Raw genomic sequence first — 72089 nt, forward strand, 5'->3', positions numbered from 1 at the left:
AGCCGTGAAGCCCACCGTGGTGGTTTCGTGTGGGGGAGGGATATAGTCACGAGAGCAGGGTGGGGGACTGTGAGGAGGGGTAGGAGGGGAGAGGGTAGGAGGGAAAATCATAGAAATCAACAAAGCATCCTGCTTCTGATATTCTACTGGATGATGCAGCTGCAGATGATCAATAATTAAAGCATTGCCAGATCGAACTCCCAGCCCAATATCCCACAGTTTAATCAACCACAACATTTTCCATTATGCAAGGTATGAGTGCAAAACTTTACCTCCAAATTGTAATTGATTTCAATTTTATGGGGAATCCTTGAATTGGCCCTCAGTCAATCAAGCCCACTAACTTCTGGAATTCCCATCTTTGTCATTTGGACCAAGGCCATATTGAGGTATAATGAGCTGTGGAGCTAAGTGATCACATTGAAAACAACACCTTATTTTGCTGATGAACGTAGGTATTCTGATTGGATAGTAATTAGGTGCAGTTAGATTTATCCTCTTCGCCATACTGCACATAGATAAACATTTTTCTGTTTTATTAGGCAGATGTCATTGTTGAATGATACTGCAACAGATTTCTTGTGCTGCAGCTACTTTTGAAGTACATGTCTTCTGTATGTCAGCTGATGTCAAGTTCAAGTTTATTGCAATCTGACTGTACACATATACAACCAAACAAAACAAAATTCCTCTGGACTGCACTGCACCCACAATACATTGATCACATGCAGCACGTAAAATAAAATATCACCACAAGTAAGTTAATGAAATATAACTGAAAATGCAGGTGAAGTCCACAGCACAAGGAAACAGTAAACAGTGAACAACTTGCTGTTCTAGTGATGAGACCTCGGTGGTGGCAGGGTATTCATTTCTGTCACAGCCTGGGGGACGAAGCTGTTACCCAGGCTGGCAGTTCTAGTCCTGTTACTCTTGTACCTCTTTCCTGATGACAGTGGGCTGAAGAGCCTGTTGCATGGGCGGTAGGGATCCTCAACAATGCTTCGGGCCTTCGTATACAATGCTCTCGGTAAAAATCACAAATGAAGTGGGGGGGGAGGGGAAGAGAGAAGGGAGACCCCAGTGATATTCTTGACGGTGTTTACTACACTTTGTAGGATATTGCAGTCTGATGACTTACAGCTTCCATACTGCACAATGATGCAGCCAGATGGAACACTCTCGAAGGTGCTCTAGAAGGTGGCTAGAATGAGGCAGGGAGCATTAAATACCTCAATCTCCTCAGAAAGTGTGCCTTCTTAACTAGTGAGGAAATATTGTGGGACCAGGTTAGATTGTACATCATGTGCACACCAAGGAACTTTGTGCTCTTCACTCTCTCCACGGCAGAGCCATTGATGTGTAATGCAGAGTGGTTGGCCTGCGTCTTCCTAAAGTCCACAATCATCTCTTTGTCTTGACTATGTTCTCACACCACTTGGCAAACCTCTCTACCAGCTCTCTGTATACTGACTCATCATTGTTGTTGATGAGGACAATCACTGTTGTATCATCAGCAAACTTGATGATGTGGTTTGAGCTCCATCTGGCAGTACAGTTGTGAGTCAGCAGCGTGAACAGCAGTGGACTGAGCACACAGCCCTGGGTAGACAGCAGTGCTCAGCATGATGGAGTTTGAGATGTCACTGCCAACTTGGATTGACTGCAGTCTTTCCATCAAGAAGTCCAAGATCCAGTTACAGAGAGGGGTATTGAGTCGCAATAAAAACAGTTTACCCACCAGCCTCTGAGGAATGACCATGCTAAACGCTGAGCTGAATTCGATGAACAACATCCTGGCGTGTGAGGTATCATTTTCTAGCTGGGACAGGACAGTGCAGAGAGCTGAGGCTATGGCATTAATGGACCGGTTTTAGCTTTAGGTGAACTGGAAAGGGTCCAATGAAGCTGGAAGGTGGGATTTTATAACCAGCTCCTCAAAGCACTTCATGATTATGGTCAGTGGCACTGGGCAGTAATTATTTAGGTCAGCTACCATTGGTTTCTTGGGGACTGGAATGGTGGTAGCTGTAAGTGTATAAAGTGTTATAGTACAGAGAAAGTGCAGTGCCAATAGAGAGGTCATAGCAATGTAGATGTGACTGGAGAAAATATAGGGGGGATATCAGAGGTAAGGTTTTTACACTTACAAAAATCGTGATTTCATCTTATAGAAACATATAAAATTGTGAAAGAGATAGATAAGATAGAGGCAGGCAAGTTGTTTCCACTGGTAGGTGAGACTAGAACTAGGGAACATAGCCTCAAGATTCTGGGGAATAGATCTGGGATAGAGATGACGAGGAACGGCTTTTCCAGAGAATGGTGAATCTGAGGAATTCTCTGCCCAATGAAGCAATGGAGGCAACCTCAGCAAATATATTTAAGACATATATATATATTCCAGACCTAATCAGTTCCCCTCTACCACCACTCTGCTCCGTCTAGCGGAATTAGTCCTTACTCTTAATAATTTCTCCTTTGGCTCCTCCCACTTCCTCCAAACTAAAGGTGTAGCTATGGGCACCCGTATGGGTCCTAGCTATGCCTGCCTTCTTGTTGGGTTTGTGGAACAATCTATGTTCCGTGCCTATTCTGGTATCTGTCCCCCACTTTTCCTTCGCTACATCGATGACTGCATTGGCGCTGCTTCCTTCACGCATGCAGAACTCGTTGACTTTATTAACTTTGCCTCCAACTTTCACCCTGCCCTCAAGTTTACCTGGTCCATTTCCGACACCTCCCTCCCCTTTCTAGATCTTTCTGTCTCTGTCTCTGGAGACAGCTTATCCACTGATTTCTACTATAAGCCTACTGACTCTCACAGCTATCTGGACTATTCCTCTTCTCACCCTGTCTCTTGCAAAAACGCCATCCCCTTCTCGCAATTCCTCCGTCTCTGCCGCATCTGCTCTCAGGATGAGGCTTTTCATTCTAGGACGAGGGAGATGTCTTCCTTTTTTAAAGAAAGGGGCTTCCCTCCCTCCATTATCAACTCTGCTCTTAAACGCATCTCCCCCATTTCACGTACATCTGCTCTCACTCCATCCTCTCGCCACCCCACTAGGAATAGGGTTCCCCTGGTCCTCACCTACCACCCCACCAGCCTCCGGGTCCAACATATTATTCTCCGTAACTTCCGCCACCTCCAACGGGATCCCACCACTAAGCACATCTTTCCCTCCCCCCCTCTCTCTGCATTCCGCAGGGATCGCTCCCTACACAACTCCCTTGTCCATTCGTCCCCCCCCATCCCTCCCCACTGATCTCCCTCCTGGCACTTATCCATGTAAGCGGAACAAGTGCTACACATACCCTTACACTTCCTCCCTTACCACCATTCAGGGCCCCAAACAGTCCTTCCAGGTGAGGCAACACTTCACCTGTGAGTCGACTGGGGTGATATACTGCGTCCGGTGCTCCCGATGTGGCCTTTTATATATTGGCAAGACCCGATGCAGACTGGGAGACCGCTTTGCTGAACACCTACGCTCTGTCCGCCAGAGAAAGCAGGATCTCCCAGTGGCCACACATTTTAATTCCACATCCCATTCCCATTCTGACATGTCCATCCACGGCCTCCTCTACTGTAAAGATGAAGCCACACTCAGGTTGGAGGAACAACACCTTATATTCCGTCTGGGTAGCCTCCAACCTGATGGCATGAACATCGACTTCTCTAACTTCCGCTAAGGCCCCACCTCCCCCTCGTATCCCATCTGTTACTCATTTTTATGCACACATTCTTTCTCTCACTCTCCTTTTTCTTCCTCTGTCCCTCTGAATATACCTCTTGCCCATCCTCTGGGTCCCCCCCCCCTTGTCTTTCTTCCCGGACCTCCTGTCCCATGATCCTCTCGTATCCCCTTTTGCCAATCACCTATCCAGCTCTTGGCTCCATCCCTCCCCCTCTTGTCTTCTCCTATCATTTTGGATCTCCCCCTCCCCCTCCAACTTTCAAATCCCTTACTCACTCTTCCTTCAGTTAGTCCTGACGAAGGGTCTCGGCCTGAAACGTCGACTGCACCTCTTCCTACAGATGCTGCCTGGCCTGCTGCGTTCACCAGCAACTTTGATGTGTGTTGTTTATTTAAGACAAGGTTGGATAGATTTTTGCATAGTAGGGGAATTAAGGGTTATGGGGAAAAGAGAGGTCGGTAGAGATGGGCTCATGGCCAGATCAGTCATGATCTTATTGAATAGCGGAGCAGGCTCGACAGGCCAGATGTTCAAACTGTGTTGAAACAAATTGAAGTTTGTTGATATGAAGCATAATACTTTTACTACTCATGACAGCAAAGATTTTCAGCAGGTAACAATACTTGGAGCTGCCATATTTGTAAGGGATTCTATGCTTCAATCTTCAAAATGACCTGCAATGTAAAATAAAACCTTTTTAATGGATAAGGTATGAATGGAACCGATGTGACTAGGATTTTGCTGTCAATGGTGAAGTGCTCTCCACAAGATTCTTTGTGACATCTCATTATCAGTTGCTGTTAAACATCAGTTCTCACAGATCTCTGGCAGTCTGTTTGAACAAGGTCCATAAACCTGTGACCTCTGTCACTAAGAAAGTCAAGGCCAGCAAGTGTGTAGGGATACCACAACCTGCAGGTTCACTTCCAAGCTGCACACCACTCTGATCTGAAAATTTGTCACTCTTCTTTCATCAGCATTGAGTCTTAATCCTGAAGCTCTCTATCCACAGCAATAGTGGAGACACCTTCACCTTCACCTGAAGGAACTCTGCTGTTCTCAGTGGTAATTGGAATAATCATTATAAGCTGCCCTTGCCACTCAAGCCCATGTCCTGTAAAATAAATAAAATATGTCTGGCAGTAGTGATGTCTTCAAAGGTTGAGCAACCATCCATTTTGAAGGATTCTCACAAATAGCAAGTCAGGAGGAAATGATATAATTGTTAACTACATTTTATATATATAGGCATCCGTTAGTCTCGTGAGACCATGGATTTGTGCCTTGGAAGGTTTCCAGGGCGCAGGCCTGGGCAAGGTTGTATGGAAGACTGGCAGTTGTCCATGCTGCAAATCTCCCCTGCCCATGCCACCGATGTTGTCCAAGGGGAGGGCACTAGGACCGATACAGCTTGGCACCGGTGTCGTCGCAGAACTATGTGTGGTTAAGTGCCTTGCTCAAGGACACAACACGCTGCCTCAACCAAGGCTCGAACTAGCGACCTTCAAATCACTAGACGAACGCTTTAACCACTTGGCCATGCGCCAACACTTAGCTACATTTTAATTCATGTGTATTATGTAGTACATAGTACAACCATGTAAATATCATGGCTAAGAAAGTGCATCAGCACCTCTACTTCCCCAGAAGCATGTTCCCATTGATCTTCACCAATTTTAATAGTAGCACGATAGAAAGCATTCTATCTGAATGCAATATGGCCTGTTATGGCAATTGCATTGGCCAAAACCACAAGGAACTACAGAGAGCTGTGGACGTAGCTCAGCACATCATGGAAAGTAGCTTTCCCTCCATGGGCTCTGTCTACACTTTTCACTGCCTCAGTAAAGCAGCCAACATGATCCCCACCCACTCATCCTGATCATTCTCTTTTTTCCTCCTTGCCATCGAGCAAAAGATACAAACACCTGAAAGTATGTACCATTAGGCTCAGGACAACCTCTACCTCAATGTTATAAAACTATTGAATAGTTCTCTAGTACAATAAGATGATCTCTTGACTTCATAATCTACCTCGTTATCATCTTGCTCCTTATTATTTACCTGAACTGCACTTTCTTTGTAACTGCAACACTTTATTTCGTATTCTGTTATAGGTTTACCTTTTACCACCTCAATGTACTGATGTATTGAAATAATCTGTGTGGATGCCAAGCAAAACAAAGATTTTCTCTGTCCCTCAGTACATGTGATAATGATAAACCAACTTACCTACCAAACTACTGATGGTAACACGCAGTGAAGATTAAGGCAGCACTAATGTAGCATAAAAGCAAATGTTTTGTTCTAATAAAAATAATTATAAGCATATGATATTTCTAAGAATCATATTGAATTTATAATTAATTATCTGAGAAATCAACAATCCACACACATAAAATTAGTTCTAGTTATGGTTCAGATTTTATAATCAATAATTAAATCATAACTTATATTCAAAACTCTGGCTTCTTGTGCAATATAGCACAACATTTTCAGAGATTTTGACATTAAGAGTGGTTTATAAATACCAAAACTTCATGTACGTTATCTGACTTCTGCTGATTATAGTCGCTGACAAACACACAGGGAGTCACTGACAACAGTGTTTGGATTTTCATGTCTAATTGGACGTTTTCTTACTTCAGATGGACTGCCAAAATTTCACCATTATTGAATTGCATTCTGATCACCATGACCAGGCCAAAGCTACCAAAGGCAAGCTTTCTGGTTTGGTACCAGGTTTGTGCTGAGATAAATCATTTGTGCTGAAGTAGCAGAGAGTACCTGGATGAAAGATGAGTTGTTGAAGTCGTGTGGAGCTGCACTTAGGCATGAATTATTATATTTTAGAAAAGAGAAGGATTAAGAAGGAAACACCTGTGAATCAGAAAAATAAAGTAGAAAACAATATTGTGAGCTACCAAGAAAACTGCTTAGACACTTATCAACAGGCCTGTAATTATGTTAGAATAATTTCAATTAACTGCTGATGACATGCTGTGTATTAGGTGTTGCTACATCTTTCTCTATTCCCGTTACCCTGTCCCAATACCTCAGACCTCCAGAAGACCACTATATAGCCAAACATTCCATTATTGCCAAAAGCTAATTGGTTTTTTTGTAATCTTCCCATATTTAAGACATGGGATAGAACAGCAATAAACAATAAGTAGGTGATAAATGATAACCTCCTGGCTATTGCCCACAATTTTCTTCCCAGTGAGTGATATTGTTAGCAATATCAAGATGATGTTACAGGGAAATTTGAAGAGAGTAAGCTCTGTTGCAAATGTAACAATCTGATCCAGGCAGATGCTGTTTTTGACAGTCTTGTCTCTTTAATGGAAGCTAGACCTTTCCTTGTTGAATTGTGATTCTACCCTTTTGAATCCCGATAATGCAGGCAAACGCATGTCTAATGGATAGGATGGTCCTGGCAGGGAGCTTATTAGTGCTCATGCTTGAATGCTATATTGTTTTACTTCACAGGCTATAGGAATACCCTCTTGTGCACAGGGCAAAAAGGTCTGTGGATTTGTTTAAGTGAAATGTATTCCTTCAGGGAGTGTATACTCTATATCAGACAGGCGGAAACCCTTATTCATGGGAATTTCATAACAGATTGAGTTAGAGAATCTTATACACAATAGGTTTCTTATATGTCATATATCAAACCAACCAAAACAAAACATCTGTGTTACATACATAAACAACCATGAGATATTTTTTTCCTGCTTACCTGTTGGTTTAAATGCCAATGCTTACCATGCTTGGTATAAGTTTGAAATGTTTTGAGTAGATTAATTCTGAAAGATTATTTCTACTGATAGTTAAATCTGTAACCATGGAGAATACAGACATTGGTTTGCCTGCATTATCTGGATCCAAATGGGTAGAATCACAATCCAACAAGGAAAAATCAGTCCTAAAGGAAAAGGTTTAAAGAGATATTTTGTTCGTACATTCAGCAACATTACTTAAAAAAAGATATCAGATAATTACCGAAAAATGAAGAACATAAATTGAGATGATGAAAGGTCAGAAAAATGTGAGTAAAGCAGTCAGGTCCTGTGCAACAGCACAAAGGCAAACAGAACCAATGACTCCCTTTGGCATACTGTGGCTACCATTCCAGAGAGAAGCGCATTAATGTGACTGCTCTAATCAAACTGCTTCTGTACCAGCTGATTATAACACTTCTTGATGACAAAAAATACATGTAATGCTATTCTCCAGCACTTAATCTTTGCTCCATTTAATTAGGATTGAAAGGCTGATAAGCAGTTGTGTGTGCACCATGGATACCTCGCAATCACACATTGATAAAATTGTGCACCATAATCAGATAATAGAAGTGAATGCATTGGCAAGCAGTTTGTGACTACTATATGCAGTAATAGTTTGTTTCTAAGAGATTTCATATTCATCAAAACAGAAAACCTAAGAATTTTGAGACACATCATGATAGTATTTTCTTCCTGTTGATCATTGCAACTTAAATTGGAGATACTGTAAGTTTATTTCATAAATGCAGAGCAGAGAGCATTCTACCAGTGCTGCCCAGCATTGTCTTGGCTACCTATAATGCTTAGCAATCTACTTTCTGATGAGAAAGTATCACAAAAATGACATCCATTAAAATAATTTCCATAGGGCAAGTTCAGACATGATAGGAATCCCAGGCAAATCTGAAGCAGAAAATCTGAATTCCTTTAAATAATGCAATTGCAAACCATTAATGTAGAAAGAGGCTTACAATCTGACTATTTCTCAGGAATATAATAACTGCCAAAAGCAATAAAGGAGTTTTGACCATTTGGAGTACTTACAATTTCTTACCATTGTGTGAACAGCAGCAGGATAATATTTTGATATTAAGATCTTCTAGAGCAGTATTTACAAAACTTGAGAATGATCCCAGTGACGTTAGCACAGGACTTTCTTAAACAAATTGAAATGCCATTCTTTCACCAGTTGAAGTGGAAAGTATCTCCAATATGATGCCATATAAAGTGCAAAAACCATTTATAAATACTGCCACAGCATCTGCTAAAGACTATCAAAGACAAAACACATCATCCACCTTTGGAACAACAATTACTAATTGTTGTTACAGCCCCAATATTAAATACAAGTTACGCTTTCTCTAGCAAGCTGGTGCTCAATGAGAAATTTAAACCAGGGTTATATTTTTGTGAAGTTTTTTATGACCCTATGTATCTTGTCGAAGCAATGCCTCATCCCTGGATACTAAAAATCCATCTGTAATAACTGTGTGAAGTTTTGAAAAACATTTTAAATAAAAGCCACTTCAAATCCAGACAACTTACACTTAGAAATTGGTACAATCTATATAAAAAGGAACAGAAGGAATTATTCAAGTTCAGTCCAAGTGCATATTCTTTTCTTTCTGTGGCTGTTCTTTCTTTCTTAAAGATTCTTTGAGTGGAGGATCTGGTAGAACTAAAAAAAAACTGGTAGATGACATGTTTTTGTAATTATCAAGGATGAATGACCAACCTTATTTGACATATATCTTTACTGTACATGTGTTAGGAATTTGCTCTGGTGAGTTGGCATGACATGCAGAAAAAAAACATTTGATAATTATAAGGAACAAGAATTCGATAAAAATAGAGTGAGAGATTAAAGCATGGCTATAGAAAAAAATATGCATAAATACATAAATACCAGCATATGTATATTTACATTGTAAGCAGTATTACGTATAAAAAATGGTTTAAGATTTTTTTCCACACAATCAAGAGAGCTCAACAACACCTCTACTTTATGAGGATGCTGGACTATGCACATCTATACTCACCTCATTCTACAGATGCACAGTAGAGAGCATCCTAACATGATGCATCACTGCTTGATACAGAAACTATACTGCGCTGGACAGGTAGGCTCCATAACGGGTAGTCATAATTGCCCAATGCATCACTGGCATCGGCCTACCCACCATCAAGGACATACAGTATATACAGAAAAGTGCTGAAAAAGGGCCAGTAACATCATCACGGGTCCCACCCACCCTGCCCATGGACTGTTCATCCCACTTCCCTTAGGAAGCTACATAGCATCCACACCAGAACCACCAGACTCAAAAACAGTTATTTTCCCCAAGTCGTAAGGCTGATCAACACCTCCAGCCACTAGCCCAACCCTTCACACATTCCACCACCACTAATTTCCTGTCAGTCACCTATGTAACAATACTCTTGTGCCTAACCTTATTTTATGGACATACAGTCAATCTCTGCATATAAACTATCGTATGTATTTATATTTTTTTATTATTGTGTTCTTCATCTTACTGTGTATTTTTGTGTGTGCTGCATTGGATCTGGAGTAAAAGCTATTTTGTTCTTCTTCACACTTGTGTACTGGAAACAACATTAAACAATTTTGAATCCTGAATCTTACAGGGTAGTGCAACGGCTGAGGTAATAGAGGGAGGTGGTAGGTGCTAACTACAATTGTTTATCAGTTTAACTGCCTGGGGAAGAAACTCTTGAGATAGTGTGTTTTTACTTAATTACCCTATAGCGCTTTCCAGAAGGGAGCTTTTGTAAAAGGCAGTGTACTGGGGCCAGGAGGGTGGGGTTAGTGTCCACAATGATCCTTTTTGCATGCTTCCTTGTCCTGGACACATACAAGTCTTGTATTGATTGCAGACTGCAGCCAATGACCTTTTCCGCTGACCTGGCAATTCACTCGTGTTCATATATCGTGAGAGGATGTGGTTGCACAAAACCAGATAGTAAAGGCTGATGTTAGGATGATCCCTATGATGGCAGTGTGGAATTGCACCAGGATGCTCTGGGGAAGATGACATTTTACCATCTGCCGCAAGATGTCCATCCTCTGCCGAGCCTTTTTGTTAATGAAGGAGATATGGTTCTCCCACATGAAGTCCTGTGAAATTATGTGCCAAACCATATCTTCCAGCTGGGAAAGCATATACATCTGATAGAGGACTTAACCAGATCACAAGTGCACTTAGGAACTTGCAATATGACAAAAAGATTGAGGATCGAAATTATGTTCTATTAATGCACTATCTTGCTTGCCAATATCAAAAGGCAGTACACTTTAAGGTATGAGATGCACAGTTACTTGCTGATTTTTCAGTTCATCTTCAGTTTGGAAAGTGGATATACTTTTTAGCCATTGTTTTAATTTATTACATTTTTATCTTGCTTGTTTTGTTTAATTTGTTGATTACTAATTTTTGAGGTTTTATAGAAAGTAAATTTTATAGAAAAGATTATTGTGCAGAAAATACCTTACACTATTTCACTGAGTTTTTCTTTAATTTCTAACTGTTCCCTCCCAAAGCGAACATCAGGAGCCTGAGCATCAAGACATTTTACAAATACCTCTCCTTGCTTTATGTTTAGATCACCATAGTAATAGAATCACTGAAAAAGGGCTGGGAACTCCAATGCTTCTCTAGAAGAATCTGATTGATCAACCAAGCAACTACACAGTGGCCTCCGTTTACAGGCACAGCTTTCTAGAACTACCATAATAACTTACGTTTTCAAAAATTCCCTCCTGGGGTTTTTATTAAGCCAATGAAAGTAAAGATCATTTGCGGCTCCCTAAGACCAATGTCTGGAGTCCAGTTGCTTGGATAATAGACCATGAAAAATGAGTGACTATATTTATTGTGTGCATTAATATGATTGTACTACACTTAGTGTGAAGCAAATTGCTGTGTATGTATAATATACAGGTAAATGGCTGTTGAAAAATCACAATGTTTGGTGTAGTTTGTTACATAGTTTTGCAACAGATGTGCTTCTTTCATACTTCAGATTTTTCCTAATGCCACTTTACATGTTGAAATGCCATAGAAATATTGTGTTTTAAGTGTCATAATAATGCTCCTTCAAGGATGAATTGAATAAAATATCACATATTCTTTCAAAGAAGAAATGCTGATGTTACATATAACGATTGCCTACACTAATTTCATTCATACAAGTTGTAATAATAAACAATAATTTGCTTCATCTCATCTACTGCATCCTATTTTTTGTTATTGTTAAAATGAAGTGCAGAAATCATTGTGGTTTAGAAACTATCTGCAAAGGATGCAAGTAACAATTTTCTTCCAGGGAACAACAGAATAGAGAGCGTCAATTATCCAAACTAATTGGGACCAGAGGGTGTTCAGATAGACAATTTGTTTGAATAGTCAAGACCAGTTGGGAAAACACACACCAAGTTTTCCCTATGGCTATGTAATGCATTGTGCGTGTACCTTTACTGCTCTTGAAATTTCAGGGGTTGCAGGAAAAGAAGCACCTTAGAGTATGCAGGTGATCAGATGGGTGGGCAAACAATGTTCAGATAACTGATGTTCAAAGTCAATACATATGTCATGAAAATAATTAAGATCCCGTGAAAGACTATAACTGGCTTTAGGGCTGGCATGTTCAATCTTGTTGCCTAAGGGTTAAGTACCATACAGCATGTTCTTTACCATTGCTTTCGAAAGCTGCTTGTAGTCTGTATTATTGTTCCATTGTGTATATTCTTCACTGAAGCTGTGCCAATCAATAATGGACAGGCTGCTGTTCTCTTCCTTGGATGTGCTTATTATTTTTCACATTCATCTCAGCAGAAAATACTTAGCAGTTAGGAAGCTACTTGAACCTACTAGCATTTATACTGAAGAAGAGTATTTCCTAATGTCAAGTTAGGAGAAAACATCATTAAAAGGAAATGTATGACAATGCATGCTTAATGGTACCAAACACCTGTCCACACAGTATCTCGAATTATTACAGTGGAATATACTCAATGCAGATAGATCAATCCAAAAGTAATAACTTAGTCAATCGATTCTTGAACTATAATGTGTAAAGGCTTATCACCTGCTTTTGAAGGAATGAGATCATTTGGAGCTTATAACCAGAGCTAGAGATGAGTAATTCTTGAAAATGTTGATATTAGACCATAAGACTGTAAGAAGTAGGAGCAGAACTGGGCCATTCAGCCCAGGGATCTGCTCCACCAATCCATCATGGCGAACTCCTAACTAGTAGCTTCTTTGAGCCATGACTCACAGATGTGCATAACTTCATACCTGCTGACCTCTAAATGCTCTACAAGATCATCTAATTTATTCTGTATACTGCATGCATTCAGATATAATGTCTTCTGTTCTGCATTCACCAGCCTTTTTGGTTTTGGCCCTGTTACACTTTAACTCATCCCACTGACGACAATTTTGCTGTATTATCTGCCTATCCTTCCTCACAGTCTTACTACACATTGCATCAATGTATGGCCCCTCCTCAGTCCTATCACTCCTGCTTCCATCCACTTGCCAAATTAGTTTAAACTCACTTCAACAGCTCTAGCAAATCTGCCTGCAAGGATGTCGGTCCTCCTCAAGTTCAGGTGTAACCCGTCCTTTTTGTACAGGTCATACCTTCCCCAGAAAAGATCCCAGTGATCCAGAAACCCAAAACCCTGCCCCCCACCCCCATCCCGCACCAATTCTTCAGCATGGATTAATCTGCCAAATCATCTATTCTTAACCTCACTGGCTTGCAGCATAGGCTGCCATCCAGAGATCATTGCCCTGGAGATCCTGCTTTTCAGCCTTCTGCCCATCTCACTATATTTACCCTTCAGGATCTCTGTTTTCCTATTTATGGTCGTTGGTACCAATATGTACCACAATTTCCAGCTGTTCACCCTCCCCCTTTAGAATTCTGTGACCCCGATCCAGGACATCCCTGACCCTGGAACCTGGAGGCAACATGCCATCTTCACATCCACAGAACCTACTTTCTGCTTCTCAAGAAATGGAATCCCCTATCAATACTGCAGACCTCCTCTCCCACCTTCCCTTCTCAAGTAATGGAATCTTCTTCTCCCACCTTCTCTTTTCAAGTAATGGAATCTTCTTCTCCCACCTTCCCTTCTCAAGTAATGGAATCCCCTATCAGTACTGCAGTCCTCCTCTCCCACCTTCCCTCCTGAGCCACAGTCAGACTCAGTGCCAGACCCAGTGGCTGTAGCTTCCCCCTGGCAGATTGACCCCCCCTCGCCCACAACAGATTCCAAAGTTGTGTCCTTATTATTGAGGGGAATGGCCGCAGGGGTACTCTGCTCTGGCTGCCAATTCCCTTTCTCTCGCCTGACAGTCATCCGGGTACATGCCTCCTGCAATTTATAGGTGACTACCACCCTGTAGCTCCTATCTGTCACCTCGTCATTTTACTGTACGTGTCATCGAGTAGCAGCTCCAGTTCCTTTGCATGGTCAAAGGACTTCGTACAAATGTAGCTATTGGGAAGTTCTTTTCTTTCCAAGCTCAAGGTATTTTCCTCTTCTTTAATGATATTAACTTGTTAAGAATATTGTAATATGTTTATTTGATAAACAAGAAAAATACTCAGCTGCTTTCATACCAAAAAGTTTGGTTGCTCAAGATAAATGGAATTGAAAATCAGATGGTATCACTAAACAGAATTGTTTGTTCCGGTGTTGACTCAAGCAAGGATTTATAGTAAAGGTGACATGTATAATGACTGCATGAGTTAATGGCTTAAAAATTTCCTTATGTTCTTTACTAGGAATTATTACTTTACTGCAAACAGCTGTGTAATTGACTGGATGAAAGGCCTGCTAAAAATGAGAACAGCTTTGTAAGAAATGGAATTCAAAGGCAACCTCTTTGTATTGTTTTACCTGCATAAACTCCCTCTTGTCTCTCTGCTAGCTGGCCCAAGTGTATGTCGGGTGTATTGGAGGACCAGATGGGTTAGCTCTGTGTTTATAAATGGGAAAGAGTAAAAGGCACAATCCACTCTAGCCCGAGAAGGCAAAAATTAAAACATTAAAACTGTAAATCTGAAATAACACAGAATTTGCTGCAAATCCTCTGCAGCTCTGACAGCATTTGTGGCGAGGGAAAAACAGAACTAATATTTCAGGTCAAGAGCCCCTCGTCAATTCCAGGAAAATTTTGGCCAGCCTGGCCTTTGGAAAATTTCCAGCATTTTTGTTTCAGGCTTCCAGCATCTGCAGTTTATCTCCTTTTCAATTCCTATCCTGTCCTGATGAAACTGTGTTTTCTGAGTTTTTATATTTCCAGCGATGCTGCTTGCCCAGTTGGGGTTTCCCAGCTTTTGTCTTTGTTTAATTTTTCCATCAGCTCTGTATTCTGAATCTTGAGGTTCCAGCAGCTAGTTGCAATAGGGTTTGTTTTTTTCTTAGTTCCTAAGCATCTCTCCACCCTTCTCCTTTTACGCAGGTTTAATCATGCCTGTCTCCTAATTTTTCCAGCTTCTGATGTGTGGTCATTGACCTGAAATGTTAACTCTGATTTTCTCTCTCTGCATACAATCTGACCAACTGGATACCTCCAGTATTTTCTTTTTTTAATTTCAGCAAAGAACATGATATCTGACATCTGACAAGAATATAAACATAAGTGAGTTCAGACAAACTGGAGAGCAGCAGTGACACTAAGCTGTCATTCACCCAGATAAGATGCTTTCTATGGTGCATCAATAAAAACTGGTAAGAGTTGACAGGAACATGTCAAATTTCTTTAGCCTCTTGAAGATGTAGAGGTGTTGGTGAGCTTTTTTGGCCATGGTGTCTGCTTAGTTGGTTCAGGACAGGCTATGGATGATGCTCACTCCTAGGAATTTGAAGCTGTCAACTCTTGTAACCTCAGCATTGTTGATGCAGACAGGAGGTGTGCACTGCTCCTCTTCCTGAAGGCAATGACCAGCTCTTTACAAAGGCATCATAATAATGTTTTCAGCATATACAGTATGAAGCAAATGAGGGGACTCTTTGTGGAATTACAGCAATTCAGGCAGCTTTGCCAGTGATTGGGTTTGACAGCTTTCTCCTTGTCCCCCAGGTTTCACCAAAGATAAAGGACATGTTCCTTCATCCTCCTCCTCCTTTCACACTCCCTTCAGCACCTCAGCATGAAGCTGTCTACTATTCAGGAGATCCACAATGAATGCTGAAGCACGCCCCCAGATCTATCGAGACAGCTGAAACACATTTCGATATTCTGATTACTTACTTTGACATTACGGGGGGTGTTGAGGTCATGCCTGTAGAGTTTCACTGCTGCATTTCTGATGTGTGGCTTGAGGAAGATTGAAACTGGTATCCTCGATACTCCAATAATCAAGCCCCTTGTGCTGCTTCCCAGAACAGTATCTTGTGCAATGTTGAAGTGCCACTGTGTGCAAGTCCTCAGTGAATCTATCACATTTCTTATTGAACCTCATCTTGTGGATGGCCATCTTTTGAAGGTTATGAGAACTCCTGGTTACCATCATGATGCATGTAAGCAGCGCATGGCCTCTTTTAGCCCTGAGAACTATCAGGTGAAGTTAGATCATACCCACTTCAAAGGCTACTGAGATCAGATGGCCTATCTACATAATTGTTAGTCCTGGTATATATAATGTACGTGCGGTTAACTGGAATATTCTGTGTATACGAAGAAATACGAAACCAGTAAACAATTTCACAGTCACTTTGCAAAAAGGTCTATAACGTTACCTGAGGATGTTATTTGCAACAATAAATATTTAACGGTATTCAATAATTAAATTCTTGACTTTTACAATGATTTAATCTTACAAATGTTTCTGCCTCCTATTGACCCATGTGAAACAGGACTGCAGTCTCAAAAACTTTGACTCTCCGTCCTCAATCCATTTGTCCTTGATGTAAATATTTCCTCTTATACTGTATGTCTGAAAGTGGAGAAAAATAGCTTACCTATAAAGAATCAAGCAATTGAAATACAATTTCTTCAGCCAAGAAATTAATTTTATTTCACTGACAATTTATTATGTGTAAGGGAAAGCTAAGCCTAATTATAAGCCATTCACTGATGAATTGAGCACATGCAACATGCAATGGCTTAATTTGTTCAAAGTTGTAAACCTTAATTTCAGTTGCACTAAGGTATATAGATGCCACTGTATCACAGCAGATTGCACTTAATGTTCGAGTCTATATTAAGCCCATAAAAGTTACACTAAAGTTTACTTAGACCATGAATTATCCCAAATTAGTGAATGGGAATGCAGTGTTGCATATACAGCCTCAATTCAGGTATATATTCGGGTGTGAAAGGTGGGTTTAGGATGGGGTAGGTATGTATTCGTTTACTGGTGGAATAATTTGCTATATTTTACTTTATTCATTTAGATGTACAGTGTGGATCGATCAGGCTCTCCCAGCCCAACAATTTGCACTGCCCAGCAACCCACCCATCTAATCACAGGACAATTTATAATAACCAATTAACCTACCACCCCACCAACCAGTACGTCTTTGGATATGAATCTCCTTTTCTTGTGAACTGGATTATCTTGCTCGTTTGTCCCTGTAAGGAAGGCTGAACTACCTGTGCCTCTCTACCTTTGGGAATATAAGGGGCTGATTATAGTTTCTGAGAATATTTCTTTCCTCAATATTTCTGCATTCTCTGAAGTCAAAGCCAGACTCATGATTTAGGGCATTGCAGAGAGTGCTGGTATTTGACTTAAACTTTGTAATTTATACTTGTGATGTAGTTCTCCTTTGAGCAACAGCAAAACTCCCTTTGCAAACAAGGGAGCACTGGCTCCAGCACTCGCCAGTGCCCTGGGCCCCGACAGGAAAGAAGGGTGAGCTGAGTGGTTAAGCCTGCAGCATTGGCCACATCCTGAGAACATAAATACACATAAATGTGTTTTTAATCTGGGATTGAGTAAACTCTCCAGGGAGGCTGCACATTTTGGTTGTATGGCTAAGCTTATATATGAGAAAAACTGTCCAAGATATTAAAAGCTATCGAAGTCAAACTAGCAACATTTGCAACTAGTGACAAAGCAATGTTTCTACAATGAAGGTACACAAAATCATGACATGTATAGATAGCGTAAATGACAACAGGCTTTATCCATTGAGGTAAGGAAAGACTGCACTAGAGATCATAGGTTAAGGGTGAAAATTGAATTATTTACGGGGAACCTGCGGGGGGAGCTTTTTCACTGAGGATGGTGAGAATGTGGAACAAGCCACTAGCAGAAGTAGAGGATGTGGGTTCAATTTCAACATTTAAGAAAAATTTGGATCACTACATGGTTGGGAGGGATATGGATGTCTATGGTCCAGGTCTGTGTCGATGGGACTAGGCAGAATAACAGTTTGGCATGGACTAGATGGGCCAAATGGCTTGTTTCTGCACTGTAGTGCTATAATGGCACAAGCTAAATGAAGTTTGTGGGGCAATGAGTAAGTTAAAACAACATGAATTACTTCATGCCCTTTTTTTAGCTGCTGCAGGTCTGCATTTGTGGGCAATTTCATTTGCAAATTATCATCAAACTAAGACCCCTGCTGCTAATTGCCACATTTGCAATGCACAATTGCTGGAAGTAGGTGCTGACATCAATCCTTGTGACTGGGTAAATCTGGGCTGTGTACCTCTACCTCCTGCAGTGAGACACGCACAGGAAACAGTCTGAACAGCAGGAAGAAACCATTTGAAGGGATCCTTCATGATTTAAAGTTTGCTTGGAATTGAGCAGAGTAATTTATATCCACTATGTCCTCTAGATTTCAAACTGAAGGTGGGTCATCTGGGACAAAGGAAGAAGACTAGAATGAGATGCAGTAAGATGATAAACATAATGGCTTCTTTGTAACGTTTCCCTGCTAAGGCTAAGGTAATGGCTTCTCTGTAATATTCACTGCTGAGGTAATGGTTTCTTTGTAGCAGCAATGTTTGGGTTATGGCTGGAGATAACAGGACAATAGTATGCATGTTAGCCAATCGGAGATTGTTGTTTTGTCTTGTGTACCTGGAAGGATGTTGTTTTTACGGTCTTTTGTCGAGGAGAGGGGAAGAGGGAGGACACGTGTGGAGGGTACTGGTAGACCACCGGACGGCATGGACTGGGATCTGAGGGTTTGAAGGTCAGTGACACCCAGAGGAGACCGATGGTGGAAGAATGACGACTGAATAAGCTCCAACGTGAAATTTGACTTGAATTGGGCCCTTTTTTTATTTTTCATTACAAACCCTATATTCAGATTAAGATTCATAAAGTTCAGTCATGTAATTGCATATGGTGTACTGTCTGATATTTTGTGTTGTTGGTTTGTAACTGGGGGTACATTACACAGTATCCACACAAATGCGATTACCCAGTTTGGCGGGACCAAAGGCTGTTTCCCCTGGATGAACACGAGCTGGGCGAGCCTGAGGGTTACAATTGTGGGGGCTACTTCCTGGATTGATTCCGTTGGATGCTGTGTGATTGCCCTGTTTAAATCTGTGCTGGTATGGATGCTGCTGGGGTAGAGCAGTGGTGTGCCTCTGTGGGATTGCTGGTAATTAATGTGTGCGTCAGGAGAAAGGGGAGAAGAATTCCGCGTGCCTTTTTTGGCTAGAGAGGCAGCTAAATTGTTTGCAGCGCTGGGGGAGGGGTCATTCAGGCGGCTGAAGTGGATAAATTAAGGATGGACCAGATAACCAAGGGTGCCCAGCCCCAGGACATGATTGCTTGGGGTCTCCGACAGTCCCGTAAAACACGTTCCCCTCCCTCATTTGTTCAGCTAATCAGAGAAGTGCGGGAGGAGGAGAATGAATTGGGGTGTGAGAGGACTCTGTCAGTAGGGTACAATCCTCAGTAGTAGCCCCTTGTGGTGAAGTGACAGGGGCCAGCCCAACCTGGGAAATGGTAAAGGAGATGGTTACAGAGCTGAGAACTGAGATGTCCCGGGTGTTAACAGCATGTGTGGACCCTCCGTATGATAGGACTGGTAGAGAGCGGCTCCCCCAAGGGGACGGACTACACAGAGGGCTGCGGGTGACCGGGGTTCTGCGAGAAGAGGGGCGGCCGTTAGCGTGTGCTGTAACTGCGGCGAAGAGGGACACTGCCGGCGGGAATGTGAGTGGCAGGAAGCCCCTCGGAGAGTGAGCTCCCGGGTATCTAAGCAGGGAGAGTGTCACAATGGGGTGCTGGGAACGGACCCAAATGCAAGACACAGGCACTGAAGTACAAGGAACAGGACTTGATCAGAGTAGGGACGTGACAGGATTCAGGCAAGGAGCAGGGACAAGAATGCAGACTTGGGCTAGGGAAAGCGGGACCAAGACTAGGAACCATGGACTAGGAGACAAGGCTTGGGCTCTGAGCCCGAGACTGGACAAGGACCCAGAACCTGGGTCTTGCCTCGGGCTCGGACCCCGGAACCAGGCAAGGACATGATATGGCTTCAGGACAGGACGTGGCTGGGGTCTAGAGGCCTGAGCTTGGAGACAGGCTGGGGTCGTGGGTCTTGATCTCGGCTGCGGAATCCTCGAGTCTTGGGGTCTTGGGTCTTGGAGCTCGGCTGCGGGATCCCCGAGGCTTGGGGTCTTGGAGCTCGGCTGCGGGATCCTCGAGGCTGCGGGATCCTCGAGGCTTGGGTTCTTGGAGCTGGGCTGCGGGATCCTCGAGGCTTGGGGGTCTTGGAGCTCAGCTGCTGGATCCTTGAGGCTTGGGGTTCTTGGAGCTCAGCTGCGGGATCCTCGAGGCTTGGGGGTCTTGGAGCTCAGCTGCTGGATCCTCGAGGCTTGGGGGTCTTGGAGCTCAGCTGCTGGATCCTTGAGGCTTGGGGTTCTTGGAGCTCAGCTGCGGGATCCTCGAGGCTTGGGTTCTTGGAGCTGGGCTACGGGATCCTCGAGGCTTGGGGGTCTTGGAGCTCAGCTGCTGGATCCTTGAGGCGTGGGGTTCTTGGAGCTCAGCTGCGGGATCCTCGAGGCTGGGGGTCTTGGAGCTCAGCTGCGGGATCCTCGAGGCTGGGGGTCTTGGAGCTGGCTGCGGGATCCTCGAGGCTTGGGGTCTTGGAGCTCGGCTGCGGGATCCTCGAGGCTTAGGTTCTTGGAGCTCGGCTGCGGGATCCTCGAGGCTTGGGGTTCTTGGAGCTCGGCTGCGGGATCCTCGAGGCTTGGGGTTCTTGGAGCTCGGCTGCGGGATCCTCGAGGCTTGGGGTTCTTGGAGCTCGGCCGCGGGATCCTCGAGGCTTGGGGTTCTTGGAGCTCGGCCGCGGGATCCTCGAGGCTTGGGGTTCTTGGAGCTCGGCCGCGGGATCCTCGAGGCTGGGGGTCTTGGAGCTCGGCCGCGGGATCCTCGAGGCTTGGGGTTCTTGGAGCTCGGCCGCGGGATCCTCGAGGCTTGGGGTTCTTGGAGCTCGGCCGCGGGATCCTCGAGGCTGGGGGTCTTGGAGCTCGGCCGCGGGATCCTCAAGGCTGGGGGTCTTGGAGCTCGGCCGCGGGATCCTCGAGGCTGGGGGTCTTGGAGCTCGGCCACGGGATCCTCGAGGCTGGGGGTCTTGGAGCTCGGCTGCGGGATCCTCGAGGCTTGGGGTCTTGGAGCTTGGAGACAGACTGGGAACCGAACATCAACACAGAGCCAGGACTTATCCTTCAACAAGCCGGGACTCATCTTTAACATGACACTAACATGAGACAGGACAGAACATAGACATAGAGCCAGGACTTACCCATAGACAAGCTGGGACTCAACTTCCTCTCCACACCAAGGTGGGACAGGTCTCTACATCAGGTAACGGCAGAACAACCAGACTTACCCAAGAGAGAAAAGGACTAGACCAGACAGATCCACCCGCAGGGCAACAGCAAAACAGCCTGACTTACCCCACAGAGTTGAAGACAAGAAGAGACAAACACCAAAGAACAGACAGTTCCATCTCTGCTCCGGGGTAGCTCCAAGTCTCAGTTCGGCCAGCAACCTCAGCTGGCTACAGAAACAGCCGGATCCCTACCTAGCTCGGAGTGGCTGACAGCCACTCAGCTGGCCCGGGAAACAGCCGAATGCATACCACAAAGACCACTCCAACGATTGGCAACAAGGCTCCGTGAAGCAGTGGTCCTCCAACCAGGCCTGGAGATCACAAATGGTGTCACTAGCCTTCCATCAGCAGGTTACTCCAAGGGGGACTGACAAAACAAACCAGCAGCCCACACGCCATCCCAAGGCTACTTATATTGCAAGCCCAAAGATGGGAATCAGGTGCCTATGATTAACTCAAACAAGGGACAGCTGGAAGACCCAGAGTCCTGAGTCCACAGACCGGACCGTGAACCAGAATGCGGACTTCACGGACCGGACCATGACAGAGGGTCGTTGGGAAAACTTAGAGGAGACTCAGTGAGGGAACGGCCTGGTAACTCTTGGGGAACAAGTTCCCAGCAATGTACCAAGGAACTACCGAGAGCAAAAGACCGTACTCCTGAAGGCTTAGTGGGACCATGCTCCAGTGTGTTACTACGAACAGAGGGTATGTACGCTAAAGCCATACTCGACACCGGGTCGCAGGTCACGTTACTGTACCGTTCGTTTTACAACCGGTATCTGAAGCATTTACCCTTGACACCATTCAATGCACTGGTGATTTGGGGTCTCAGTGCTGGTGATTATCTACATGACGGTTAATTGTCAGTGAAGCTGGAGTCCTCGGAGACCAATGTGGGAGCATCTGAGGTTGTTGATACAGTGGTGCTAGTTTGTCCGGACCCTGTTGAAACGGGCAGCGTTTCAATTCTGGTGGGCACCAACACCCCTCTTGTGAGGAGGCTCATGGGGGCCTGCAAGGAGAAGGTGGGCGAGAGCTTTTTGGGGACATTGTCCGTGCATCCAGTGTTTCAAGCTGCTTTTGAGGAAGTGAGTGGCAGCAGTGGGCTGGATACCGAATTTAAACGAGGGACTGTGTGGTTCACCCAGTCGAAGCCAATGGTGGTATGGCCTCGGGAAGTAGCGAGAGTGATGGTGACCCCTAAAAACTCCCGGAATGCCTGAGGGCAAAGCCCTCTTAGTGGATGCTCCTAATCTATTGAATGGAAGCTCAGACTGAGGCACCATGGACACAGACACGACACCACACACAGAATGACGTAGGAACTCGGAGTGTCAGGCAGCATCAATGGAGAGGGATAAACAGTTGATGTTTTGGCCAGAGGCCCTTTAGTTCCTCCACCATTTTGTGTGTGTTACTCAGGATTTCCAATACCTGCAGAATCTCTTGTGTCTAGATATGGCAAGAGTTCAACAAAATTTGTGCGATATGGTGAATATCTTCAACAAAAGCAGTTCCACTTTTTGCCTTCATGGTCACTGGCGTAATATTATCATCATCCACATCCTCAATCAATAATATTTCTATGAATAGAGAATGAAGATAAAGCATAGAACATTACGCACAGTACAGGCCACTTGGCCCATGATGTTGTGCTAGCCTTTTAACCTGGTCTAAGATCAATCTAACCCATCCCTCCTATGTAGGCCGCCATTTTTCTATCACTCATTTAAACTGGCTTAGCAGTAGATCATAAAACATAGGAGAAGAGTTAGGCTACGCAGCCCTTTGAGTCTGTTCCACCAATCCATCGCGGCTGATGTACTATCCCTCTCAATCCCATTCTCCTGTCTTCTCCCCATAATCTTTGACACCTTTATTAATCAAGATCTTATCAACCTCCGCTTTAAATTTACCCAATGCCTTGGCCTCCACAGTTCATGTCCCTCACTTAGTTAATCCCTCAACATTCCTATGCCTGCCCTCACTCCATGATTATTCCATAAATTTAGACAAGAATGCCACACTGTCACATTAATTAAATGAAAATCATTGCAGATGAATGTTACAAGGAGCTGTAGGCTGGCCTCCATACATTGGGTGGAATCAACCTCAATCCACTTCTCCTGAGGAGAGAGTGCTGGATCTGATGGGGGTTTGGGGGTAGATAAGCTCAGGCAAGGGATGAGGTGAAACTTGTCTGGGATCTGTCAGGTATGATTTCATTGCACTTTAGCACAACGTTCATGGTAAAGTTGCCTTTAACTTAATCTACATTCAACACTTCTAATTAACAAATCTTTCATAAAGCAACAGGGCATTAAATCAATGCATTAACCATATCAGTAAGTCAACCCCAAGCAGAGTAAAAGGTTTACACTTCCCAGCATTGCCACTGGTATACACATCAGTACTTCCTTTAGGACATAGCACACTATAACACCTGAATTCCCAACTCCTTTACTTACAAACAGTACAACCAATCCAACGTAAACATATTTTACACAGAATTACCTCTGCGTACATATTCAGATAGCATTGCTGTATAAATGTCGTAAGGGATCTACACCAAGTCAAGCCTGTGGTAATACTCATGGAGTGTAAAGTTCCTGCTTTGTGACAACTCTTATCATGGTACATCAAGGATAAATGATAGTCATTGGTGATTTCAGCCTTCAGTGAAAATTCTTGGCACTTGCGAATTTGTTCAGTGCTGACAGCCAGTCCTGGAACATAACCTCTAGCATGAGCTCACCTGTGGAAAAAGGTTCCAAACCAACACAGAAAACCATTTTTGTCATCAAGGTGCAGATTAAATCCATTCTTCTTGCAGCTATTGTATGAAGCGTGCCTGGTGATAAAATATAAATAACATTTGCGGTCAAGCTTCAGTGCATGAACAAACAAGCATCCTTTTATTTTTGAGTTCAAGTTCAACTGTCATTCAAACATACGTACTTAATACAGCCAAATGAAACATCATTCCTTTGGGGCCGAGGTGCCTAAAGCATTACCAATAGCGCACAGCACACTGCACATATCACATAGCACAAGTAGCATCTATCATTACAATTTGAGAAAAAAACACGCAGTCACAAAGAAAAAATTAATATAGCCCAAGTCCCTGACTGGCATAACTGTAGATTGTCCCAGACCATCTTGTTCTACCACCAAATGAACACTGGAAGGCAGCACAGGTGGGAGGGGTAGTCCCCAACCCAGCATACCCAAGAGAGGCAAACACGAGGAATTCTGCAGATGCTGGAAATTCAAGCAACACACATTAAAGTTGCTGGTGAACGCAGCAGGCCAGGCAGCATCTCTAGGAAGAGGTACAGTCGATGTTTCAGGCCGAGACCCTTTGTCAGGACTAACTGAAGGAAGAGTTAGTAAGAGATTTGAAAGTGGGAGGGGGAGGGGGAGATCCAAAATGATAGGAAAAGACAGGAGGGGGAGGGATGGAGTCAAGAGCTGGACAGATAATTGGCAAAGGGGATACAAGAGGATCATGGGACAGGAGGTCCGGGAAGAAAGACAAGGTGGGGGGGGGGACCCAAAAGAGGCCCTACTCTCTCCCTTACCTTAATAGCTCTCCTTCTCTGGGCAGCTGCAACAGGTGATACTGCGACCTCTGCCTGGTCCTGGCCACAACTGAGGCAATGGATATCCCGCGCTGTCGGTCGCGCCAATGAACCAGTGGACCAGACTTGCAGTATTCTACATTATCAATGTCCAACCAGTCCACTCCTGACTGCTGTGGCCCCAGTGCTCCTATCCTGCATCACATTAGCTGAGAAGTCAGTATTACAAGGAGACAGATGAGAAAGAAGGATGTATTTCTCTCTGCTAGTCCTGAATCAGCAGCAGGCTGTCTCAGAGGTGGATGGCCGACTGCTCTGCTCGAAGTTCCATTTGATGCCCTTGGCAGGGATTGGGAAGAAGATGATGGTTGTACAATCTGAACAAGCTGCAGAGATGTATGCTGCTGTCTGCCTGCTGTCATGATAGTCCAGGTGGCAGTGAATCTCAGGATGTTGGGGTGTCTCCTGCAGCCTCTGGCTCTCAGACATTATGTTTGTTAGTGCCCCAAGACTGCAGGCTCCTAGCTGATGCTTTGCAGTCTGGAGTCAGTGCATGAAAGCACATAATCACTGGAAGCATCCTGAGAGGGTATCTACATCTCCAAGTCAAAAACAGCGCCAGATCTCCAGCAGTTGCAGAGTGCCTCAGGAAGACTATTGAACTATAGTGGTTTAAGCCTGCATTGGTAGTACTGACTATTTTTAGGTTGAGAATACCCAGTTTGCAGACACTACAATCAAATCCTCATAATGTTATTAAATTCTGAAGTTCAAAGTACCTACAGGTAGGCAGACACTGGGCAGACCATTTTACCCAAGATGTTGTGACATTCTTGATGCTAATTCATGCTAAGTGTGAATTGTATCCTGCATATCGCCCATAGCCCTCCATTTCCTTTATATTCCTGTGTCTATCTAAAAGTCTCTGAAATTCCACCAAATGACCCCCTTCCACTACTTCCAGGTACCAATCATTCAAATCAACCAAAATAAAATGCCCCCCTCCCACCCAACATCTTTTAACTTCATCCTTATAACCTTGAAAGCATGTCCTGTGGTGTCTAGTACTTCTACTTTGGGGAAAGATTCTGATTATCTACCCAATCTATGCTTCTCATAATTTGAAAAATCTCCACCTGGTCTCCCCTTGATCTCAGATGCTCTAGGGAGACAAAATTTGTCCAAACTTTCCCTACAGCTTATGCCAGTTATACCCCTTTGGCACTCTTTTCACAGTCTCCACATCCTATCCACAATGGAGAGACCAGAACTGCACACAATACTCCAAGTGCAGCTGGACTAAAGCTGCAACATGGCTTCCTTACTCTTGTACTCAAGCATTCAATTTGTCGTCTTTACCCCCACCTTTCCCACTTCATCCACGTTATCCTTAACCACATCATTAAGACTAAGGAATTGATTGTGGACTTCTGGAAGTGGTAGCTGAGGGAACACGCACTCATTGATGGATCAAAAGTGGAATCAGTTTCAGGCTCCTGGGTGTCAACATCTCTGAGGATCCGCTCTGAGCCCAACATATTCATGCAAATACAAAGAAATCATGACATTCTCATTTCATGTGGATTTTGAGGAGAATTGGTATATCACCAAAGAGATTTGTGAATTTCTATAGCCGTACCATGGAGAGCATTCTAACTGATTCATTGTTTAAGCCATTTTCTGTGCTGCCAAAGGATTTGTTGCCCAATATGAGCTTTGTCCCTTTTTAGACAGAGGGTGGAAATGCAAGTTGTTGTCTGCACACTTGTGCACCAATTTCAGTTGTGAAGGTGAGGGTAAAAGTTCAGATCTTCAGAGTTTTAAGTGTTAAATATCATTGAAAGCAAAATTCAAATATTAAGTAGTATGGTCTAGCAGATGAATGTATTAGTAAATAAAAAGCCTTTGGTTTAGAAGTGATTTAATTTATTTGGAGTAATCTAAATGACCTCAGTTTGGTACTGATTTGATTGAACATGGCAAGAACAAAACTACTTGATTTAGCTGCAGTTCCAGCATTGTGCAAACCACATGGTGAAAAGCAGCTTGTACAGATTGTGAGAATGAAAGCTTCTCTCTCATTTCTGACCTATTTTCTCTTTTCCACATTCACTACAATACATCCATCTGACTTTCTCCTCCGCAAAACAGCTTCTTTGCAATTTGCATTAAAGTAGCTCTCAGGTTTAGAAGATTAATAAAACTGATAAATTAGGAAGATGGGAAATGCCAAGAGTTCTGAAAGGCCAATGGAAAAAAATTGAAGCAACTTATTTCCTAAAGTGGTTTGGGGTCAGCCCCACTGACATAACTAAAATAAAGTTCAAGTACTGGGAACATCTAAGCTTTTATAGGAACCCTAAACTAAGTGCCAAAATCAGTTAAACTTCCATAACATCTATCTTAATCCTACACTATGGAACAGAGAAACATTCCCTCTTCTTCCACTTCACACTACCACTCACAGAGTAAAAAATTGTTGTTCCCCTATCCTTACTTTCCTTTTATAAACTGGATCAAGGTCAGTTTCCATGAGCTTCTATTTACTTAGACAGGTCCCTGATCCTGCTGTATAGGTCAGACTTCAAAATCAATACTTTATACATTCTCTGACTGATGCCTTCAGAGGGTCTTTGACAATTTATGACTAGACCATTCTTGTCAGAACTCCAAACTGCTAGGGGATGTTATAAAGCGAAAAGGTGATTTGAGATTAATAAAGCTGCCTGATATTTTGCTACATCTTTGGCTAATCAGCCAAATATAGGATATTTTTCCTTGTTCAACTTGCTCAGTTATCCTTTGCATTCATGAGGATACACTCCACCTGAATTCACCAGCACAATTGAGAAGGGGTTACGTTGTCCGAAGGAGTTAAAAATGGCAGAAAGAAATCAAATTTCATTAAATTAAGAGTGAAAAGAGCCTTTAGCCTTTAATGAAGTTCTTCAATTAACATCTAACTTAGTAATATTCAGACTGACAAAGTGGGAGCTGTTACGTTATTTTCTAAACAATATTCTTGAAAAGGTCATGAACTTCATTTATCCAGCTCATTAAATTCCTGCTCAGAGGTATATTGCATTTGAGTGAAAAGTGCATTCAGCCAATCTTCTTGAAGATACACTTATTTATAAAACAGTGACTTTCTCATTAGAGAATGATTTCAGCTTCAATCTGTATTTGACACAGCCAGTGTTTTAGTTCAGTTAGGGATACTAATTTGGGTATATTGCCAAGTAAGGAACAAGTGATATATCTCTTATTGATCACTCAAGTTTCATTCGAGAGTCAATGCCCTGTATATCTGTTTCATGAAACACTTCAAGTCAGCTACACGTGTAAGTAATTTTTATTCAGGCACTGAAATAACATTTTGCCAGCAGGTAGGGTGCTGGAAGAAATTACCATTCAAATTACATTTAATGAAGGAGGGCTAAAACCGATTCTGTTTGTATCTTTACTTAAAATATTGACTACACATTGAGGGACTGGTAAAGCTGGCTTCCAATATATCATTGGGTAAAAACCCAATGGGGTTGACCCAATGGGGACCCAAGGTCAAATCCGTCTAAAACATAAATAAGATGCAGCCATCATTTTGTAAGTCTAAAACATAAAAACTAATTGAAAGGAAACGCAGAGCCCGGATAACTTGTGTATGTTCTTAGTTTCATTTTTACTTTAAGCGAGGCATGCATGTCTGATGTGGCAATGTAATGTCGTATGCCATTCATAATCATAATTAATTTTTTAACCAAGGACTGCTTAATGAAACAATATATTTAGAACATTTTTTCAAATATTATGGAAATATTAAATATAGAACAGTCCACCCTGCTTAGCTATAAACTCTCTCTATATACTTATAACCAGGTGACTGTTAAATCTCTTTTTATTGTTGAAGTGCACTTATGTATTCACTTTGATAATGCTAAAATAGCTTCCTGTGCCTTTAAGAGAAAACAGTGATATAATTTTGCATGGGTGGAGTAGAATGATGAGTTACCATGTTCTAGAAAGGACAATGTTCGAATGCTTTTCCCAGGTTTGGTGAGGAAAGGTGAATAATATTTGATAATATCCATGTAAATTTGTTTATATTTGTTTGTAAATCCAGAATATCAGTAACTTGACATGTTTTACATGTGGATGCTTTAGATTTTCGCAAGTAAAACTGATCAATGCGGGAATAGTGCGATTGTGAAGTTCCTTAATCCGCCTACTAGGTTAGTCTTTTTGATAATTCAACTACAAGGCAATATATTGTAAATATATTGGAATTTCCATATATTTCCATTCCTTGTGAACCTCCTCTGCATCCTCCCCAATGCCAGCACATCTTTTCTAAGATGAGGCGCCTAAACTGTTCACAGTATTCAAGGTGAGATCTCACCAGTGCCTTATAAAGCCTCAGCATCACATCCTTGTTCTTGTATTCCAGACCTCTTGAAATAAATGTTAACATGGCATTTGCCTTCCTCACCACCGATTCAACCTGAAAGCTAACCTTCAGGATGTTCTGAGCAAGGACTCCCAAGTCTCTCTGCATCTCAGATTCCTGGATTTTCTCCATGTTTAGAAAATAGTCTGCACATTTATTTCTATTACCAAAGTGCAAGACCATGCATTTTCCAACATTGTATTTCATTTGCCACTTTCTTGCCTATTCTCCAAATCTGTCTAAGTTCTTCTGCATCCTACCTACTTCCTCAACACTACCTAGCCCTCCACCAATCTTCGTATCATCTGCAAATGTGGCAACAAAGCCATCTATTCCATGATCTAAATCATGTATATACAGCATAAAAAGAAGTGGTCCCAACTCTGACCCCTGTGGAACACCACTAGTCACTGGCAGCCAACCAGAAAAGGATCCTTTTATTCCCACTCGCTGTCTCCTACCAATCAGCCAATGCTCTAACTATGTTAGCAACCTTCCAGTAATACTATGGGCTCTTAACTTGATAAGTAGTCTCATGTGTGGCACCTTGTCAAAGGCCTTCTGAAAGTCCAAATATATGACATCCACTACATCTCCTTTATCTATCCTACTTGTAATCTCCTCAAAGAATTCCAACAGGTTCATCAGGCAGGATTTTCCCTGAAGGAAACCATGCTGACTTTGTACTATCTTGTCCTGTGTCACCAAGTACCCTATCATCTCATCCTTAACAATTGACTCTAACATTTTCCCAACCACTGAGGTCAAGCTAACTGGTCTATAATTTCCTTTCTGCTGCCTTCCTCCTTTCGTAAAGAGTAGAGTAATTATTGCAGTTCTCCAGTCCTCTGGCACTATGCCAAAGTCCAATGATTTTGGAAAGATCATTTCTGATGCCACCACAATCTCTAATGCTACCTCTTTCAGAACCCTTGGGTGCAGTTCCTCTGGTCTGGGTGACTTATGTACCTTTAGGTCTTTCAGCTTTTTGAGCATCTTGTCTCTTGTAACAGTAACTGCACCCACTTCTCTTCCTTCACACACTACAACATCAGGCATACTGCTAGTGTCTTCCACAGTGAAGACTGATGCAAAATACTCATTTAGTTCATCAGCAATCTCCTTGTTCCCCATTATTATTTCGCCTGCCTCATTTTCTACCGGTCCTATATCCACTCTCATTTCTCTTATTTTTAACATACTTGAAAATACTTTTACTATCTACTTTGATACTATTTGCTAGCTTGCTTTCATATTTCATCTTTTCCCTTCTTAGTTGCTCTCTGTAGGTTTTTAAAAACTTCCCAATCCTTTATCTTCACACTAAGTTTTGCTTTGTTTTAGGACCTTTCTTTTGCTTTTACAATAGGTTTGACTTCCCTTGTCAGCCATGTTTGTACTATTTTACTATTTGAGTATTTCTTCATTTTTGGAATACACATATCCTGTACCTTCCTCATTTTTCCCAGAAACGCACGCCATTGCTCTGCAGTCATCCCTGCCAATTTACTTTAACCAACTCCTCTCTCAAACCACTGTAATTTTCCTTACTCCACTGAAATGCTGCAACATCAGACTTTTAAAAAAAAAGCTTTAACATTTTGTTTATTATTATTGATATACTGTTCAGCTTGGTTGATAGTTTAACTCTTATTCTACATATGGATATGTTGTCTTGATTATTCTGATGTATTTTTCTCTGTTGTTGATTTTCAATAATAATTAATAAAAAGATTTAAAAATTAAAAAAAAGACTTTACTTTCTCCCTATCAAATTTCAAGCTGAACTCAATCATAATGTGATCACTGGTTCTTAAGGGTTCTTTTACCTTAAGCTCCCTAATTGCCTCTGATTCATTACGTAACACCCAATCCAGTATAGTTGATCCCTTCGTAGGCTCAACGACAAACTGCTCTAAAAGGCCACCTTGTAGGTATTCAACAAACTCACTCTCTTGAGATCCATTACCAACCTAATTTTCCCAATTGACCTGCATGTTAAAATCTCCCATGACTACCATAACTTTGCCCTTCTGACTCGTCTTTTCTATTTCCTGTTGTAACCTGTGGTCCACCTCTCAGTCACTGTTGGGAGACCTCTATATAACTGCCATCGGAGTCCTTTTACTCTTGCAGTTTCTTAACTCGACCTACTGGGATTCAACATCTTCTGATCCTGTGTATCATCCTTCTACTGATCTGATGTCATTCTTTATCAGCAGAGCCACGCCACCCCCTCTGCCTACCTTCCTATCCCTCCAATACAATATGTAACATTTGACATTCAGCTCCCGACTATAACTATCCTTCAGCCACAATTGAGTGATGGCCATAACATCATATCTGGCAATCTGTAATATTGCAACAATTTTGTAATATTGAAATGCTGTTCAAACTCATTTTGTAAAATGACTGAAACAGCCGAGCCAGTATCCAATTCCATTTTAATTAATTTACTGTTCGCTTCTGGTGTGAACCATATTGCTTGTCTATTGTTAATTTTCACATTTTTGAAACTGCTGCTTGACTTTTTAATCTGTTTCTCTTCCCTGTGTAGTCCATTTATTGTTGTGTGATCAATACATTCTTTTTGTGTGTCCTACTTTTTCACATTTTCTGCAAGTTTCACCTTTAAACCTGCATTGGTCTGGGGTATGTGAGCAATGGTAACACACTTAGAAACTAAGCCGATTTCTGTTTAAACATTGCAATTTTCTTCATGCACACTTTCATTCCTGACTGGAACTCAATTGTGTCTTTGTCTGCAGATTCCATTGATACAGTTATTTCAGCTGCTCTTTTAAAGGCAAGCTGTAGTTCAATTAGGAGCCGTTTTTTGAATCCTTTCATGTAAAATTGCACAAACTAAACAATCTCTCAGAGCATCATGAAGAACATCACTGACCTGACAATGTTCAGGCAACTTCTTGAATTCAGCAACGTACGCTGAAATGGACTCCCTTTTGATTCCACTTATGAAATAAGACCAGACCATAAGACCTTAAGCTATGGAAACAGAAGTAGGCCATTCGGCCCATCGAGCCGGCTCTGCCATTCAATCATGGCTGATCCAATCCTTCCCATACCCTCTGATGCCCTGGCTAATCAAGAACCTTTCTGTCTCTGCCTTAAGTGCACCCAATGACTTGGCCTCCACAGCTGCTCGTGGCAACAAATTCCACAGGTTTACCACCCTCTGACTTAAGTAATTTCTCCCCATCTCTGTTCTAAATGGATGTCCTTTGATCCCGAAGTCATGCCCTCTTGTCCTAGACTCCCCTACCATGGGAAATAACTTTGCCATATCTCATCTGTTCAGGCCTTTTAACATTCAGAATGTTTCTATGAGAACCCCCCCCCCCCCCCCGCCATTCTCCTGAACTCCAGGGAATACAGCCCACGAGCTCCCAAATGTTTCTCATATGGTAACCCTTTCATTCCTGGAATCATTCTCGTGAATCTTCTCTGAATCTCCTCCAATGTCAGTATATCCTTTCTAAAATAAGCAGCCCAAAACTGCACACAATACTTCAAGTGTGGTTTCACGTGTGCCTTACAGAGCCCCAATATCCCTGCTCTTATATTCTATACCTCTAGAAATGAATGCAAACATTGCATTCGCCTTCTTCACAACTGACTCAACCTGGAGGTTAACCTTTAGGGTATCCTGCACAAGGACTGCCAACTCCCTTTGCATCTCTGCATTTTGAATTCTCTCCACGCCTAAATAATAGTCTGCCCATTTATTTCTTCCACTAAGGTACATGATCATACATTTTCCAACACTGTATTTAATTTGCCACTTCTTTGCCCATTCCCCTAAACTATCTAAGTCTCTCTGCAGGCTCTCTGTTTCCTCAACACTTCACTCTTCCACCTTTCTTTGTATCATTGGCAAATTTAGCCACAAAACCATTAAACCCATAGTCTAAATCACTGACATACATTGTAAAAAGCAGCTGTCCCAATACTGACCCCTGTGGAACTCCACTGGTAACTGGCAGCTAGCCAGAATAGTATTCCTTTATTCCCACTCTCTGTTTTCTGCTGATCAGCCAATGCTTCACCCATGCTAGTAACTTCCCTGTAATTCCATAGGCTCGTATCTTGCTAAGCAGCCTCATGTGCGGCACTTTGTCAAAGGCCTTCTGAAAATCCAAGTACCACCACATCTACTGCATCTCCTTTGTCTACCCTGCTTGTAATTTCCTCAAAAAATTGCAGTAGGTTAGCCAGGCAGGATTTTCCTTTCAGGACACCACGCTGGCTTTGGCCTATCTTGTCATGTGACTCCAGATACTATGTAATCTCATCACTGAGAATCGATTCCAACAACTTACCAACCACTGATGTCAGGCTACTGGTCTATAGTTTCCTTTCTTCTGCCTCCCACTCTCCTTAAATAGCGGAGTAACATTTGCAATTTTCCAGTCATCCGGTACGATGCCAGGATCTATCGATTCTTGAAAGATCGTTGTTAATGCCTCCACAATCTCTCCAGCTATTTCCTTCAGAACCCAAGGGTGCATTCCATCAGGTCCAGGAGATTTACCTACCCTCAGACCATTAAACTTCCTGAGCACCACCTTAGTCGTAATTTTCACTGCACAAACTTCACTTCCCTGACACTCTTGAATGTCCGGTATACTGCAGATGTGTTCCACTGTGAAGACTGAGGCAAAATACGCATTCAGTTCCTCTGCCATCTCTGTGTCTCTCATTACAATATCTCCAGTGTCATTTTCTATTGGTCCTATATCTACCCTCAACTCTCTTTTATCCTTTATATACTTAAAAAAGCTTTCAGTATCTTCTTTGATATTAGTCACCAGCTTCCTTTTATAATTCATCTTTTCCTTCCTAATGACCTTCCTAGTTTCCTTCTGCAAATTTTAAAAACCTTCCCAATCCTCTATCTTCTCACTAGCTTTGGCTTCCTTGTATGCCCACTCTTTTGCTTTTACTTTGGCTCTGACTTCACTTGTTAGCCATGGTAGTGTCTTTCCATTCAAAAATTTCTTCTTATTTGGAATATATCTGTCTTGCATTTCCCTCATTTTTGCAGAAACTCCAGCCATTGCTGCTCTGCTGTTCTTCCTGCTAGTGTCCCTTTCCATAAACTTTGGCCAGTTCCTCTCTCATGCCATCGTAATTTCCTTTATTCCACTGAAATACCAACACATTGGAATTTAGTTTCTCCTTCTCAAATTTCAAAGTGAACTCAGTCATATTGTGATCACTGTTCCCTAAAGGTTCCTTAACGTTAAGCTCTCTTATCACCTCTGGATCATTGCACAACACCCAATCCAGCACAGCAGATCCCCTAGTGGGCTCAACACCAAGCTCTTCTAAAAAGCCATCCTTTAGATATTCTACAAATTCTCTCTCTTGAGGTCCAGTACTGGCCTGGCTTTCCCAATCCACTTTCATGTTAAAATCCCCAACGATTATCATGGCATTGCCCTTCTGACATGCCTTTTCTATCTCCTGCCGTAATTTGTAGTCCACATCCCAGCTGCTTTTGGGGGCCTGTATACAATTGCTATTAGGGTCCTTTAACCCTTGCCATTTCTTAACTCAGCCCATAAAGATTCTTCTGATCCTATGTCATCTCTTTCTAATGATTTAATATTACTTCTTATTCTCAGGGCCACACCACCCCCTCTGCCTACTAACCTATCTTTCCGATACACCGTATATCCTTTGACATTCAACTCCCAATGGCAGCCATCCTTTAGCCAAGTTTCAGAGGTGGCCACAACATCATACTTGCCAATCTGCAGCTGAATTTCAAGAATGTCCATTTTATTTCTTATGCTGCAAGCATTTAACTATAACATTTTCAATCCAGTATTTGTTGCTTTCTGTTGTAAATCATCCCACTGGCTGTGATTATGCCTCATCTCCTGCCTGTCCTTCCTATCATCTCTGTTGCACGCTATCTTCTATTTATTTCTGTTTTCCCTTCCTCAGCCCTACCACTCCGGTTCCCATCTCCCTGCCAAATTAGTTTAAACCCTCCCTAACAGCTCTAGCAATCCTGCCTGCTAGGATATTGGACCCCTTTGGGTTCAGGTGTAACCTGTCCTTTTTGTACAGGTCTTACAGAAGAGGCCCCAATGATCCAGGAAGCCGAAGTCCTGTCCCCTACACCAGTTTCTCAGCCACACTTCAAAATACCTGATCATGCTATTCTTGAGCTTGTTAGTACATGGCACTGGCAGCAATTCTGAAATTACTACCCTGGAGGTCCTGCTTCATTCCCAACTCCCTGAATTCTCTCTTTAGGACCACCTCCCTTTTCTACCATTGTTACCAATGTGTATCAAGACTTTGAGCTGTTCACCCTCTCCCTTCAGAATACTCTGCACCCGTGTCATCCTGTACTCTGGCACCTGGGAGGCAACACACCATGTCGGCATTTCTATCAGGCTGAAAAAACATCCTGTCTGTTCCCCTCACTATGGAATCCCCTATGACTACTGTATTCCTCATCTTCTTCTCTCCCTTCTGCACCACAGAACCAGGCTCGGTGCCAGAGATCCAATCGCCATGGCCGTCCTCTGTCCCCCCCTCAACAGCATCCGAAATGAGATAACGATTACTGAGGGGGATGGCCACAGGGGTTCTATCTAAGCTCTTCCCTTCCCTGACAATCTAAAATGTTCTGCATTCAACAATCGTTTTGGTTCCATATGTCCCTGCATTACATTCAAGATAGCAGCAAAGCTCATTTCAGCTGGTTTGGTTGGAGAAATGAAACATCTAATAAAACTGTATGCCTTTAAACCCAATGCACTCTGCAAAACTGGCACTTGCTTCACTTTGGCTATTTCTTTAGCTTCAAAATACTGCCCAATTTGTTCAGTATACATGATTCAATTATCCATTGTGTAATCAAATGCCTCTATCTTTCCAATGTAGCCAGCCAATTCAGCTTTTATTTTAATTTATGATTATTATCACCCAATAATCACTTTTCATTAACCCATGAAATTATTTTTTTAACTTTACTGTTTTGCTGTGCTTCAACAGGTAGGTAGTCATCTCAGGTTTGTTTAAAACTTTCTCCTCATCACTGTTATGTTTCGTTACCCAAAAACACAAAAACTAATTGAAAGGAAACATTGAGCCAGTTTAACTCAAGTACTTTCTTTGTTTTGTTTTTACTTTAAGTAAAGCATGCATGTGTGACATGGTGGCATAATGACAAATGCCATTCACATTCTTCATAGCCTTTTGTAGTTCTTTTGTAGCCTGAGAAAAATACACACTCAATACAACAAATACTTTTTTAGGTCTTTAATTCCTTTATCTCCTTTAGATGTTTTAATGCAGAAAGACGATATATCAAAATAAAAACAACAAAATGATTTTTAAAAATATCACTTCCTGCTGTTACAATCTCAGCTTGATTTTGGTCCATACACTTGTGTATCAATAGTTACGTGTGCAGTAAGATAATAAATAAAACAAAATATACAAGTGCCAATACGGTAGTGACAATTCTAAAAAAAATAGAAACAACATTAGAATCTCACCAACCCTGTACCTTATATACAACATTAAGAATAAGATGTATACTCACTTTAGCACATACGTGCTTTACTTCCAAACACATATAGGCTAGACCCTGAAACGACTTCCTCTCACTCACACTAAGTGAACAGAGATTAACATATTCACACTACTCCATTACATTCACATTCGCTCATGAAAAATAAAATCAGACAAAAATATACATGTACAAAAACATTTCCAAGATATGGCCCTGTAGTTAATTTACTAGAAAGATTAACCTACTAGGCCGATAAGGAATTTGCATGATCACTCTATACAGCGCCGATACCTTACTCACGAAAATCAAAAGCATCCACATATAAAACGTCAAATTACTGACATTCTGGGTTTACAAAAAAGTATCAATGAATTTACACAGATAGTATCAAATATTATTCACCTTTCCTCACCATATGACTAGTATGCCTGGGGTAAAGCAGCTCCCAGTTCTTGATGTTCTTTCTAGAACGTTGTAGTTCTTATTTTCTACTCCACATGCACATAATGACGTCACTGTTTTTCTCCTAAAAGCACAGGCAGCTATTTCAGCATCACTAGGATAAATACATCAGTGCGCTTTTACCAATAAATGATAACATTCAATGGTCACCTGGTTACATAACCATGATGAATGATTTAGACAAAGAAAGCTTAAGAAAACAATATATTTATAATATTACACAAATATTTTGGAAATATTAAATACACAACAATGGACACTTCGCTGAAGGAAATGATTTGAAGTCCCAGAGGAAATTCATAAAGGAATTATTAGAAAGGTTCCTGTAATGAAGAATTTCGGCCAGAGGGTTAGACTGGAGCTGAGATTGGCCTCCTTAGAGGAAAAAGAAGTTGAGAGGAGATTTTACATAGATGTTCATAATTGTGTTGAAGATTATGGCCAAAACTACGTTCCCAATCCAGTTAAGAAGTTAAAGTTCAACTCTGATGACCATTGAAGTGAATGTGATATGTAGGTGTTAGTATAAAAAATCGATTGAATGTGAAGATCTCTGCCCATGGTTAGCGTAATACCATGGTTCACACTTGAATATTGGCCTCTGTAGTGATAAACCATATGAAGCAAAGGCTCTACAAATTCAGAGGTGAGAAACTTTAGCAAGTAGTGAGGAAGGCTAACTATGAGGAAGGTAAATTCTGAAATGAAACCATTATCCATTTGAATTACAGACTCATAAGAAATGAGCATTTGAAGAAATGACTAATTGTGAGATTCAGGATGGAATAAAAATGTTATGAATGTGAGCATAAATTATGGTACAAAAGTGGATGTATGTGCTGCCTGGTCTCTTCTTAACCTGAAAAGTGGTGTCATATGTCATCTACTGTGGGCTTAATGCTTTCTGGCATTATGTGTAATGGGGTTTTATCTTTGTCTGAATTGAACTCAATTGCTGAACCAAACTTGAGCTCTCTGGTGCAAACCTGCTGCTTGACATAAAAATCAGTGACACTGCCCGATCAGCACATTGGCTTCTTTTTAAAATTAGTTTAAGATAATGGAATAAAATTCCGCAACACAGGATGTTACAATGATTTATACAATGGTTGGGAAATCCCTCAGAGCTGCCTTATCTCTGTTGGTGTCATTTCTCTGGAAGTAAGGCGGAAACTCCATTTAGCTGGGTTTCTACTGCACTCCTGGAGAAGAGAACGATAGCTCCAATGATACTCCAGCATTTTCTAATTGGAAATTCAGTTCTTAATCTTTTACATGTCTAGAATATTAAAATGCTAAGCTATTCTTAAGAAAATGATTAAAATGTCATGGAGGTATATTTATAAGTAAAATCCACTTATTGAAGGACATGTTATAGGCTCTTATATATAGAGCTCATAACTTGTCCTGCAATAATTAGACAGAAACACTTAGCGAATGTAGACAGAATAGACAGAAATAGGCATTTACTGCTTCCATTATGATTATTTTCCATACCACCTTCCCTCCAGGTTTCTCTGTGTTCTGCTTTTGGTATAGCTTTCTTATTAAATGAACATGAAAAACTGGATCAGGATTGGACCCTTTGTCCCCTCGACCCTGATCATTTATTTAGTAAGATTTTGGTTGATCTGATTTTAATCTCTGTTTCACATTCCAGCGTATTCCAGGTGACCTTTAACTCACTTGCAAGAATATATCTAATTGCCTTAAGATACTCAAAGACTCTGCTTCCATCTACTGTTAAGGAAGTGAGATTGTGAGAACCGAAACATGCCTCAATTCTATCTCAAACAGTGACTCCTGTCCATCAATTCTCCCACAAAGTGGAAGTATCTTCTCCACATAAATATCTGTCAGGGTCCCTTATGTTACAATCAAGTCACCACTCATTTCTCAGTACTCCTTTTCTATGCTAAACATCTCATTTAATACATCTGCACTGGTCATTTCAATTGCACTGTAAGGTAGCAGGTTCACAATCCCACCATTCCAAGATACAGGGTAGGAATGAGGTGCACTACACCCACTACGACAAGAATTTCATGTCATAAAATATGTGTTCACTGAGGGGAATTCAGAGGAGGGGATGCCACTCAGCTAAGGTTAGGAATCATGTCAAACATATAAGGGGAAAATTACAACTTCTCTGTTTGTGGACTGCTAAGCTCTTCCTGCCAGAAGAAATGAGCTTATGCCATTGATCTAACAAGAAATTTAAGTATTCCTTGATAAAATTTTAAATTGTCATTAGGCCAAATAATGACTCTGTAAAGAAGAAAGGTGTTCAAATTGTTCCTGAGATAATCACTGAACAAATAAGTTGTAAACCCAAAATCCTGCGGCAAGAAGGAATGGAATGCATTACTTAACAAACTATTGCTTACACCACCAGTGGTCATTTTAATAAATAATTACAAGGCACACTACTAGCCAAATTAGTTGGGGAAGTGAAGTATATTCAGGAAGTGGCACTAAACTTCTTCAAAAATATAAGATTTCTTACCGCAGACCAACTCTAGCAAAATGGCCCTGAAGTTCCACATCACATTTAATGTGAGGTCAGGGCAGACCCTTTCACCTATTGACTTTCCATCCACTGAATTGGGGAATATGACTTGGAGACTATGTGACTGCATTTCCATATCTGTACACTATCCATGGGGCATATTGCCAGGATCAATTGAGAACAGATAAAATTAAGTACTGAACCTAAAGTTTGCCCAAAGGTCTGAGTTATGCTTACTTCAGTTTGAATAAAGATGTGGAACGTGTATGTTTTGCATTTCTATCACAGCCTTCAACTTATCTCTGACTGCGAATTTGTGGTACTTAGGCATTTTTGAATTCTCAGGAGTAGGTAAGGTGTTCTATATGAGTATACCTATTAGCAAAAAAGAAAAATGAACAGGAGATAATGCAGGAAAGAAGAATTGGGACAGCATTTCAGTAGACATGCACTGCTTGATTTTAAAGAGACTACTTAAGTTCTAAGAGACGTTAATGAGATACCCACAATAAAAGTGCATTTTCAACAAAGAAGTAATGAAAGTGCATTTTCCATAAAGAACTAATGATTGAATTATTGATACCTTCAGTAAGATAACTGCTGCATTGGTCCAGACATAGTTACTGGAGTCTGAGCAGGTGAGAGGAGTAGGTCCTACCTCTCAGGTTCCAGTACCCATGGGTTTGTCAATTAAGAATTACACTAGGTGGGGGAGGGAGGGGAGGGAGGGATGTTCTCCCCTAGGTTGCTGCCAGAAAGCTCCTGGGGGCTATTTAGAAATATATACACCTTTAGTGGCTATATTCATTCTTGATGTAAGAGATGTTATGCTGCAGAATAGATCATGTTCTCTACGTAAATACCAGGCAATGACATCCACCCCACCCCCCAAAAAATTCTTAAGCTTTAGTGGTGCTACCGAAACCAACCATCAGCAACACAGCTTGGAGCTATAGTAAAAGTATCACAAGGGCAGAGCATTACATACATACTGTATAAGAACCAGCTCAGCAGTATGTACACTCACATACTGTATTATATATTATGTAAATATGTATTACTTACTGGAGAGGTACAACCATAACAAAACACAAAAAGATCCTGGCAGCATGGATACTAATCATGTTCCTTCTGGAAATTAGTTGATATGCAAGCAATTGGAGTCAGTAGCTGCCCTCTGTTCTGGTTCAAAGTGCATACAATTTGGTGAACTACAAGAAGTAATGCACAGCCTATTGGATCACTGAATACAATTTGGTGAACTACAAGAAGCAATGCACAGCCTATCTGATCACTAAATATAATTTGGTGAACTTGAAGAAGCAATGCACCAGCCTACCAGATCACTGAATATAATTTGGTGAACTACAAGAAGCAATGCAACCGCCTATCAGATCACAGAAACGGTATTTCTGCCCCTTTGATGGAGGTTGTTATAAAATACTCTCACAACCAAGTTCAAAAATCAAGATAGCAAATGATTGTGTTTATAGTATTCAATAACTTACAAAAACAATACGTTATTGTAAACACATCAAAAGTTATTAGGTTAAATAAGGTTATGTAGTACAATGTATTTAGTTTAAGAATAGTTAAGGTAACAACTGTAGTATGGAACGTTGAATTAATTTGTCTGATACTAATGATTATGGGAATTATCAATACTTAGAATGGAAACTGGATATGTATTTTTATAGGTTAGAGCTTTTAGTCAAGAAGTGGAGAGAAGTTGATGATTAATGATAATTAAAATTAAGAACTCTGTATATTTAGTGTATGGTTAATATCATTATTAGTTGATTGTCTAATTATAAATGTGCAGAGTTACTTGCTGATAATATAAGTAATAAATATTTATTTATTTAAAGGTACAACACTGTAATAGGCCCACCCAGCCTAACAAACCTACACTGCCCAATTACACCCATGTGACCACTTAACCTACAACCCAAAATATGGATGAAAACTTGTGTAACTGCAGGAAACCATGGGTTAGTGTGTGATTTCAATAATTTTAGAGAAAGTGGTGTAGTGTACTTTAAGAACTGACTTTTAATACTGTTCTGCTGTTAGTTGAGTGTTGACTCCTGCTGGAAAGGTGATTTCTTGTTCCTGAATAGATGGACAATAACAGAAAACTGCCTGCAAACCTGAACAAGCCACATACCTTTCCTCCCTTCTTGTTTCTTGATACCTGATATTCTATTGTATTTTCAACTGAATATAGTATTTTCCTCTCTATTTTCTTAAGGATGCTAACATGCTTATCAAGAACGTTCAGTGAATATAGGTATAACTTGGTGACCTTTCTTAACCCACTGATGATTCTTCTGGCTGGTTGAATTGTGGTATAATAATCACATACAAGACTCCTGTTTGCAATGATTATTGTAAATGTTTGGGGTAACTTTGTTATTAAGATTACAAAAATAAAAGCAATTTTCTTCAAATACTTGCAATTTGACCAGCTACCAGTTTTGTTTTCATTATCCTTCCTTTTTTTCACTTCTTTGTATAAACTTTGCTTTAATTTTCTATTTAATATGATGATATTGATTCTATAATTTATTGTTGTAGTATCACCCACTCTTTTTTCTCTCGAAGCCTCTTTACATCCTCCTTCCTAACTAAGTCCGTATGATCAGCATATTTGTAAATCTGACGTTTGATCTCCTTAGCCAAAGCATTCCTTTAGATAGTAAATCACTAGGTCTGTTTACTGTACAACTCTAGTTATAGACTGCTAATCCAAGAATTTCATATTTTCATGTTTTATCAAAAATGAGGTGAATGTCATTTGGTCTATCATGTCTAGGTCAACTCCCAGAACCATCCCATTAGCTCTCATCCTTTGCTTCTTTCCCTGTAACCAATTCTCCCACACATGCCTGTAATCACCCCTTGATTCTTCTATCTTGCGCTCACAATATGGATGATTTACAGGTGTCAATTCACCCATCAGCAAGTCAGGATTGTAGAACTTGACAAAGTTCAGGCTCCACACAGACAGAACCAAAGGTCAGGATCGAATCAAGGTCACTGAAGTAGTAGAGCAACAGCATTACCTGCGGCACTACCGTGCTACCCATTCCTAAATTTCTACTTTTGCTTTCCATTAACCAATTCTTAATCCATGTCACACTTTATTAGGAAACTTATAATTTTGGATTCATTATTTTATTGTTGGTTTAGTCAACCTAGACTTACTTTACATGTTGGAAGCAAGCGTGAGAAATAGAAACATAGAAACATAGAAAATAGGTGCAGGAGTAGGCCATTCGGCCCTTCGAGCCTGCACCGCCATTTATTATGATCATGGCTGATCATCCAACTCAGAACCCCGCCCCAGCCTTCCCTCCATACCCCCTGACCCCCGTAGCCACAAGGGCCATATCTAACTCCCTCTTAAATATAGCCAATGAACTGGCCTCAATTGTTTCCTGTGGCAGAGAATTCCACAGATTCACCACTCTCTGTGTGAAGAAGTTTTTCCTAATCTCGGTCCTAAAAGGCTTCCCCTTTATCCTCAAACTGTGACCCCTCGTTCTAGACTTCCCCAACATCGGGAACAATCTTCCTGCATCTAGCCTGTCCAATCCCTTTAGGATCTTATACGTTTCAATCAGATCCCCCCTCAATCTTCTAAATTCCAACGAGTACAAGCCCAGTTCATCTAGTCTTTCTTCATATGAAAGTCCTGCCATCCCAGGAATCAATCTGGTGAACCTTCTTTGTACTCCCTCTATGGCAAGGATGTCTTTCCTCAGATTGGGGGACCAAAACTGCACACAATACTCCAGGTGTGGTCTCACCAAGGCCTTGTACAACTGCAGAAGTACCTCCCTGCTCCTGTACTCGAATCCCCTTGCTGTAAGTGCCAGCATACCATTCGCCTTTTTCACCGCCTGCTGTACCTGCATGCCCACTTTCAATGACTGGTGTATAATGACACCCAGGTCTCGTTGCACCTCCCCTTTTCCTAATCGGCCACCATTCAGATAATAATCTGTTTTCCTATTTTTGCCACCAAAGTGGATAACTTCACATTTATCCACATTAAATTGCATCTGCCATGAACTTGTCCACTCACTCAACCTAGCCAAGTCACCCTACATCCTCTTAGCATCCTCCTCACAGCTAACACTGTCACCCAGCTTCGTGTCATCCACAAACTTGGAGATGCTGCATTTAATTCCCTCATCCAAGTCATTAATATATATTGTAAACAACTGGGGTCCCAGCACTGAGCCTTGCGGTACCCCATTAGTCACTGCCTGCCATTCTGAAAAGGTCCCGTTTATTCCCACTCTTTGCTCCTGGCTGCTAACCAATTCTCCACCTACACCAATAACAAATGTGTCGCCAAACACATCTTTGGGAAAGTTTTGTCCCATTGATAACCATATTGCTCTTATTTTGTGTAACGAAACCCTTTCCACTATTTAGCTACGGTGGGAGATTTGAGAACAGAGATCTTTAATCGCCAAGTTGCTTGGTTTAGTTCCATAAATGAAGAAGCTACCAATCTCTCCATTTGGACAGCAATGGATTCCTAATGATTTTCATTTCTTCCTGTTCCATACATTTTGCTTCTACCAGGATAGGTATATAAGTATAAGTATAAATATTAAGTATAAGATCTCCACGATAAATGCCACTCACTGGTTTTCTTATTCCCTATAAGTGATCTTATTTAAGAGTATCCACATTTCAAAGTTGTGTTTCTACTGCCCGCTGTTGCATGCTTTGATACCAAGATGCTTTAAAGAACGGAGCAGACACCTATTTTTCACTTTAACAGCAGCTTGACTGGGAAGCATTTATTCACTGAAATCAACAGAATGATCAGCCATCCTGAGCTACCAGATCACATGGTGGACCGCCATGCAGGAATAATCATCCAACTGGACAGGTGCCCATAGAAATAATTGCAAGTTGATGAAAGTATTGTATTTTTACTAAAATAGTCTCACCAGGTTGCCTTTCATTCCAGTCTCTCATCTTGTTCAAACCTTCCACATCACACCTTTAAAGTGTCGTAATGGCCATTCACATTGACAAATTCCTCATAAAAGCAGAAGACTGGGACCTCTCTCATGAAGTACTATTGATTTTTTTTCAGTTTCAGCCACAGTTGCCAATGATACACACTGTTGTTAAGAAGAGAACAATTTTTGGCTTGCAATATCACAGGAGGGTTCCACTTTGAACATAGCTGTCAATGGACTTAAGTGATAAATAATGTATTTTTGTGATAACTGCCATATTATTTTGAAGGTTTTATTTGACTCAGCAGTCATGTCATGACAAATATGTTTCTCTTATGGATACTTTAAAACAGACCTGAGAAGATTACAGGTTTAAATGATGTAACTTATAACTTACCTCATTGTGAGAGAACATATTCTGAGGGACCATTTGATGCTATCCAACATCTAGTATTTAAAACTTTTCTTTTAGTTATTATATCTATCACAAAGTAATAACTTAGCACAAGATCTTTAACTTCACTTAGCACTTGTTGGTAAACTTCTGATAAAGCCTAAGGAAAAGAATATTCCAATACTTGAAGAATGTAACATACTTATAGTTAAAATATATATTGAAACATCATTGTAAAATAAAAGCTGTGAATCTTCTACCTTTGAAATAATTTGAAAAAAAATTATTGGTAATTTGTAGGGAGGGGGTTCAAAGAAACTAGCCTATTATTTCCATTCAAATATTGTCCACTGGAGAATTCTTAGTGAGAGATGATGTTACTCTTTTTGTACTCTCAGGCAAATATTACTTCTAAAAATATTAGGGCAAATGTCCTGCTTTGTGTATCGGAGAGAGTGGATAAATTTAGATTAGGGTTTAAATCAGAACTCTGGGACCTTTATGTCAGGAACATAAGAACAGCTGTGTGGCTTTTCATTTGAAAGAAGTCTGGAGCTTGGGGGCAGAGGAATAATATTAATCTTTAATGATTATGTAAGATCTGAAACTGTAGGCAAGCACCAAATGTTTTTATTTGTGGAAAAATAATTTAAAAAAAGGCCATACATATTCCAGGTTTCCAAGAAATTTAGTAGAAACATCTTTACTGAAGAGGTGGTGAGAATGTGGAACTCACTATCACATGGAATAATATGAAGAAAGTGGTAATTTGCTACATTTAGGCGTATTGGAAGTGTATCTCTTGGATAAGCAGAATTGTCTGAAAGAAATGGAGAGTCCCATTGATTGTTTGAAAGAAAAGGATGGTTAGAGGTTGATTAGCTATTTCTTTGCTGCATATTTGAAGGAAAATTGTACTGTAAGCTTAAATAATCAAGTACAAACAAATACCGTACTATACTGTGTGTCAAAGTGATTTAGCTTTAGTTGACGAAGGTTATCATTAATAAGGCTAGCAAGGGGGTTATTCTCAATCTTAGCCACAACATGGTTAAGCATCATCTCGATTACAGAGTTTAGTTTTGGCCACCATATGTTTGGGTTGATACAAATGGCATTGAATAGAATGGTAAGGATGAGGTCCTTCTCTTTTGTAGATAGACTGGAGAAACTGGAGTCACTTCAACAATCAGATCAGGAGCAACAAACAAAATGTTGTAGAAACTCAATGGGATATACAGCACCTGTGGATGGAAATAAACAGTTGCTTTCCAGGTTGAGTCCCGTCATCTGGATCCTTTGCCAGTAAAAATGAAGAGTCTCAACCCAATACATTAACTGTTCATTTCAATCCACCGACGCTCCCTGATCTGTATTTTCTCCGGCATTTTGATTGCTGCTCCAGATTCCAATATCTGCAGTCTTGTGTGTCTCCATCATTATTAGAGAGATGTTTAAAATCACAAAAACCTTTGAGGGTGTAGGTACTTCCACAGGCAAAGTGGTTAGTAACCAGAGAGCACAGAATTAAGCTGACTAACAAAAGGACCCAAAAATCTTGAGGAGCTGTTTTTCCTCTAATGGGAGGTGGAAGATTTAGTAGCAATGTTCAAAACAGAATTCAATCAACACTTGAAGCAAAAAGAAAAATCATAAGATGATATGTAAGGAAAAAGTATATGGGTTAGTTTGAATTTGTCCACAAAATACCTGACATTAGCATATTGGCTCAAATGGCCTCCTTCTCCACTATGTAACTCTCTGGTTCAGGTTTCAGTGAATTCAAATGGACAAATAATATGTGATCTTTGAGAAAAGGTAATCTCATACTATTCCAGTTTTATACCCACCACCATCTCATATCCTGACAAATTCATGTTTAAAGATTTCCAGCTGATCCCCATGGAATAATTACTCTAAAATTCTTATTACTTTTGAGCTCATGGTCTATTGGCTTACAATTAATATTTAATTAGTATTGAAATGATGTGTGGAATTTTGTATGAAACTAGAATTAAAATGGATCTCTTATTTTCTCTTACAAAAGCCAATCTGGTGATGGTGAAACAACAGGAGTGAAACTAATTGAACAGCTCTTTCAAAGAGAGCTGGCACATACACAATGGGTCAAATGGCCTCCTACTGTGCCATAGTCTTCTGCAATAATATGGAAGGCAAGACTGTAACAAGCATGCTGCAATGATATCTCCTGCAAAATAAGCACTCTGCAAATGGTACTTAGAGTTAGTTTTTGATTCTGATATGGCTTTGCATTCTAATAATGATAATATTAGCATATGGTAAAATTAAAAATTAAGGATGATGTAATGAAACAAAAGCTAATTTATCATTGGCTTTTTATTAAATACATTCATAGAAACATAGAACAGTATAGCACAGGAACAGGCCCTTCTGCCCACAATGTTGCGCTGAACCAATTAAGTTGGTAATCAAATGTCTAATTAAACTAGTCTCTACTGGGTACACAATGTCCATATCCTTTCATTTTCCTCAGAATCATGTGGGCTTAGCTAGACGTCTCTTAAAGGTCTCTAGCATATCTACCTCTACCTCCACTCCAGGGAGTGTATTCCAGGTACTCATCACTCTCTGCGTAAAAAAAAAAACTTGTTCCTCTCATCTCCTTTGAAATGACCCCCTTTCATCTCCTGGTTTCTCCTGAACCCCCTCTCCCTCCTTTGTTCTAGTAAGGTGGTTGCACACTCAGAAGCAGCAGCTTCAAATGTGCTATTGTCTTTTTTTAATGTATTTTTTATGATTACAAGACCCTGCTGGACATTAAGAATTTAAAGTACTGCAGGTCTATCCCATCAGTGAATTGCTCATTGATGGAGAAACTGAGGAGCTGGGCTTGGGGCAGACCGTGCTGCTGCCTGCGACAGAGCAGCATCAGAGAGGGTGCCCAAAGGAAATGTGCAGTCTAACAGTGAGTGATCATCTTCGTCACTTTTCTTGTGATGGCATTGTGGACATTATTAAGGTAGAATGCTGTGTCTGATTCACTGGTGAACGGTGGGGGAGCTGTGTGGCCTCAGTCGTAGCTAGGACCAGGCCTCAAGCCGCAGTGTCGCCTGCTTGCAGCTGCCCAGGACAGAGTTATTAAGTTGGTCCGCTCCACTGGGGTGCCAGAGGTGGTGTGGCACAGTGTACATGTTGGATTTGGTGCTGCCTTCCAGTGTCCACTTGTCAGAAGACAAGATGGTTTGTGCTTGCAGTTTGCTGCAGTATTCAAGGACTCAGGTTCGTGGGCTATATATTTTTGGGTGACTGTATATACTGCTATCTTATATGTATTATGTGTGCCTTGTGCTGTGTATATTTAGTGGTTCTGTGTTTCATATGGTTGAACAACAATTAAACTTGAAATGCATGCCCTCTGACATTTGATATCTCAACCCAGAGAAAAAGATACTGCCTGTCTATGCTACCAATGCCTCTCATAATTTTAGAAACCTTTATCCTCCACCGCTTCAGAGAAAGCAGCCCAACTTTGTCCAGTTTCTCATGCCCTCTAACCCAAGTAGTATCCTCCTAAACCTCTTCTGTTCATGTTCATGCTTTTATCAGATGCAATGATTTGGAGACAGTGTTTAGATCATTTGTTAACTACAGAGCAGCAGATCATATTTAGGGCCGAGGCCAGTTCTGTTTTTTCATCAATGTCCTTGCTTGAACATACATAAACATTCTGTTAGTTATCTTATTCTTGGTCAAATTTAGGACTGCTAATTTTCCTCCCTACCCCTGGGAGTGAAATGAGACCTCTAGTTCACTCAGAGTGGTGGTATACTTCCTAGATTGCATTGAAAATTGCTTGTTTTGTGAAAATTCTGTTTACATATCCCAAGCTGAGTTGCATAATGAAGGCAGCATGAAGAAAATCACTTCAATCTCTGTTAAGGGATGAATAATAATGGAACAATAATAGAACATGGGGCTAGATTAAATATGAATAATTACAGTTCATTCACCATCTCACTCAATGAAGTTTGATAACTCTTATTTATGCTTTCGTAAAATATTTTCCTCTCTTGCTCATATAACTCTTAAAGGTTTGCAAACACTTGCATCATTTGTTATTCAGCTTTTTGAAGATGAGGATGGCTAAGAAGTGATAGGAAAAACTATGAGGAACTTTTGACGAAAATCTGGCTCCAACAATCAAGTTTCATCAGTTCAATATGAGCTTCACCATCTCATTTTGATTCCATGCACTAATAAAGTTCAGTTGAAAACAGAATTACCTTTATGTCACTATTTAAGAGAAGTTTGTTACAGTTTATACAACTCAGTAATTGATTATTTTTTAATAAGATATGTAATGGGTAATGGCACTTGATTAAGGTCACTCTTCTGCTTCTTCTCTGTCTTGTTTTACGGTGGAGGGCATCCAGTTTACTGGTGCATTACCGTCACCTTCTACTCCGGAGTGTGCAATAGTCTTACATTCTAAATCCCTTCACCCAATATCACACACACACATACCCTAGCCTACACTTTATCCTCCCATCTTTGGCCATCCTAGTACCCTATTCCTGCTTATCCATCATATCCTATAAGAAACCCCTGTACCCCTTAAGAAAGCTAAAAATACCCTGACCTGTGCTCTCTCACCCGTGCCCAGCAACCCTTTTAATGTGAATTCCTGCATCCCCAATTCCCTTAGATTAATTCTCATCATCTCTCTCTGTATCCTATACTTCCTGCAACTCAGAACCACATGTTCTACTGACTCCTCTTCTTGACATTCCTCACACATTCCTGTCTGGTGTTTCCCTATCATTTTCAATGTTTTGTTTAATGAACATTGCCCCAGCCGTAACTAGTTCACATAGTTTCCTTTCTTCTGTTACCACTACCTACCCTAGTACCTGCAACACTCTTTTGTATTTGATGTAAATGCCTCCCTTTCCCCTGCCTGTCCCATCTTTCTTGCCACATTTGGTTGATTTTTTTCCCAGATTACACACTTAACCTCTGCTTTACTGATACTAATGTGCATTTCTGTATTTTCTTTAATGTCCTCTTTGCCGACTCATCCACCCTCTCATTCCCCTTCACGTGCTGGAACCCATAGAAATTTTACCTGACCTCCCTGATTTGCAATTCTTGTGACTGACTGAAGGACTTCATGAAGTATATCTTGCTGACTGTTTGAATGAAAAGATCTTAAACTTGCTAGCACTGAGGATGAATCTGAGCATATCAACACTTTGACTTGTCTGGCTTTCTCCACCCATCACAACGCAACCAACACTGCCAGCATCTCCACTGTATGCACCCCTAACTTATTAAATGTTCTTCTGCTGATTCCAATTTCTTTTGCTGGTATAGCCACCCCAAATCCTGTCACTCCTGTTTCAGGTTCCTTAGCACCATCCATATAAATCTGAGTATAATCACTATACTTTTCCATCACATGACAGTTAACAAACTTACCAAATCAGTTTTATATTTTCCTTTCTGTTTTATCTCTAACAAATGCCAGTCTGTATCAGGTCATACAATCTTCCATGGAGCTACAACCGGATAAACTACTGAAGGACTTATCCTTAGATCAAACACTCCACATTCTTTAGCAATATCATTCACTACCCAACTAAAGTTATCCCTCTGAAACCTCCCATTTTCCCAGCACTCCCGCTACACTCCTTTTGCAGGGTGAGAATCATTGTGCCCCTGCAAATTAGCCCAGTAGTTTGCCATCAATTGCATCCTTCTTAGTTCCAAAGGCATTACTCCCACTTCTACCTGTAAGGCTGATACTGGTAATGTTTTAAAAGCCCCACTGCACACTCTCAAAGCTTGAGCCTGAATCACATCCAGTTTCCTTATAAGACCTAGCTGCTGATCCATATGCTCTACTTCCATAGTCCAACACAGATCTTACTAAAGCCACATACATTCTCTTCAATGCTGAACAACTTGTTAAGGTCACTCATTAAATGTAAACTATCATCCTTATCATCATCATAAATTAACCTTTTCTTCTCATTGCATTTATCAATATAACTTTGAACAGTATTCAACTGGTCTTTAATGTGAGGTAAGTATATAATAATTACTTGATCTATTATACAAAAAACAATAAAACCATGACTGTCTCAAAAGAAGGTAACAGTGAAAAAGCCAGATTGAAGGTTACTTGTAAAAATATTCTTTAAACTTCTGCCTCATACAAATTAAATCTGCTTAGGAGCAATATAGTCAAATCTTAGCAAATGTTTAATGCAAGGTAATTCAACTCTTCTTATCTGTTAAATTATGTAATTGGAATGTCATTCAAAAAAATGAATGTATTGACTCTTATCAGAGCTTTTACTGCAAGATCTTAAGAAACTTGCTCATTGCAAACGAAGTACTAATTCACAGTCTAAGCAGCTTTTCAGGTGTTTTCTTAAGTAAAGTTGAAAAATAACAATGATTGGTTTTAAAGTACTTAATGAACTATAATACAGCCATTACAAAATACAAGATGGTGGACATAGTATTGATTGTAATGGGTAATCTGAAAATGTATCAGGCTTGAAATTGACCTGGTTTTCTGAAAGCAGGCTCTTACTTCATTTGCCAATTCACAGATATAAGTTCTGTGAAGCACCACAGTAGGGCTGTATGGTAGAACTTTTTATTTCACTCCTTGCCTTAAAAATTCTGTGTCACATTTCAAAGTGGTGATGGTGCAGCTTTATTGATGAAGTTGTAAATTGGCTTACCAGAAAAACTTCACATATTTATAATGAGTGTCCAGTCTTTCAGTTGTGAGTAACCTGATTTTAGCTGAGCAAAGATGACTTAAAATGTTATTAAAGCATTTGGCCCATAATAATCAGCTACTTTGTGAATTAAACATTTTTTAAAAACAGTTATAGAATTTCCTAAATTATGATAGTGACTATATTTCAAATGTTCTCCATTATCTGTGAAGTGTTTTGGGATGTCTTGAGGTACTATAAGGCACAGTTGTATTTTAATATTTGAACATCTTATTTGACCGTTTTGTTTTCTCTCAAATGCACCCAGTCTTCAAGAAAATGTGTTTTATTGAAAAACATAATGGAATTAAGCTCTACAAAGCTTAATTTGAAGAACCACATAAACAGCTGTGAATGTGCAAAAAAGGCAAAATAACTGGGCTTCTTTCCTCCACAATCAACTCTGCTCTTAAACGCATATCCCCCATTTCACGTACATCTGCTCTCACTCCATCCTCCCGCCACCCCACTCGGAATAGGGTTCCCCTGGTCCTCACCTACCACCCCACCAGCCTCCGGGTCCAACATATTATTCTCCGTAACTTCCGCCACCTCCAACGGGATCCCACCACTAAGCACATCTTTCCCTCCCCCTCTCTCTCTGCATTCCGCAGGGATCGCTCCCTCCACAACTCCCTTGTCCATTCGTCCCCCCCATCCCTCCCCACTGATCTCCCTCCTGGCACTTATCCGTGTAAGCGGAACAAGTGCTACACATGCCCTTACACTTCCTCCCTTACCACCATTCAGGGCCCCAAACAGTCCTTCCAGGTGAGGCAACACTTCACCTGTGAGTCAACTGGGGTGATATACTGCGTCCAGTGCTCCCGATGTGGCCTTTTATATATTGGCGAGACCCGACGCAGACTGGGAGACCACTTTGCTGAACATCTACGCTCTGTCCGCCAGAGAAAGCAGGATCTCCCAGTGGCCACACATTTTAATTCCACATCCCATTCCCATTCTGACATGTCTATCCACGGCCTCCTCTACTGTAAAGATGAAGCCACACTCAGGTTGGAGGAACAATACCTTATATTCCGTCTGGGTAGCCTCCAACCTGATGGCATGAACATCGACTTCTCTAACTTCCGCTAGGCCCCACCTCCCCCTCGTACCCCATCTGTTACTTATTTTTATGCACACATTCTTTCTCTCACTCTCCTTTTTCTCCCTCTGTCCCTCTGAATATACCTCTTGCCCATCCTCTGGGTCCCCCGCCCCCTCGTCTTTCTTCCCGGACCTCCTGTCCCATGATCCTCTCGTATCCCCTTTTGCCTATCACCTGTCCAGCTCTTGGCTCCATCCCTCTCCCTCCTGTCTTCTCTTATCATTTTGGATCTCCCCCTCCCCCTCCAACTTTCAAATCCCTTACTAGCTCTTCCTTCAGTTAGTCCTGACGAAGGGTCTCGGCCTGAAATGTCGACTGCACCTCTTCCTACAGATGCTGCCTGGCCTGCTGCGTTCACCAGCAACTTTGATGTGTGTTGTCATGGTTTTAAACCAGAATTGAAGATTACATAAGCTCAATTTATGCTTGACAAAAATACTTAAAATTCCTGGTTCTTTTATCTTTTAGCTAATTCCATGGTAATACCAGCACAGACAACGAACAACCTCACCAAATTGCTATTTTTCTTTTGACATCCATTGGATTTATTTTGCTAATGACTACATACTGTTTATCGTGGCGCTACCAGCCCTCTATTAGGCTGAATATAAAGCAGAAAAGGTTCATTGAAAATGTTGGGGGAGTAATATATTGTGTGAGTATTCATAGCGTCAGAGTGTGTATGCGTCAGGATGTGGAGAAGTAAAATAGAAGTCTGGTGAATAAACGTGATTGTTCAATCCACAGCGGTGTCCGAGTCACATCAATATTACATTGTGTCAGAAGAAATCGCGAAAAAAAGGAAGAGAAGACACGTAAAAGATGTCACAGTTACAGCCAGCGTCAAGTTTCAGCCTACAAGGTAATCTTGCTGAGAACTGGAAAATATGGATCCAGGAGTTTGAGCAGTTTTGCACCGATAACGGTGTAGCTGAAGAGACGGAGAAAGTGCAATGTGATACATTTCTGCATGTGGCGGGAGAAGAGGCAATAAAGGTTTGCAACACGTTTGTCTTCCAAGATGATGAGCAAGATAAAACTGAAGTGTTGAAGAAAAAGTTTCAAGATTACTACAAACCGAGAAAAAACCTACCGTACACCCGACACAGGTTTTTCACGAGGGTTCAAGGACCAGTACAGACCATAGACGCCCATGTAACAGATTTGAAGAGCGAGGCAAAGGACTGTGAGTTTGGACAACTGCATGATTCTTTAATACGTGACAGGATTGTATGCGGCATACAAGATGATCAAGTGAGAGGCAGGCTATTGAGAGAGGTGGATCTTACGTTAGAAAAGGTGACTGATGTTTGCCGTGCCAACGAGATCACGTCGTCAGGTTAAAAAGTGTTCAATGAAGAGATTAAAGTGCACAAAATAAAAACTGTGAAAACTGACAAGAGTAGGACAAAGCCAGCTCCACAGGATGATCAAAAGGAAGTTAACTGCAACAGATGTGGTTATAAACATGGATACAGAAAATGTCCAACCTTTGGTCAGACATGCAAGTTATGCCAGAAAAGAAATCACTTTGCAAAGATGTGCAAATCAAAGGAGCATGCAAGGAAAATGCATGCTGTGGAACAGAGTGAGGGCAACAGTGACATATTCGTTGGCACAGTTGAAGTGGAACAGGAGGTATGCATCAAGAATATTGACAATGCAGAGACAGAGGATGAAGATGATTGGACTCAAGATCTGATAATAAACAGGAGGAAAGTGACATTTAAGCTTGACACTGGGTCAAAGTGCAATGTAATGTCAGCAGAAATATTCAACTCACTGGGCATCAGAGGAAGACTGAGAAAATCCACCTGCAAGCTTGTTGCATATTTTTGCCACAAGATGGCGCCACTGGGCAAAAAAGCACTCACCTGTGTGTACAAAGGTCAACAATACAAGATCGAGTTTGAAATAGTACAGCAACATATTCCAGCAATACTGGGCAAAGCAACATGCACAAAGCTAGGCCTGGTGAAGCGGATCTATGGTGTTGAGAAAGAAAATAACATTCTCAAAGACTTTGATGACTTGCTTCCTGGATTAGGATGTTTACCAGGGAAACACCATATCAAGATTGATCCAACTATTGCACCAGTCGTGCATGCCCCGAGAAAGATTCCAGTAACTCTCAGGGATCGAGTAGTGGAGGAGCTACACAGAATGGAACATGTGGGAGTCATAACAAGACAAATAGAACCGACGACTGGGTGAATAGTATGGTGACAGTGGTCACAGAAAAAAGACGAGGATTTGCATGGATTCACAAGATCTCAACCAACCCATCAAAAGAGAGCACTATCCACTGCTCACGGTTGAAGAGGTTGTCTCCCACATGCCTAATGCAAAATACTTTTCAGTATTAGACGCAAATCAAGGTTTCTGGCAGATCAAGCTGAATGAAGAAAGTTCCAAATTATGCACTTTCAACACGCCCATAGGGAGATATCATTTCCTGCGTCTACCCTTTGGGATTTCTTCTGCATCAGAGGTATTCCAGAGATCCGTGGCACAAATGATTGAAGGCCTGGACGGGGTGGTCAACATCATTGATCATTTGCTGATATGGGGTGACACAATTGAGGAACATGATCAGAGATTGAGGAAGCTCCTGGAGAGAGCACGTGAGTACAACCTAAAACTGAACAAAAGTAAATGTAAGATCAGAACTACAGAGATCAAATACATAGGTCATGTACTCAGTGCTGATGGGCTAAAACCAGATGATGAAAAGGTCAGAGCTGTGGTACAGCTACCACCACCCAAAGACAAGCAAGAACTATTGAGGTTCATGGGCATGATACAGTATCTTGCCAAATTCATTCCCAATTTATCAGAGGTCAGTGCTCCACTCCGAAAGCTACTAGAGAGCAACACTGAATGGCATTGGGAAGATGAACAAAAGAAAAGTTTTGACACATTGAAGCAGTAGGTAACCAATGCACCAGCACTCAAGTTCTACAATGTCAATAAACCAGTGACGATGTCTGTGGATGCCAGTTCGGAGGGAATAGGAGCTGTTATACTGCAGGATGGGAGGCCTGTGGCGTATGGATCATGAGCACTTACGGACTGTCAACGCCGATATGCTCAAATCAAGAAGGAATTACTCGCCATAGTTTATGGGTGTGAGAAGTTCCACCAATATGTATATGGCAAAGAAATCCAGGTTGAGAGTGATTGCAAACCACTTGAGAGCATCTTTGAAAAACCACTCCACCAAGCTCCTATAAGGCTGCAAAGGATACTTCTCAGGCTACAGATGTACACTCTCACAGTCACCTATAAGCCAGGAAAAGAACTGTACATCGCTGATGCTTTGAGCTGTGCTTACCTCAAAGAGCAAAAGGAAGAGAGCTGGAGGTCTACTGGGTTACATCGCAGCTATCCATCTCTGAGGAGAAGTTGAACATGTTCAGGAAAGTGACTGCAGATGATCCTGAAGTGCAAATGCTAAGAGACATTACAATGAATGGATGGCCAACAAAAAGAAAAGATGTTCTAAAGGAAATGCAGAAATACTGGACCTTTGAAGAGGAAATCAGCTATGCATCAGGACTAATGTTCAAAACGGCAAATCTCATCATACCAAACCAAATGAGACAGGAAGTGCTCAACAGAATTCATGAGTCACACCTGGCGATAGTGAAATGTAAAGAAAGTGCAAGGGACATTCTCTATTGGCCAGGCATGTCAACTCAGAAAGAAGACATTGTGTCTCAGTGTGCTGTCTGTAATGAAAACAAAAACAGCAATCCAAGACAGCCTCTGCTTCCCCACCCACTACTAGGAAGACCATGGGAGAAGATTGGCACAGATCTCTTTCACTACAATGGTGCAGAATATCTGCATTGTGTGGACTACTATTCAAAATATCCGGAGATCACCAAGTTAAGTGACACGTCCAGTCAAGGTGTCATTACTGCAATGAAGTCGACATTCGCAAGACATGGTACTCCAGGTATTGTCATTAGTGACAATGGTCCACAATATGCCAGTGGTGAGTTCAGAGGGTTCTCAGAAAGCTGGGAATTTCTACATGTTACTTCCAGTCCAGGGCACGCTCAGTCTAATGGACAAGCAGAGAGAACTGTACAAACTGTCAAGAACATGCTCAAGAAGGCACAAAGCAGCAACGGTGACCCTTACATTGCTCTGCTTGAATACCGCAACACACTGATTGAGGGTGTGGGGTTCTCTCCTGCGCAGCTGTTGATGGGACGTCGTCTGAGGTCAAAACTGCCAACATCCACAACTTTACTGACTCCTGAAGGTAATGCTCAAGTACATGACAAGCAAAAGTACAAGCAAGTAAAACAAAAGAGCTACTATGACAGACATACAAGACAGTTGCCAGATCTGCATACAGGTGAAAATGTCAGAGTACAGAGAGGAGACACTTGGCAACCAGCTGTGGTTGTGAACAGACATCAGCAACCGAGATCCTTCATAATTCGCATGCCGGATGGAAGAGTCTACAAGAGGAACAGGAAGCATCTGCTGAAGACAGGCGAGAGGGAGTTTCCATGTACAGATGCACAGGACATTTCCACATATACAGACATGGAAACAGACGACACCAAGAGTGATGCAGACCGCAAAGACACAGAGGTCACTCGAGAGACTGACGCGGATGAAGGTCAAGCACAGTCACAGTTGTGTCACACACGGTCCGGGAGACAAGTCAAGCTTCCAGCTAGATACAGAGACTAGACATACATACAGTCTCACACAGTTGGAGGCAAAGTCACACATGTCATAAGTTCCAAGTTGTGAAATAAAAGCTTTATTAGTCTATGTTAGTAAAAGAAAATACACTGCTGCTAGTATTGTAAGATACAATGCAGAATACAGTACGAGAAGGTAAAATTTTTTTAGTTTATGTCATGGTTGTTGCACTGTAAGAAGGGCACACCTAGAGGCATTGTTTTGGCAATTCACAGTGTTGTAAAAAAAAACCTTGAGAAGGAGAATGTAATGTATTGTGTGAGTATTTGTAGCGTCAGAGTGCGTATGACGTCAGGACGTGGAGAAGTAAAATGGAAGTCTGGTGAATAAACGTGGTTGTTCAATCTACAGCGGTGTCCGAGTCACATCAATACTACAGCGGGTATCTAATAGGTCAGGCAACATTGAAGGAAAAGAGTCAATATTTCAGGTTGACAACCTTTCATCAGAACTCATCCTCAGCACCAACATTTATTTGCTATTAGTTAAAGGGTCTGATACTGTGTCAGTAGCATAGATAAAGGAAACTAACAGTGGATAAACTCATCATGATCTTTTATGTGTGCATGTAACACCACACTGAAGTACACATCTAGACTGTATCATTTGTATTAAAAACTTTGCAAAGCAAAATTCCAAAACACCAAGTCATTTCTTTTTGATTAATATGGAAGCCCTTAATTATTAGTTTTTCAGCTTTCTATTCTACAACTAATCTGCACTCATGTTTCTGAACGCAACTTACAGACTATCTCAACACGTTCATACCTTACTTAAGACTATTTATTACCTAAACAATAAGTTTATGATTACATTATCATGTGAATGGATTGTTACTTATGCCCATAATTGCACCTTGAAGAAACATGAATATATTTCATTACTGTAATAAACCAGCTGAAAAAGTACCTTTGACTTAATTGGCATTACTCTTTGGTGCCTTTTACAACCAGCATTTCCGTTTGTTGTTCTGGACTCATTATGACTCATCTCATTCTTGTTGACAAAGCTCAGACTGTGCATATGGCGTTCCTCTTCAAGTTTGCTCAGAGAGAAGAAGGAGTGCACACTGCCTTTTTCACTTATTGTATGTTTTTTAGAAATACAATACAGAACAGGCCCTCCCTGTCCTTCAAGCTGCCCTGCCCAGCAATCCCCAATTTAACCCTAGCCTAGTCACAGGGCAATTTACAACAACCCATTCACTTACCAACTGGTATGCCTTTGGACTGTGGGGGAAACCCGGAGCACCTGCCATCTCCTTACTCATGTCAAAACCATGGTAACAGAGCAGTGATTGCTTTGTCACTGCTGGGGTTATCAATGAAAATTCAGCTATTCCATCTCCCCAATTTTGTACTGTGAAGGGGAAGCTAGCTGTGATGAATTCCTTTTAAGGTAGAATACTTGTTGTGCACATGGGCTTCACGGAACAAGATCTTGGTCCAGTGGACATCAGCCTCTGTGGCACATGAAATAATGCTGATACATTAGACGGCACTCCTGCAGGTGTTGGCTGTTTACATATGATTGCACATGCAAACACACTTGGGGCCCTACTAGTGCCCTCCCTCCTGGATTCTTACTCCACTAATGTTTATTCTTTGAAGGCATTCAAGCCTGGATATTACCCCATTGGTTCGCCGCAGAGCCTTCCTCCGTGATGACCGTACCGTGTTGCTCAGCCTCAACGGCTCAACCCATAGTTCAATCTTTCTTGCCCCCTCATTACACCTCACCTCACCATCTTCCTGAGGGAATAGTATTAAAGGGAAGTTGTTCAACTTATGGTGGCAATTCTCCGGAACTAAGGGCACCCAAACCTCAATAGTCAAGCTGAAATTTGATTTGAGCCCATGCTGCGAGACATTGTTAGTGCTTTCACTGAATATTGAAAAGACAGACGCCCTCTACCAGTTTTCCTACACTGCACCATAGTGGACCCCGACAAAAAATATTCACAGTGAGACCTGGAAGACATGGACCGTTTCCTGTAGTTCATTAACTTTTCAGCAAAGATGGCTATTAATTGTAAAATTCATCTTTGTGTTCAATGCCCACAACACAGGTTCCTAACTCCTGTTTGCTGAGACCTCAATGACCCACAGAAGGCATTGCATAGCACTGGAAAAACAACACTAATGTCTGCACTGAAAATCCTCCAATGTCACTGAAAGAGCAAGTGAACCAACATCAGTGTCCTCTTCTATGCCAATATTCCCAGTATTGAGGTCCAAACTACACCCCGTAAGCTATGTTCGATAAGCCATATCTTTGTAAGTCAACACCAGCCTTCCATAGTACATAATCTGTTTCAAGTTCTGGCATGGGAAAATAAATTTGGTTATTGGTAATAGATTTAATATTGTCACATGTACAAAGCTTTTATTTCAATGCTATCCAGACAGATCATTGAGGTAGTACAAAATAAATCAGTGATGCGCTCAAATTCTCTAAGAAATGCAACGTCTTCACTGACTGTTAGGAATCTCTGGCCCATGGCAACTTGGTAAGAAGTAGGAGCTTTCAGAATGTTATCAAGAATCTCAGTGCCACGTCTCAGGAATTTACAGAAGCCACGTGTCATTGGTAGGAGGAGCAGACCACCTCACCAACTAGCTAGCTGCCCACATGGCAGCTGTTACCCGTGGAAATGCCTGCTGTTCCCACATTGGCCTCACTGAGTCAGGATTCACAAGATTAGAGTGATCTTTAATCCAGAGGGATTTAATAGATTAAAAAGAACCCTCTGAACTGATGTGTTTGGTGCAGCACTCTACTAGCATGCTATTATGAAGGCATGAATTAATTGTTTCATTGTTCTTATAATTCTAAGTCTTTTGATAATGAATCACATATTGCCTTACCTGATTCAGTAACCTACATGACATTGTCCAGCGTTAGATTAAAGCAGTAGGTACTCAGCTTGCTTAATATTTAATTAATAAGGCAGTCCTGATAAAGGTTCTCAACCCAATGTGTTGATTGTCCATTTCCCTCCACAGATGCTGCCTGACACATTCATTTCCTCCATGTCATTTGTGTGCTGCTTCAGTTTGCTTAATATTCTGCCTACAAGCTTTCTATGAGCCATTACAATGGAACGTGATGATAAGAAAATCAGACAGTGTACTCCACAAGAGTTCTGGGACTTGTGTGAACATACTAAAAATGATTACCAATCAGACTGTACAGAGAGGCACTAGCCACACTAACAATGTGGGAGAGTGGTGGGAGGGGAAGTGTTGGAACCAGTATAACCAGAAATTTGGCACAAGTGCATTTCTTCTGCTTGTCATGTTTTAATTCTCTCACTCACGAGATGATTTTCAGAGCAGCTTGCGATGGAGCCCACTGGCAAAAAGGTAGTTCTAGATTGGGTGGTATGTAATGAACCAGATTTGATTAGGAAGCTTGAGGAAAAGGAACCCATAGGGAGCAGTGATCATAATATTATAGAATTCACCTTGCACTTTTAGGAAGAGAAGATAAAGTCAGAGATATCCGTATTACAATAGAGTAAATGGAATTACAGAGGCATCAGTGAGAAGCTGGCTAAAGTTGATTGGAAGGGGACATTGGCATTGATGACAGCAGAACAGCAATGGCTGGGGTTTCTGGGGACAATTTGGAAAGCACAGGATAGATACATCACAAAGATGAAGTATTTTAAAGGGAGGAGGAAGCAACCATGGCTGACAAAGAGAGTCAAAAACAGAATAAAAGGGAAAAGAGAGCAAAAATTGGTGGGAAGTTAGAGGATTGGGAAGCTTTTAAAAACCAACAGAAGGCAATGATAAAACGCCATACGAAGGGAAGAGATGAAATATGAAAGTAAGCTAGCCGATTACATAAAAGAGGATAGCAAAATCTTTTTCTGATGTATAAAGAGTAAAATAGAAGCCAGAGTGGATATTGGACTGCTGGAAAATGATCCAGGATACGTAGTAATAGGGGCAAAGAAATGGCTCACAAACTTAATAAGTATTTTGTGTTAGTCTTCACTGTGGAAGATACTAGCAGTATGCCAGAAAGTTGAGAGTGTCGGGGGAAGAAGTGCGTGTAGTTGCTATTATTAAGGAGAAGGTGCTTGAGAAACTAAAAAGGCTGAAGGTAGATAAATCACCTGGACCAGAAAGTCTACATGCCACAATTCTGAGTAAGGTAGCTGAAGAGATTGTGGGCGTATTAGTAATGATCATTCTGGAATGATTCCGTAGGACTGGAAAATTACAAAAGTCACATCATTCTTTAAGAAGGGAGGGAGACTGAAGCAAGTTAGCTGGACTTCAATGGTTCTGAAGATGTTGGAGTCCATTATTAACGATGTGGTTTCAGGGTACTTGAAGGCCTATGATAACAAAAAAGTCAGTGGAGTTCCCTTAAGAGGAAATTTTGCCTGACAAATTTGTTGGAATTCTTTGAGCAAATAACATGGACTTAGGAGAGTTCATGGATGTTCAGAAGGGCTTGACAAGATGCTTCACATGAGGCTGGTTAGGAAGGTAAGAGCCAATGGTATTGCAGGAAAGATACTGGCATGGACAAAAGATTGGCTGACTGGCAGGAGGCAAAGAGTTGGAATTAAGGTGTCCTTTTCTGGTTGGCTGCTGGTTACTAGGGGTCAGTGTTGAGACCACTTCTTTTCATTCGATTTGAATGACAAATTGATGGATTTGTGGCCAGATTTGTGAATGATACAAGTTTAGATGAAGGGACAGATAGTGTTGAGGAAACAGGGTGTCTACAGAAAATCTTAAACAGATTGTGAGCATTGGCAAAGAAGTGGCAGATATAATATAGTGTAGGGAAGCATATGGTCATGCATTTTGGTAGAAGGAATAAAGGCATAGACTATTTTCTAAATGTGGAGAAAATTCAGAATCAGAGGAGCAAAGGGACTTGGGCGTCTTTGTGTAGTATTCCCTAAAGTTTAACTTGCAGGTTGAGTTGGTAGCAAGTAAGGCAAATTCAATGTTAGCATTCATTTTGGGAAGACTACAATATATAAGAGCAAGGATGTAATGTTGATGCTTTGTAAGGGATTGATCAGACTGCACTTGGAGTAGTTTTGGGCTTCTTATCTAAGAAATATTGTGGCATTCGAGAGGGTCCAGAGGAAATTCATAAGAATGATTCCGGGAATAAAATGGTTAATATATGAGGAGCATCTAATGATCTGGGCCTGTTCTCACTGGTGTTTAAAAGAATGAGGGGGGATATCATTGAAACCTATTGAATATTGAAAGGCCTATATAGAATGCTGGGTGGCAGGATAGAGATACTTCTCGAACAAAGGAAGTGTAAGGTGCTTTTTCCCCTCCACTAACCTGCAGGTCACTCTTGGGTAAGGTATAGCACCAGCTTAGCCCCCCGATCAGGGTCACGTGAAGCCATGGAAGCAGGTGGTAGATGGCCTTATGAGCAGCTGTTGCATATCACAAGTCCTGGTTATGTGACCACTGACATCAGGCAGAAAATCTCTGAAGAATATTGATAATTGTTGGGATCACCCATCTTGTAAAGACACCGTCCAGAAGAAGGCAATGGCAAACCTCTTTTGTAGAAAAATTTGCCAAGAACAATCGTGGTCGTGGAAAGACCATGACCGCTTACATCATATGACACAACACGGAACGAACGAGTGAAGATAGAGTTTATGTGGAGTATGTTTCCTATAGTGGGTGAGTCCAGCACCACAGAGCACAACCTCAGAATAGATGGATGCCCATTTATAACAGAGAAAAAGAATTTCTTTAGGTAGAAGGTAGGGAATCAACGGAATTCTTTCCCACAGACAGCTGCAGAGACCAAGTCATTGAGTATACATAAAGAGGAAGTTAATAGATTCTTGATTAGTCAGGGGTCAAAGGTTATTGGGAAAAGGCAGGAGAATTGGGTTGAAAGGGGTAATAAATCTGCCATGATAGAATGGCAGAACGGACTCATTAGGCCAAAGGTCCTAATAACCACTCCTAGGTTTTATGGTCGTATGGTTTTAATGCGGGAAGCAATGTGCTTGATCTCAAAGCCTGAATTCGTAGAGGAAAATTCAAAGATGAAATTTCAAAGATGGAACTGGGGTCAGAAACAATAAAAGGCAGTTTCCAAATGGTTTTGATTTCCAAAGTAATTAAAATACATAGTATTTTCAGTGTTATTGGTTTTCTAGCACTAATTTTATCCATGCCACAGCAATTGAAATTCAAAGCAGATAATTCTTTCACAGTGCATTCTGATGTGACCCATGCTTTGCTTCTCATCTTGCCCTTGGGTAGTGCTCCTCAAACTAATAGTGAGAGAAGAGTGGGGTATTACCTTCTGACATGCCTTTCACTGGTGAGTAAGGATATATATTATTGGATCAGCAGTGGGGTCTCCACGCCGGAAGGTGCAGCTCTATCCAATTGCTGCTTTGTCTAATGCAAACATTGTCCTCCATGAGCTGCCAATGAAAAGGAAAATCATTGAGTAGCAATGGAAGATGTCCAGTGCTTCCCAAGTGCGTATGGGTTGCTGTCACAAGGCATTGTATTGATGTGCCATTCCATAGATTAAGATATCATGTAAACTCAGTCAAATAACTCCATGTTCATTTTAACCACTGCCATGAAGAGGATGAACATGGGTATTGCAGTACGCTGTTCGTAAATTGTATGACCTTAGCTTTCTATGTCTATAATGTTCAAAGCAATGCCACAGTTAAATCAACTGTGCTTAAAAAGTTTTGAATATATGTAATGTATGCACGTTTCTTTCCATAAATATTGCCTTATGATCCTCATCAACGTAATATCCTCTATATCTTTCATTCTCAGGAAATCAGTTCACACCTTCATCACTGAACATGTCCTAAATGTAAATTCACAATTTGCAAGGCTTTGATGATTAGAAAAGCTGTATTTTCCTGAAATGGCAAGTTGCAGTGCTTGATAAGATTACAGGAATTGATGTGATAGCTCACAGTACAGTGTGAGTCTTTTGGGGAATAATGTGATGGCTCTTTTTAACTGCTCGGAGTTGCAATTGTTATGATTCCTTTATTGACTATACTGTCTCAAAAAGACATATTAAAAACAACAATGCCAGTCTGCTTAGTTTTTTTTTAATATACATAAAATATTTTAGTTTGTGGAACAGGAAAATAAATAGTTGATTCAGTCTGTTCTGTTATGCAGTTTCATAATTGCCATATACATGACTTTCAAATTCCATTCACATAACTTTGCACTATTTGTCTTTATGCCCTTATTAATCAAAATGCTTCGACCTCAATTTTCAATATTTTATATTTTATCTGGCTTCACATTTTGATATTGTACAGATTAAGTTCATCGGAACCTTAAAGTGCTGTCTGGGATTGTGATGTGTAATTAGGCAGTCATTGTGAGTTGAATCAGAATCAATGTCTGGTTTACTGTCACTGACATATGTTGTGAAATTCGTTATCTTGTGGCAGCAGTACATTGCAAAACTTAAGAAAATTATGATAAGTTACAATAAGAATTATAGAGTAACCATTGTGCAAAAACCGAGCAAAATAGTGAGGCATTGTTGATGAGTTTATGGACCATTCAGAAATCAGATGGTGGAGGGGAAGAAGATGTTTCTAAGATATTGAGTGTGTGTCTATATTTCCTCTTGATGGTAGTAATAAGAAAAGTGCATGTTCTGGATGGCGAGGGTCCTTAATGATGGATGGCGGATGTCATCTTTTTGAGGCATTGCCCTTTAAAGGTGTCCTCCATGATGGGGAGGGTTGTGCTGATAACAAGCTGACTGAGGTTACAAACCTCTGCAGCTTTTTCTGATCCTATACAGTGGCACCTCCAAACCAAACAATGATGCAACCAGTCAGAATACTCTCCGCAGTACGTCTGTAGAAATTTGCTAGTGTCTTTGGTGACATATCAAATCTCCTCAACCTCTTAATGAAATGTTGACACGGTCATGCCTTTTTTGTAATTGCATCAGTATGCTGGACCCAGGATAGGTCTTCAGAGATGTTGAGACTCAAGAACTTGAAGCTATTCACATTTTCCACTGCTAACCGCTCGATGAGAAGTGTGTTCTTCTGATTTCCCCTTCCTGGATTTTGTTGCAACAACACCTAACAAGCCAATCAATCTCACTTCTGTACTCACCCACATCACCATCTGGGGTCTGCCAACAACAATTTGGTCATTGGCAAATGAGCTGTGCCTAGCCACACAGTCACGAGTGCGAAGAGAGCAGAGCAGCAGACTAAGCATGCATTCTTGAGCTGAGGCTGTGTTGATTGTCAGCGAGGAGGAGATGGTACTTCCACACTGACTGGTCTTCCAATGATGAAGTCAAGAATCCAGCTTCAGAGGTGGGGTACAGAGGAAATAATCATGATGCAATGTTTGATGACATGATTCAATTATATTGTGCTACAAACAGCCTCCCCTAATCCCTGAATGAGTAGTAAAAGTTCTGGCACCTGCCCTGCCAAGTCTGATGATTGTTCCCATGCTAAGCATATTAAAGTAAAAAGCAGACATGACACAGCAGTCTGGCAATCTGTCCTCCAATTCTAACACCATTCTATAACACACTATTCCACCTATTTTTGTTCTACTTATCATGTCTATCCTTAGTGATCTGTGTCTGTCATTCACAACTTTCATTAAACTTGAAGCCAACTCCTGATCACAGGACTTCTCTCTCATGCTATTCTGTTTCCAAATCCTTTATGGACTGTTTAATTCCTGTCTGGTATCTCTACATCTCTTTTGCAAGATCTTTTCTATAAAGAGGAAGATTTTCTGTACAAAGTTGCATTTGTGAGTATGAATGGATTGAGGAGAAGATTATAACATAATTCAGCATTATCACAATGTTGGATGGTGCCAGAGATGTAAGCATGGATCAAGCACAAATTACTGGAGTGATACAGTCCTGCCTTTTAAAACCCTTGGCAAGGACGGCCTCTTCAGAATTCAGTAGCTGTAAAATGGAATTGTAGAAAACCATAGGCAAGTGAGTGACTGAGACATTTCACTCATTTAGTTCAATTTTTGATTATTGAATTTCAAAACAAATATAGAAAAATACCAATTTGCAGCTACAGCAAGTAATTAGAATAATTAGCAACTTGTTACAGTTTATTGCAGAGGGGAATTGAATACAAAAACTAAAGAGGTTGTGTTTTGTTTAATTACGGTTTTGGTGAGACCATTCAGGATAAAGTATTGGTCTCCACAACTGAAGAAAGATTATGATGAGTTAGAAACAGTTCCAAGGATGTTTACTAAACTAATACTTTGAATAGGTGAATTGACATATGAAGAAAGGTTGAAGAGGCTAGACTTGTACCTGCTGAAAATTAAGACTGAAAGGGAACGTTAGTGAAGCAGTTAAGATCCTGAGATGTCATAGCAGCATGGATATAGAGATGATATTTTCTCCTATGGGAGAAATGGGAGAAGTGAGAGAATGTGGAACTAGGGAATCAATGTTTAAAAATAACAGACTACCCATTGAAGATAGAGATGGATAAAAAATATACTTAATAGGGAGCAAAAGGAGAAATAGAAATAGGAATGTAGACAACAGGAATTCTGCAGATGCTCGAAATTCAAGCAACACACATCAAAGTTGCTGGTGAACGCTGCAGGCCAGGCAGCATCTCTAGGAAGAGGTACAGTCCACGTTTCAGGCCGAGACCCTTCGTCCTGGCGAAGGGTCTCGGCCTGAAACGTCGACTGTGCCTCTTCCTAGAGATACTGCCTGGCCTGCTGCGTTCACCAGCAACTCTGATGTGTGTTGATAGGAATGTAGAGCTAGGGTTAAAATCCGATCAGTTATGGTCTTACTGATTGGTAAAACAACGTTGGAGTTATAGAGTTATACAACACGGTAACTGACCCTTTGGACCAATTTGCCAATGACGTTACTTACCTACCTGAGCTGGTCCCATTTACCAGCATTTGGCCCATAATTCTCCTTTTCTAATGCCTAATGTCTTTTCAACATTGTAATTTTACTCGGCGGTCCTACATCATCCACATACCCACTAGTCACTGTGTGAAAAAGCTACCCCTCATATCTCAACTTAAACCTATATTGTCTAGCCTTAGTTCTATTATTACTGCAGTTGGTCTAACTGATGCCATCTCATTGTTCGTGTTAGGAACACTTTGCTTATGAATTGTAGTTCTCATTGCCATGTAACCTTTAAGTAAGAACTTCTACATAAGCTTTCTGCTGAGAAGAATCAGTGTGAGAAAGTTTATTGTAGGTGTGAAGTAATTGGGGGTGGACTTGTTTTTTGCCTGTTGTGCAAGAGTGAAGCAGCACCTTATTTTATACCACCCCTGACAGTGGATGTGGTTGAATTCATCTGGACCGGATCATTTCTAATCTCCCAATGTGCTTTCCAAAGTCAAAATTGCCTAAGTAAATTGAGTACATGAAACCTCACCGAATTGCCTGCCTGGCATCAAACAGGTACAGCGGAGCCGAATTTCATGAACCATTTAGCACACTTAAGTCCATTGGTTTCACTTACTCCTCTAGTAACCAAAGTGTGGTGATAATTAAAGAGGAGAATTTCACATCTTCATCCAAGGAAGGGAATCTGATAAAAATATTGCTATCTTTAAAATTCACATGTCTATGCTTCAGGCTATCAAGTATCAATAATAACTATTTCATTTTAGTGTCCTCTGCTTCATTGTTTTCCCTTTCACTATAACAGAGTTTCCAATGTCAAGATAGAAGTGAGTGCCCAACAAGGTTTACTGAGCTGTTATTCGGTCTTTTATGACCCATGTTTATGTGGGTGATAAATTTCTATGCTTGCAGATATATACACCTGTCCTTATGGATATTTATTTCTTCATCCTTTGAAATAGAGAAAACCATTCACTGTACACAATACAGTTCAAAGGACACACAAGAAAGTAATCTACTGCAAAATATTTTTCAACACGTATTTGTCTGTTGACCACTGTTGTGTAGGATACACTTCAAATAGATTTCCAATACTGTACCTCATTTCATTGCTGTTGTTAAATTCATTTTTAATATGTTATTCTTTATATTTCGTGTTGGGAGAAGTGGTTAGCATCATAAACTTAAATGTACCGAATGGTAAAGATAAGAGTTATGAAACCAGGCTCTGTAGCTTCCATTGTTGGGCAATTATTGGACGACTTGTCCAAACTGTGTTACACCGTATTTCCTTATGACATAGAAAGAAGTCACTCACCTTTCGAATCTATGCCAGCTCCATATGCAATCCTTTGATCCTGTGACTAATTCTCTCAAACACCCTCATCCCAACATTATATAGCAGAAAGAACCACGTCTACAAGTCTCTAGCACTAGAAAGGATGCTGACATATGTGTCCACAAAGTGCTTGTGCATGCCAGATACAACAGAGTAAGCATACTGTGATAGCAATCAATGTGCATTGCTGATTTTACGAAATGGTCCCAAATTGGACTTCATTGTTGCAGCTGACACCAGGTGTTCAAAACATTCTGAGTCTCTAGCATGACAGGTGGAATCAGAATCAGGTTTATTATCACTAAACGTATGCTCTGTGGCCATAGTATAGTGCAAGATATAAAAGTTACTATAAGTTACAAAAATAAATAAATACTGCAAAAGATGAATAATAAGGTTGTGTTCATGGGTTCATGTACCACTCAGAAATCTGATGGCAGAGGGGAGAAAGCTATTTCTAAAACACTGAATGAGGGTCTTCAGGCTCCTGTCCCTCCTCCCTGATGGTAGTAATGCAAAGAGGGCATGTCCTAGATGGTGAGAGTCCTTAATGATGAGTGCCGGCTTCTTGAGGTACTGCCTCTTGAAGAAGTCCTTGATGATGTAGAGATCTGTACCTGTTATGGAAATGGCTACACCTACAACCATCTGCACCTAACCCCCTTATAATCCTGTGCATTGGAGGCTCCATACTAGGCTATGATGCAATCGGTCAGAAAGCTCTCCACTGTACATTTGTAGAGATTGCTAGAGCTTTTGGTGACATGCCAAGTCTCTTTAGACTCCTAATGAAGAAGTGCCATTGGCATACCTTCTTCATGATTGCATCAGTGTGCTTGGCTCAGGATAGATCCTCAATCCATATGAATTAAAGGCACCTGTCTAGAAACCGGATTGTGTAGCATGATATTTTAGCATATATGCAATTCAGAATATATGGAAAATTAAATGAAAATCAGGTACTCCAGTAGTGTTGAATGAGGTACTCACTTTTTGTTATGAGCCTTCTGTAATTTTGAATTGTATTATACAAAGGACCCTAGACATGTACAGTGGAACCAAAAGCACACTCACAATCTGGACATCATTACATGGGTTTCTGTGCAGGGGCAAGCTGTTCCTCTGAACAGGTTCCAGCTGCTACTGGTAATCTAGATTATTTTAAATGTTTTATTCTTCTTCTTTTATAATTAAATAGAATAGAAAATAGCATGAATTTCAGGATTGTGTCCTTATGAACAAAAACTGCTGCCACAAATTTTCAAGAAACTATGGAAAACACCAGACTCTAAGGAACTGCAAGGGGTTTTACTCAGTTACGAAAAGCCTATATAAGCCTGAAAGCTTATATTAAAAGCCATAGCAAAAAACCTTGAGCATTCCCTTTGTGTCTGTATTCCCTATGCCTTTGTCTGTCCTGATGCCCCCATGCAGCTCTATTTCAATGCCTTTGGCACTGGTAGTGGACTCAACATATAAGACCATAAAACCAAAGGACAATGGAGCAGAATTAGGCCATTCGGCCCATCATGTTTGCCCCACCCTTCTATCATGACTGATTTATTATCCCTCTCAACCCCATTCTCCTGCCTTCTCCCTATAATCTTTGATGTCCTTACTAATCAAGAACCTTTCAACCACTGTTTTAAATATACCCAAAGGCGTGGCCTTTGCAGCCATTTGCGGCAATGAAATTCCACAGATTCATTACCCTCTGGCTAAAGAAAATCCTCCTCATTCTTTGTTCAGAGGGATGTCCTTTGATTCTGAGGCTGTGCCCTCTGTTCCTACCCCCCCCACTATAGGAAACATCCTCTCCATAGTCACTCTATTTAAGCCTTTCAATATTTGATAAGCTTCAATGAGACCCCACTTTTTCTTCTAAACTCTAGCAAGTTCAGGCCCAGACCCATCAAACAATAATCATATTTTAACCATTTAATTACTGGTATAATTCTTGTGAACATACTCTGGACGCTCTCCAATGTCGGCCCAACCTTTCTTAGAAAAGGGGCCCAAAACTGCTCACTATATTTCAGGTTTTGCCTGCCCAGTGCCTTGATTTTATATTCCAGTCCTCGTGAAATGAATGCTAACTTTGCATTTGACTTCCTTACCTCCAACTCAACTTTCTGTTTAGAAAATACTCTGTGCCTTTATTCCTTCTACTGAAGTGCATGGCCATACACTTCCCTACAATATATTCCACCTGCCACTTCTTTTGCTCATTCTTCTAATCTGTCTATGTCCTTCTGCAGACACACTGCTTCCTCAGCATTATCTGACGTTCTCCCTCTCTTTGTATTGTCCACAAGCTTATCAGGCATTAACTGTGAACATAAGTCAATGTTTTGGGTCAGTCACATTTCAGTCAATGATATTTCATCAAAAGTTAGAGATTAAGAGAATTTAAGATGTAAAGAAAGGAGGAGGAGCAGAGGACAGAATAAAAGTGATCAATGAAAGGGCAGAGGACAGAAGAGATTAAATGAGAGGCTGGCAAAACGTAAGGCAATGATAAAACATGTAGTATTAAAGGAGGGAATCTTTGAGCTGTTGAGAACATTCCTGGAGTCCTTTAAATGGGTTTTCTCTCCCTAATTTAGGAAGGTTGTATTTGATTTAGAAATAGTACTGAGAATATTCCCTGGGTTGAATCTTGGTATGAAGCAGTTGAGTTATAAAAAAAAATGTTTAGCCTGTTTTTGGACTTAGAAGAATAAGAGGTGACCTAACAGAATGGATGTTCAGAGTGTATCTCCTCTAGTAGGGATCTAGATGGTGGGAACATAATTTCAGAACAAAGGATTTTCCTTTTAAGATTCACTAGAAAATCTCTGTTGTAAAGACCTGTAGAGCTATTGAGTATATTCAAGGCAAAGATTCACACTGGATTTTAAAGGTATCTTATGGTGTGGGGAGAAGTTAGCAGAGTG

The sequence above is a fragment of the Mobula birostris genome, chromosome 8 (assembly GCF_030028105.1).
Source record: "Mobula birostris isolate sMobBir1 chromosome 8, sMobBir1.hap1, whole genome shotgun sequence".
Classification (NCBI taxonomy): Eukaryota; Metazoa; Chordata; class Chondrichthyes; order Myliobatiformes; family Myliobatidae; genus Mobula; species Mobula birostris.